General features: G+C 38.0%; 2 protein-coding genes across 3 annotated transcripts in view; one reads left to right on the top strand and one right to left on the bottom strand.

Annotated features, from left to right (window-relative positions):
- The first annotated feature begins 5,401 nt into the window (after nt 1-5,401).
- Nucleotides 5,402-28,873, top strand: LOC110167947 (nuclear receptor subfamily 2 group F member 6-like). 2 transcript variants are annotated; one of them, XM_020933353.2, is made up of 5 exons: nt 5,402-7,358; nt 11,303-11,397; nt 21,883-22,214; nt 23,301-23,547; nt 25,822-28,873. In XM_020933353.2, the coding sequence occupies exons 1-5, from the start codon at nt 7,093-7,095 to the stop codon at nt 26,094-26,096; spliced, it is 1,215 nt and encodes a 404-aa protein (XP_020789012.1). In that variant the 5' UTR covers nt 5,402-7,092; the 3' UTR covers nt 26,097-28,873. The 2 variants fall into 2 exon arrangements, with proteins under 2 accessions (XP_020789012.1, XP_055020983.1); XM_055165008.1 differs by lacking the exon at nt 5,402-7,358 and adding an exon at nt 10,018-10,223.
- A 1,862-nt stretch (nt 28,874-30,735) lies between these two features.
- Nucleotides 30,736-72,089, bottom strand: part of si:ch73-61d6.3 (occludin) — a 44,344-nt gene continuing 2,990 nt past the window's right edge. The window contains exons 2-9 of the mRNA XM_020933407.2: nt 63,941-64,520; nt 61,350-61,541; nt 58,974-59,141; nt 44,248-44,411; nt 40,428-40,634; nt 37,719-37,890; nt 36,405-36,446; nt 30,736-35,038 (exon numbers count right to left, since the gene is read on the bottom strand). Coding sequence (XP_020789066.1) covers nt 34,937-35,038; nt 36,405-36,446; nt 37,719-37,890; nt 40,428-40,634; nt 44,248-44,411; nt 58,974-59,141; nt 61,350-61,541; nt 63,941-64,513 — 1,620 coding nt within the window. The 5' untranslated portion in view covers nt 64,514-64,520 and the 3' untranslated portion in view covers nt 30,736-34,936. The remainder of the gene's footprint in view (nt 35,039-36,404; nt 36,447-37,718; nt 37,891-40,427; nt 40,635-44,247; nt 44,412-58,973; nt 59,142-61,349; nt 61,542-63,940; nt 64,521-72,089) is intronic.

Raw genomic sequence — 72,089 nt, forward strand, 5'->3', positions numbered from 1 at the left:
GACACTGAAATTTCAACAAAATGTGATGAGATCATACTCACAGCTGGGGACAAGAGCCAATGTTTAATACAGACAACTTTATATTTTATGAAACATCCAAAAGGTCAATCCACAAATGCTGAACCTCGTCATTTCTGTTAGTGACTAGACCTAAAACGTGCGTTATAACAACAAAAATCCACATTTGGATATAATTCATTTTCCCTGTCCTCCATCTGTTAAAAATATTATCGGTCTATAGAATGTGAGGTCATCTGAAACCCAGCAGTTTGAACTGCTAAACTAATACAAGAATTCCAAGCATTTCAGGACATGTTTGTAGAGGTCTAAAGTGATCAGATATCACAAAAAAACAGGACATGTCATTGTTTGAAGAGGAAATTATGTTACCTAAAAACGCACTCTTTACATTTGCTATTTGTGACCATTCAAATTGAAATTTCAGTTTAATTGTGTTAAATATTGCAACTCCATTGGGCATACTGGTTTGGTCTTGGTTTGATTCCAGTTTAGACTTGATGTATGATGTAGTCCTCTTCTAGTCCTGGTCTAGTCCTGGTCTAGTCCTGGTTTAATCCTGGTTTAGTCCTGGTTTAGTCCTGGTTTAGTCCTGGTCTAGTCCTGGTCTAGTCCTGGTCTAGTCCTGGTGTAGTCCAGGTTTATATCTGGGTCTCAATTTAGTCTCAGTGAACACATCCTTAGTTTAGTTCTCATCTTATCCTGGTTTAACCCTGATCTAGTCCTGGTTTAGTCCTGATCTAGCCCTGGTTTAGTTCTGACCTAATCCTGATCTAGTCCTGGATTACTTCTGATCTAGCCCTGGTTTAGTCCTGATGTAGCCCTGGTTTAGTCCTGATCTAGTTCTGGTTTAGTCTTGATCTCGCTCTGGAATTAGCTCCAGGTTTAGTCCCAGTTGGTCCCAGATCGGGCCTGTGGTGAGCAAACAGTGTTGGGGCTCTGGGAGGTTCTTAAGCTGCACATTGAGCCTCTTGAATGCCTCTGGAGTGAGTGTGTTGGAGGTGGTTATTGGAAACCTTGGTTGCAGCCTGAGCTTGTTTATTCTGTCCTCCCTTTTCTTGTGGAGGCCTCGCAGCGACAATGAAGATCAGCCCACACAGCCCTGACGAGGGAACACAGCGTCTGATATGAGAAAATGCTCCTAATGAGGAAGTGATGACATGTGGTTGGAATAAAGGTCATGTAAGTTTAATAGTTTAGGGTAAAGAGGGGTATTATTGCACTTCTGGGGTATTAATTGCTAACACATTACATAATTAGAGCACCATGTTGGCTTTTATTGATTTGAAAAAATATATTCGCCAAAAACAACATTTTTGCATGTTTTATAAGCGTCACACCCCCTGTCAGAGAGCTATCACATTACAATCAGCCTGCATCCCACAAATTATACTACTACACATCGTATCTAGTTTGTGAAGTTGTGTTGTAAAGTTTCATATCATGTTTTTTATATTATATTATTTTATATGGAGAATTGCCTTGTGGGAACATGGGTGACGTGGCTTGTGGGCTGAGTGTTGGATCGTAAGGTCTTACAGCTAACCATAAAGAGGGTTTAAAGAGGGCCCAGGACAAATCACATGCATGGATGCCATATAAAACCCCTTCAGGCATGTTTTTGATCAACATGACAATGAATATACAACATGACTGAATATGAGGTCTTTTTATTGCTCAAAAATACTTTGAACAACATTCAATTTATACTATGTGCGGGCTCGCCTCTCCACAGATCTGTCCTGTAACTTGGCTAAGTCACTTGCAAAGACTGATCAGTTTAATGTCGTATAATGTGGAATCTTCCAGACAAAGCAATTAGGTCTCCATGGAGACAAGCAGGTAGGGGACCCTTCACCAGAAAATGTACATACTACATCTTTAACACCAAAAATATAATGTAATAAGTAAAAGCATGTTTGAGATAAAGTGAGTGAATAAATCCAGTCACTGTTTGCCCTTTCTCTGCAGATATAAGACTAAAACAATATCTCCTCAGAGCATTTCCTGGGAACTTAGCTCAATGACTTCAAAATAAAGGTTAGTTTTGGTTTAACTTTCACACAAAAACATGTTGAGCTGAACTGCAGCCTAAAAGAGCACATTCATTCATTAAGATCTGGTTTAAAGGAATGTCACGTAGTCAGGCAGAAGCAAGTGAGTATAAATAAAAGAAAGAGAACATGATTCAAAGTATGGCTATATGTTAGCAATATTAGCTGCTAATATAAAAATCACAGAAAACCCAGTGTTTTATTTTGTTCTATGTGTTCTACATTCACCTGACCACACTTTGACAAAAGACAAGTGCATCTGGAGCTTTGTCCAGTTTCCCGGATTAACCAATCAGAGACACATGCACCATTCGCATCAAAAACAAACTGCGTGGATTTTTTTATCTCAGGAAAAAAAAGTTTTATATTTTGCTCTGAATGTTCGGAAAATTTTGGAGAGGAGATGTCTTCTGCATTTGAGACTCAAGTGTTAAAAGATCCTTAAATGCAAAACTGACTCTTGTCAGTTTTTAGCTGTTAGAATGTTATTACCGCATCAAAAACATACCTGGGGTTGTGTTTTGTTTCATTCACACATGTCTGAGTAATCCTTCAATATCAGTCTGTCTATATTTCCAAAACTCAAAGTGCACTGTTCCATCTTGTGACGTCAAGCAGTAGTTTTCAAGTTAACAACTATCTTTTACTTTTAATTACTAGAGATGAAAGTGTACGGAGTGTAAAAGCACAGTGGAGCACTTACTATATTACCACATGACATCACAAAGTGGAAGTGAGCATTTTGAGCTTTGGAGATGTTTGTGACATTAAGTATTTTCTGTTTGAGAGAAGAACACAGCCTAAGGGTTTGTGTGTTAAACATGTGTGAATGAAACAAAACACAATTCTGAGTATGTTTTTGATGAGGAAACGACATTATAACATAGATCAGAAAATGGAGTAATACTGGAAAATGCCATTTCATTTTAAATGATTTATTCAGCAACATATATACTATTCAATTCAAGTGGTCTACAGTCATTACTGTCAGTAAATTATTTGGTTTGGTTTTGGTGGAGAGTTCAAACTTTGGAGTATGAAAAATACTTTAAAAATTTTAATTAAAAAAAAAAAGTGATTGTTCAGATGTTAAAAATGTTGCTAGCTGTTGCCATATTACTCCACCTTACAGAATACTGGACAAATTGGATCCCTCCAGAGCCTGACTGCACATGTAAGTCCCTGTTGTTCTCTAATCACTCCCTGACACCACAAAAACAGCGTGAGTGTGACAGGCGCCGTGTCCTTTTGCTCGACCTATGAGTGCACAGGGCAGGTGTGAAAGGAGCTGCCGGAGATCGGGTAACCTTTTGACAACTCGCTCAACAAAAACACGCCCTCCCAGTTATTATTGGGTCAACAAAGTCAGAGGAAGTGTTTGGGATTAGAGCAGAGAGAGGAACATGAGAGAGAGACGTCTAAGAAAGAGGTGCCGCACTGAAGCTCTCCATAGTGAGCACAGGCCCGGGGTCATGGGCTAAACGCATTGAAACGCTTGGGTTAATTTAGAGCTCAAAATGTGTCCGGGTTTGAATGAACTATTGAGCCCTGGCTAAGTTCTACCATTAGGGCTCCTGGGCTGATGGATTAGAGAGAACTTTCATATCCACTGAACTATTTCATTTATTTATTCATTTTTGACAGTTGAAGGCACTTTGTAAAGTTGATACTAATTCCCACATATGTATTCTAGTCTGCTTTTAAGAAGCTTGCTCATTATAGTTCATTCAAATTAACTTGAATTAACCAATAATGCTGTGTTTTGTGTAGTGCTTGGTTCTACCATTAGGGCTCCTTCAGTTTAAAGGAGAAACATTCATATACAATGAGCTGTTTTTCTACAATTATTTTTAGTACATATATTTTATTGCCTGATTTTTGGTAACATTTCTTCTTAAATGTCTTGTGTTCTAAATGTGAGGAACATTCGAGAGAAACTAGAAACAATGGTTTTGTACATATACCTTATGTTATATCCTGTATGCTAATCTGCTTTTAAGTAGTAAGTTGAATTGTTTTTGTTTACAGTTGAAACCTATTGCTTTATAGCTAATACTAGTATGTTTATCCATGTCCCATTTGATTTGCTCTTTGTTATTAAGATTGTTCATACATTGTAATTTGGGAGCATTACTTGGGAGCTTCAGTGTCCTAGAAATTTCTCTTGTGGAATAATACACTTTTTCTCAGTGAGGCATGTCCTAACTATGGCCTGGGGGCTAAATGCGGCCCACAGACCAATCTTTCTGGGCCCTCAGGCTTATTGGTGAACTGGCCTACATTACCATAAGATGCGCTTTTTGCTGCATATTAAAATCAAGCTGAGTGCTCGATATACCTTTTTTGAAATATTATCTATTGACAACATGCTACGGTTTGATCAGCCCTCAATTTTGTCAATTTAAAAGTTAAAAAGATGATAAATGCTCTGTTAAATAAAAAATAAATAAAAAAAACTCTATTAAAAAGTAATAAAACAATATGGTCAAGGCCGAGACAATTTACAAAACCGAACTAATAAACATAAATCATGATTGAAACGAGCCGCCCTGGTCACATGTCTTTGGTGTTGTGTCGATGTGAGTCAAAATGAAGTCAGAGTTGGTGCATGTGGTGAGCCTGTGTGTCCATGTGATCCCTGCAGCCCTCTGTGCAGCAGCAGTGAGGGGGTTAACTCTGCTCTGGCCTGGGGTCATGGGGGAAACATGCGCCAGGAATTTGTGTGCATGTGTGTGAGTGTGTGTGAGTGTGTGTGTGTGAGTGTGTGTGTATGCTTGTCCGGAGCTCTCTCCCTTCCCTCTTCCCTCTCTCTCTTCCTTTCTTTCTTTCTTTCTCCCCCCTCTAGCTCCCTTTCTCTCTCTTCCCCGCTCTCTCCTTCCGCCTCTTTTTATCTTTCGCTCTCCACCTCTTTCTCTATCTCTCTCTACCCCTCCCTCTCTTCCTGCTCTTTCCCTCTTTCATTCACTCTCTCGCTCTTTCCCTCTTTCTATTCGTCTCTACTTCACCCTCTTTCACCTTAGTCCTCCCCTCTGTTCTCTCCCCCTCTCTCTTCCACTTACCCTCACCCTTCTTCTCCCTCCCCTCTCTCCTCTTCTCCCTCCCCTCTCTCCTCTTCTCTACCTCTCTCTCCTTCCTCCCCTCTCTCTCTTTCCCTCTCTGTAACTGCCTCCCCCCTGCTCTCTCGTTTTCTTTCTCTACCACCCCTCCTCTCTTTCTCCCTCGCTCTCTCGCTCTCTCTCCCTCCCTCTCCCTCTCTCTCTCTCGCTCTCTCTCTGTGCTCTTTGACTCTGCTGTCCTTATAAGGCATCCAGCGCCATGGCAACGGCCGGGCTTGAATAGCAGTGTCAAATCCCTTCGCACTCCGCCACACGTTCACTCTCTCTAAAGGACACAGCGCAGGCAGAGGCAGACCCAGAGCTGCCCGAGGAGAGGACCCCGGCTCCACACGTCCAGCACTCGGAATTTCACTAGATTTCTTTCGACTTATTCATAACCGAAGACAGGAAAGGGGTCTGCTGACTAGCTAGGCGGGAATGCAAAAGAAAGTCTATCATGGGTTGGTAATACCGGACCTAGCTGACCAGAAAAGCGCATAGGACAACACTGCTGAACCGCTGTGGTGGGAGATTTCACAACTTGTGTTTGAGATTGTTTTGTTTTGGTTCGCACTGACATTTGAGCCAAGGACAGCTGGTGAAGACTACAAAACAGCTTTATTTCCACTGAGGACGAAGGACTTTGAAGAACTTTCTGAAATTGCAATTCATTTGGGGATTTTAAGGTCAACCAAAACAAGCGTGCATCTGTGCTATAGCTGAACGGAGTCTCCAGATTTCCTGAATAGACATTTTGGACATTTTATTGCCAGTTCTCGTCACTTTTGCCATTTAAACAGAACAGAGTCAATAGTGTGTCTGGATAGAATGCTTTAGATGTGTAGATAACAGCAAACTGGTTCAACTAGTTTTAAGTCGGAGAAAGAGCGAGAGAGAGAGGAGGGCAGGGCTTTTTAACCTCGTCCGCAGGGAAGTTGAAGGTTTTTTTTTGTATGTTTTGTGTCTTTTTGGGGAGAAAGCTGTTGAGGAGATATTGAGAAGCGCTTGGTGACACTACACAGAATAGGTGAGGTCTATTACTTGTAAAGACAGAAAAAAACGAGGGGGGCGAGAAAGTGTTCTAATTTATTGTTTCCTGTGCAAAGGAGGCTGCAACCTTTCCTCTCTTTTCTAGCTTGAACTCTGCTCTGCTCAATGTTAAGTTTTCACGCAGTTCGATAGCCAATGAGCAGAGGTCAGGGCTACAAAACACAGGCGTGAATAGGCTGGGGAGCGAAGAGGGGATTATACAAAAGCACTAGAGTGGACCTAGGTCAGAAAAAACACACGGCCAGAGGGGAGAGGTCACTCACAAGGACTGCAAGACAACTATTTTATCTTTACCAACAGAAACCTGCTTGGAAAACCAGTATTTTTTCATCAGTTGGTATGATTTTATTCTTCTGACATTTGCAAAAAAATAAATAAAAATCATTATAGAAGTATAACAAATTTTTACCAACTTGAGAAGAAGAGGTCAAGCAAACACGACTACAAGACTACTTCCATTTTTTTTTTAATGGACAGATATCTGCTTGGACAACCAGTCTTTTTGAATTGATAAGTACTTCTGATAATTGCAAAAAAGTCAGTATTGAAGAAAGTATTGAAGATTTCTACCAACTTGAAAAGAAGAGGTCACTTGAACTATAAAACTATATATTTTTGGACAAAGCCTGCTTGGAAAACCAGTCTTTTTGTGTATGATTTTGATTTTGAGAGCTGAAAGACAATATACAAGAAAAAACAACTTTTTTAACAAATTTTTGTTTTGTTTTTTTGACAATATTTTGAAGCCAGCCGTGCCTCACATAATTTCTAAACATTTATGGAAACAGTTTTGACACTACCCTAAAAGACTGCATGCTTCTAATACTTGAAAGTTATTAGTAGTAATAATTATAGGGTCGTGCGGGGGCTTGAGTATGGCCATGGTGAGCGGGGGATGGGGTAACCCTAATGGGGACACAAACGGACTTGGGGAGAAGTACCTGAGGAGGGAGGAAGAGGATGGCTCACCTCAGGCCGGCAGCAGCGATGTGGATGTGGCCGATGAAGATAAGGCCTGCGTGGTGGACTGCGTGGTGTGTGGAGACAAGTCCAGTGGAAAACATTATGGAGTCTTCACATGTGAGGGCTGCAAGAGCTTCTTCAAACGCAGCGTAAGGAGAAACCTCAACTACTCCTGCAGGTAAGAGTCAGAAACATGGAATTAAATGTGCACTGTGTAACTTTTTCAGGTGGAGGGTCCATCACCTGCTTGTTTCTATGGATATGTCATTGCTCTGTCTGGAATGTTCCACAATGTGATGTTAAACAACTCTACCCTACATTTATTCAGTTACAGATGGTTTTATAGCTCTGCCTCTCCACAGATCTGACCTGTAACTTGGTCTCCATGAAGATAGAAAGGTTTAATGCCATACTGTGAAACATTCCAGAGCAATAACATCTCCATGGAGAAAAGCATTTGAAATACCCTACACCAGAAAAGTTACACAGTGCACCTTTAACCTCAGGAATAAGGAAAGTCGCAATGTAAAATTTGGTGTCAATTTGTAATAACTACGCCATAATAAGCCTTAATAAAGCAAGAACAAAGACTTAATTCTCCTAACCTCTTAATTAACAGAGTAATTAACAGAACTGAATCGTTCTGAATACATTATTTGAATTACGCCTTATAGGTGCTTTTTTAAGGTTGTAAGAGTGTAGTTTTTTTAAGAGGTTAGTCACAAGATGACATTTTCAATCACATTTTTTACTAAATAACTAGACCGTAGCCTTAATAAAACACAATGAAGACTGAATGTATAATGAACAACTATGAACAACTAGTAACTATTTCATTTTTAACTACTTCAGTTCAAGGTTAGGGCTACGAGATAGAGTATTGAGGTATTTATTAGGTTCCACAGTATGGTATGAAAATTGTATATCTCCATGGAGACTTTTTTTTTAAAATTTTGATCAATAAAAACACCTGTATTTGAATAAATGCAAAATTGAAAGTTGTGGAGCATTCGTGACAAAGCAATAACACCAAGCACATGGCGGGCCTCCCACCAAAAAGTGAATGACCAAATAGTGCATCTTTAAACTGCCATTAATCAGGCAATATCCCTCTAAATCTTTGCATAGGGTTAGCAAAGTGCACTCACTTTTGACCCCTAGTGGTTGGATTATGTAAAAGTCCTTCTTGTTGACTCAACTTTTGCCCCTAGACTTGGAAGTTGTTAACCTTTGAAGCTTAGAAAAAAAAAAAAAAAAAAGACTTCACAGACTTCACAGAAATGTAAAATTGATTACCCGTCAGAGCCCAAAAGTGGGTCACAAAACAGTTGAATGAAGTTTAAATTTTCTGTTTTGGTTTTAAATAGTTTAATTTAGATCCAATCCTATAATCAGGTAAGTTGACACTACTGAAACATTTACAGAAGCTATCTTGTATTATGTGATTTGTCCAATTTTGCTCCAACAACTATTTATTTGGGCAAGTTTTCCAAGATATATACATCAATTTTGGACTGCCACTGTGTTTTAATTAACTTGACATTACCAACCAATTTATGTTGTAACAGTCTATTTCTCTGTCAATAGTACTAACGTAATGAATTTGGTTGATATCTATGATGAAACGTAATACATACTTTAAAAACTTACAGATTATTTATTCTTAAAAGTAAGATAGACCTACTTTTTAGTAACATCACTCAGAGTGAGATCATACTGGAACAACACATCAAAATTGGAGCTAAACTGGAACTTAACTCGGACTAAACCTGGACTAGAACAGGACCAAACCATGTCTACACCAGGACAAAACTGGGATCAAGCCAGGACCAGTACTATAGTGTACAATGATTAAGTCACAAGCATCAGTAAAGAGAGAATATTCAGAATACAAAACATCTGTCTGCATGTATGAAATTTAAACATAAAATTAAATTATGAATGAAATCCAATAAAACAATACATTAAACATTCACCTCACTGTTTTAATAGGAGCTATAAGTTATTTCAATGCAGTTCTAGAGTTAGTGTTTTTCATTTTTAAGTTAGGGTTAGAAATGAGGATTATGGTATTTCTAACTAGCAGTAAGTAAGCTTTTGTTAAGTATGAATTAAGTCTTTCTTAATATTTTATTAAGGCTACTAAAAGCACAGCCATTATAAAGTGTTGCCAACATATTTTTCCTACCTCTCATATTGTTTGAGTTCAGTATTTACACATAATGGAAACAGAGTAGGTTTAGTCCATTCTCTGTGCAAAATGATATGTTACAACCTTGGGTATATCTGGCAAACAGCTATGTGAGAAAAACAGAACGCTGTGAAGGTCAGTCATGTGATTGGTTTAGAAGGTCAACGTTGCTATTATTCTTAACCGTAGAACACAATGTGGTGAGTCCATTCCACCCACGCCTGCCACATATATGCAAGGTAGGGTTGTTAAAAGTATCCAAAATCGATACTGAAACTAGTATCGAAAGTAGATCCTCATTTGGGCAGGTATCGATCCTAAAAAGTGACATTCACAGGACAGAAATGAACCTGTAATGAATAGCTTTAGAATGATCTTGAGCTGTAACAGAAGCATAAGAGCACATAGACTAGTATACGCCAATGCACCACTACTTTCTACATTTTAGATACATACTGAAGACATCAAATGCATGAAGCAAGATATATGGAATTATGTAGTAAAGAAAAAAAGGTAAACAACTTTCAACAAAGCAAAGGATGGCTACTGTGAGGAACTGAATATAAAATATTTTAAAAAGTGAAAGAATTATTTCCCTTTTTTTCTTTGCTACATAATGACATATATCCTACTTCTAACTATGAGGAGATGGGGAGTAAAAAAGTTTGACTGGTAGCACATGGAAAGCCATAATTTAATTCTGAAAATCACATTCTATTGTCTAAATAAAGAATGTTTTTTATTGAAATTTGTAGTTTTCAGATTCTAGAATGTGATGATGTCATACTCGCAGATGGGGGGCAAGAGTCAGCTTTTCCTGGCTCTTCTACTTTGCCATGAAATATCCAAAAGGTACACACACAAATGTTGGACCTGACAAGACCCAAAACTCACTCCATTACAACAAGAATCTGCATTTTAACAATATTAATTTTAGCTGCCCCCATCTGTATTAAATAATATTGGGCAGTACAATGTTGTGATGTCATCTGAAAACCAAAATCACAATTTTAAGACTAACACAAGACAAAATTTATTTTGGTTCAAAGTCGAAAATCCTGAATAGACCTTGTACCTTCTACTTGTTTGTCACCTTCAGGGCGAGTGTAGGAGGTTTTGAAAGACCGGCCGTAAAAAGGGCGTGAATGACTGATGATTTACAAAGGGCACAGCCTTGGCAGCTTGTAGGGTTCACTCAGCATACAGGGGTCAAAGGAGCTTCTGGGGAGAACAGAAATAGACTATAAATCAGACATATATATGAATGACAAAGTAGTAAAATAGGTTAAGGTTGGATTTCAAAGGTGCATTTTAAAAAAACAAAACATTTTTAACAATTATAGATACTTATTAGTAACAAATGAGTGAGGAAAGGCATGAGAAATATGTAAAAATAAAGGTTGGGAAATATATGATGGAAAAAAGGTAAACATTTTTTGTATTTTTTTTTATCACAAAGAAATTAAAATTGTCAATTAAATTTAGTTTCATTAATGTAAACAAAGCAGGTATTTAATTAAAAAATATAGTCACATTTCTTTCAAAGTCTGAACTCAGCTCCAAACCAAATGCTTAATTGACTGACAAAGAACTGAGTCCATTACAAAGATTGGCTCTACTTTTGATTGAAATATGTAATTCGAGAGGTTTATGTAAAACAAATGTAAAATGATAGAATTCATTGTGTTTACAGTGATTCAGTGGGTGAGTCATTGCCGATAAACCAGAACATGGTCGTTTCAACTCTTGCTCAAGCTAAAAATGTTGTGTACTTTGGCAACATACAATCTCACCACTGGATCTTACTGACACTGGCAACCCCAAATGACCCATACTAGTAACGGGCTACACACTAAATATTGTTAATATTCCATCTCAGTGAACTCTATGTGTCACTTCTTATCTTATTGTATTGTTTATTTAATTCACAGATCAAACAGAGAATGCCAAATAGACCAACATCACCGCAACCAGTGCCAATACTGTCGACTGAAAAAGTGTTTCAGAGTGGGCATGCGCAAAGAAGGTAAGAATAATAAATACATATGGAACTTAAATGACAAGTTTGCGTTTTGTTTTTTGTCAAAATGCATGTATAGGTTGACCAGAAGTCCTTATTTACCTGGGACAGTCCTACTGTTGAGCCCTGCGTCCCTTGTCCCAGCAGATTTATACAAAACCAGTGGTTTGTCCAGTTTTAGACAAGAAATGTCCCTATTTTTGACCTATTTTGATCTATACCAGGACTAAACTAAGACTAAACCAGGATTACATCAGCTAAAACAGGGCAATCACAATTTTTGACTAATCTGATGTCCTCCAACAGTAAAAAAGAGCATAAATTATCATTTGTTTTGTCAAAATACTGAAATCCGTGTTTGGTTTATTTATACCAACCATCCAAACCCAGATATGTCCCAGTTTAGAATTTTGAAAATCACCTATGTATGTAGCCTTAAGATAACAGTAGGCATATAATAATTCTAGTTTTTATTATTAAGGTTATTAATTATTAACTATCTGTTCTTTATTATAATGCATTTATTTGATTGCATTCATCCAGTGTTTTGTCACGGCATACTTACTACATTTCTTCTGTAGTGCTTTATTCTTTATTCACGCTTAGCCTCTGACGAGGATTTACTGACACCGTTATTCGAAACCAAAATAATAACCTATAAAAGAGAACAATAACAACAATTTTAGAGAAAATAGTTGCCTCATGCTGTATCATTATAAAGCTGCAGACATGATGTTGTATAATGGCGTCCTCTGGTGGCTAACTGCTCAGCTAGCCACGTGTTTCTGTCTCGACTAACTTTTTAACTTTTAGAAGATAGAAGCATCTATTTTTGGAAGTCCTGCAGCCTACTGATAAAACAAGTCTGTGTTTAATATTTAACTAGATTTTAAACCCAGTTCATTATTATTTTATATTTGAACTTTTTGCCCGCTTACCTGACATTTCTCCACCGAAAAAAAAAAAAAAATTAGGACGCTATTTCAACCAATCAAGAAAGGGTTTCGCGACAGAAGGCGGGACTAAAATCGATGAGTGACAACTGATTTGACCAATTAGTGAACCTGAATCTCCCGCAAAGTAAATAAGGAATTGTATGGCTAATGTTTAATATCATAGGCTCATTTATTAATTTGTTTTCACGGCGCATATTCGATAATTTAGATCAAAGCACCAAAGTCCAAGTCAAAGAGAAAAGCAACAAGAAAAGGCATGTATTTTGCTAAGAATTTTCAGTAGTATTACATAGGCCTGAAAATACTATAATTTCTCTATTTAGCTCCTAATTTACTGATGGAAAGGCTCATCTCAGCCAATTTGCATTCTTTTTCGATTAATTTATCCACATTTTAAAGACGTACTTTGTAGGGTGATCAGATTTTCAAAATCAATAACTGGGACATCCATGGTTTTAATTAAGGGAAAATGTTATGCACTCAGCACTAATGTGAGTCAGTAGTCACATTTTCTTTCTGTTTTCGTCATTTTTATGCAGCTTTTCTGTATTTTACCTTAACAAATGGCAATTTATGCTGGGACATTTCTTGTATAAAACTGCACTCATGACTAACATGTGAGTCAGTCTAGGGTGACCAAACGTCCGTTTTTCCCCGGACATGTCCGTATTTTGCGTCATGTCCGGGGCGTCCGGGTTTTTTTTTATTTTTTTATAAAGTGATGCAAATGTCCGGGTTTTCAGTACCGTTCATTAAACTGAGCGTCTCTCGTAGCGTCTGTGACTCAGAAGGAGCGAGACACAAACAGTCGGTCAGTCTGCAACATACCGAAGCACAAATGCCCATTTAACAATGACTTGTACAAGAAATTCTCCGTTTTCCATGCCGGTCGGGACCATGTGCGCAGCTTGTGAGGTGAGAGTACAGTGTCCCTCGTTTATTGCGGGAGTTACGTTCTAAATATAACCCGCGATAGGTGAAATCCACGAAGTCGTCTGCTTTATATTTTACAATTATTCTATCTGTGTTAAGGCTGTAAAACCCCTCACCACAAACTTTATACACTTTTCTCAGACAGGACAGGTGCAACCCTTTTTACTTCCTTCTTAAAACTTATTGCTGCTGTCGTCCTTTTGTTATTTTTACTCCTTCTTTATGTAACAAACTGAAGATTCATTTATTCCATAATGGAGCCCAACAACGCAGAGTCCCGCACGGCTCCATTTTTGGAGACCCCAGTACAGGACCGCACCCTCGCAGTACAACAACGTAACCGCGCAGGACAGGACCGCACCTGCCCGTTAACCCGAGATTATATCAAACTTTTGCGCCGCCTACGTCACGGACTGAACCAAGACTAAACCAGGAGGACTAACCCAGGACTGATTCCAGGACTGAAGAGGAGGACTAATCCACGACTGAACTAGTACTAAAACAGGACTAAACCAGACCTGAAACAGGACTCACCGTCAGGACGGGCCTGGAGGTGACCACAGGAGAAAGGACCGGCTCAGCTCCGCACCTCACGGAGTTAAACGCGGCAATTGCCCGATCGTTCTTTGCGGACAAACTGCTCGGCGTTCTCTCTCTTAAGTCCAAGATTAGTCCTGGTTTAGTCCTGGTTTAGTCCTGGCCCACCCGTGTGTACCTGGGACATGTGACAAATCAGTATGGTTTTAAACTTATTTACTTCCGTGTCACTACTAGGCCAAGTTACAGGTCAGTTGTTTTTAACAGATCCATGGTCAGATGGGTGGATAGATTACCTGCTCAGTGTAAGAATATTGTATTTTTGAACAATAACTCTGAATAATTGGAAGAATAGGATGTATGTTTAATGTCACATTGTATAACATTCTCTCTATTGAGACAAGAAAATGGCAGAATCCCAATGGAAGGATTTATGAACAGCAAAAAGGAGAATGCATCGAGTGAGTTTGTAAAAGATGTGTGTGTATCATGAGTAATCTGCATTTTTACATATAAATACACAGTTTTCTATTCTAAGTAGTTGTTTTTGCATGAACTCCTGTGCAGTTGTAGTCCTGTGAGTGCAGTTTAGGTCAGATACATGGTCAGATCATAATAGTTTTGATCATTTTGCCACGCCTCCTTTTAGGTAATTCATCAATCTGCTGGACATGTCTTTAGTCAACCAAGAATCTGTTCTTTAGTCAACCGCAGCCCTACATGAACTATAATCAGTGACCCGTGAACAAAGAGCTGCTAAGTACGGCCATTTTCTTGGAATTTCCAGTCAAATACTTCAGTCATCATCAACCAGAACAGGTTTAGAGCAGTTCTTCTTGTGAGGTGAGGTCAGCTCTGGGGAAAGCGTCCAGGGGCAGTTTAATGAAGATCAGTGAAGCCAAGGCATTTTAACAAGGGTCAAACACAGCACTGTGGAAAAAGGCCGTCATACTTCATTTGAGACGGCATGTTTAAGTAATTCACAAAAACTATACAAAAATAAAGAAAGCTATTGATGTATAATGTTATAATTAGGGGTGTCAAATTATCGCGTTAATTGCGATTAATTAATTACAGTCATATTTAGCGCGTTATGTTTTTTAATCGCGTTAATCTCATTTTTAATCTCTAACTTTAGTGTTTCTGTATGCGAGTTGCTTTATTATAAAACCTGTTTTTATGTGTTGTTGGGACAACAACAACACACACACAAAAAACACATTTATAAATTTTTTTAATTTCGGTAATTCCACTCATTGCCGGAAACCCACACAAAACGCGCGCAGTAACAGCGATGTAAACGTCATGTTAACGTTGGCGGCGTCAGTCACAATGGACGAGGTCGAAGAGCCAGTAGAACAGAGGCAGCAGTGCACAGGTAAAAACACATTCGTGTCTTGGAAATTCTTCTCCCGACGTGAAATATAAAAGAAAATAACAAATATAATATCGCCTACAACTTAAATGTCACTGGTGAAAACAACCTGCATAGGCTCATGTCTGCACTACTGTCCTATACACAAACACACACACAAACACACACCTTCATTATCGTCATTAACCTGAGAACGCGCGGACCACGTTTCCTTCCGTAGACACTGCGCGGACACTGACGTGCTCCCGTGAGCCGCGTGTGGATCGTGTTTTCTCGCGTACGCTGCGTAAACCGCGCTTCCTCCTGTAAACCAGAACTAACACCAAGACTAAAACCAGGACTAAACCAGGACTAAACCAGAACTAAAACCAGAACTAAAACCAGGTCTAAACCAGGACTAAACCAGAACTAACACCAGGACTAAAACCAGGATTAATCCATTCCAGGACTAAACTAGGACTAAAGTAGGACTAAAGCAGGTCTAAACCAGGACTAAAACAAGGACTAAAACCAGTGATCTCATATATAAAGCATTTCTCTATCAATAATATTTTTAATATGGTTAAGGAAAGACTGGACTTTTTATTGTCTTTAAGTAGACAAAAGTTATGTTCAGATTTCCTCGTCTTTACTTTACAGCAAACAGTTTCTAATTCATGGAGACTTGGGCTCAACAGCCAATTTGGAGAGATTTGTTAAACAATAAATGACTTTATAAAGTCACTTTTTTAAATCTATATCAGTCTTTTGATCTGCCACAATAATGTAATAATGAATTTAAATGAAAATACCTCAAATTGAAGGCTTTTCTCAGCAATTTTTAGGTGAGATTAAAATGAGATTAATTAGATTAATTAATTACAGATCATAATTAATTAATCTCTCAATTTTTTTTATCGCATGACAGCACTAGTTATAATCATGTAAACAGTTGTTAGTCTATATGTAGTATTAATAATAGTACTTGAGTTGTACTAAACAAAATGAGTTATTTGAGCATTTCTGTTTCTTACATTGCTTCTTTTTCAAGTTTGTTTTTCAAATTGTTGTCGTCTATAACTGTGCAATCCCTCATTCGTGCAGGTACGATCGAAAGCGATACAGAAATGAAATTCTGGCAACTGGACCACCAAACGTTTTACTCTAAAACGTTTGCCCAGTTAACAGAATTGAATTTTCCTTTTGTCTATAACCTTTAGAGACCTTTATAACCAGTGGAGATAATATTTATATTTTGTAGTATTAGTTATAGTGATCTTAATCTACTACAGTTTTTTTTTTTTTTTTACTTTTCTTACTGTCCATGTGAGAAATACCTATAGTTTTATAAGTGACAAAACCTTTATGTGAACAATATTAACATTTGTATATCACTATTTAAGAAGTTAGATGTTAAAATCTTTGTTAATTATTTAGCAAATTTTACAAATCAGATGTTACATCCTGGCATTTACAATTACTCTTTTTTTAACTCTTTTTTTTTTTTTTAGTGTTACTTTGACCTGTATTTTGAGTTGAGTAATGTTATTATGAAGTAATGGTTCTCACACTTGATTAGAGTACTTTCCTGGACTAGTTTGTACTTCACTACTTCATATGTTTTGAAGTAACTGTACTCATACTTGATAACGTTTTTGGCTATTCTTCCTTTGATAATAAGTTCACAGTATTTCCTGTTAATACAGGAGACTATGGTGTCTCTTCATAGTCTAAAGTTCTCGCTCTCAGTCTAAAATAATCTAGACTACAGTATATTTACATAACAAAATTAGACTTTGTTGCTAATTGCATTGTGATAAACTTAAAAAAAATTGATTACACTCATCAAAAATGTCTGCTTAAAGACTAAATATAGGCAATAAGTGGCATTTATACTCCATAAATGAGATTCAGTTATTCAAAAAATTATGATTCTTATCAAAAACTATGGGGCACATATATTGTTTTGCTTCTCTACACCCTTCCTAGTTTATATATGTATTTCTAAGCAGTGTGTAATTGTGGTGTTGTCAGCGGAGTCTTCTTTCAGATTCTGTCAGTGATACTGGTCCATACATAATGTTCAGAGGTGAAAGTTCACGGAGTTATATTGGGCTCTAGTTATTCACGAAGCGCTGAGTGTGCAGCCCCAGCCTCACTGTTTCCACATTACCTGGAACTGGCCACCTCCACGCTCTCTAATGTGTTTTTAAAATGCACTTTGGCACTTTCTTGTCACAGCTCCAGTCCACTACCAGTACACTGTATTTCTATTAGAGCCCGACCGATATGGATTTTGTTGTGACCGATATGAAACCGATATAATGGTAGTAGGAGCTGCCGATAGCCGATAAAGTCACCGATATATTTAGTGATGTAAAAATTCACTGTAAATCTTGAATTGATTAAAAAACTTAGGTTTGGCTCTAGTGGATTCTAAATTGGGTTTATTTAGGCAACATTTATTGTTATTTTGACTCTTTACATCATATTTACATACAATAGATTGGCCTAATAGCATTTTTGCATCACATTCTAGCTACTAGTGATGGGTATTCCAGTTTTGTTTTTTTTGGAGAACCGGCTCTTTTGGCTCGGCTCACTAAAGCAGCTGGCTCTTTCGGCTCCCAAGCAACTCTTGAGATTGTTTTGTTGCAAGCAGGACTAAACCAAAACTGAACAGGGACTGAAAAAGGACTAAACCAGGACTAAAACAGATTTAAACCATGTGTAAAACAGGACTAAACCAGAACTGAACCAGGACTGAGTGTCGGGACTCGGTTTCTATCTCTCTCCTGCACTCGAGCCCAAGATTAGTCCTGGTTTATTCATTTTATGCTGAACTGCAGCCAAATATGCACTTTTTTTTAATCCTATGCACACGCAGATTTCTGAAAGTTTAGTTTTTAGCCGCTGCTGCTGTCAAACTACGGGTCTACATGCGGCATGAAGAGAAAAAGTGAGAAAAAGAGAAAACACGGCTCCCAATAAGAAGCAAGCTCCCGTTCGCTCTAAGAGCCGCTTCGATCGCGACCGACCCATAACTCCTAGCTATTAGTCTTTAGCCGTAAATGCTGCGCACCGCGGTAGTTAATTATATGCATAAATGTGGATCATTCACACGTCTATTCACAGCTCATTTACATATCAATGCTGGTCCAGTAACAAATATACGGCCAATATAGTCACTTTACAATAGACCAATAGAAAACAGACTGTTCATGTGCGGGAGCTACAGCAGCTAACCGCTAACAACACCTAAACTAGCTTCAAAGTCGATGTATTTCCAACACTCACCGCTCACACAGGCTCCTCCTCACATCACAAGTCTGCACTAATAAATGTCCTTTTAATCCAGACTCAAACCGATTGTCCAAAAAAGAATATAATCTCAATGTTGCGCACGGCTGCGGGTGTAAACAAACACACGCGAGTGAAGTGACGTCACTCTGGTGGTGTGTTCAGGGAAAGTACGGACACAGACACAGACAAATTACACCGCAGATAAATACTGATGCGGAGCCACTTATTAGGACATTTATCTGTCTGTAAATTGGATTAAATGAACATAATGTAGAGAGTCTAAGCTTTATAACGAGGTATAACATGCCCACGTGAAATATCGGCCCCTATCAGCAAGCATATCGGCCGATAGCCGATATGTCTCCAGGTGCCCATATTGGCCGATATATCGGTCGGGCTCTAATTTCTATAGCACATTTTTAACCATTTAACACTATAAAGTATAATAAAGCAACTGTGTAAAAGTAAAACAACAAAACTACAAAAACACTTGCTTAGAGATAGTTAGAAATACTTAGAAATTAACCTAAAAAGTTCTACAGTATGGCATTAAACTTATCTATCTTCATGGAGACAAGCAACTGACGCAATTATTGATGCTAATTAATGAAGTAATGGGTCAGATCTATGGAAGAGAGAGCCCAGTCTCAGTAAGAATGTATGTTTTTCAAGGTTTTCTTTTTATTTAAAGTAAAATACAAAAACATGTAATGGAATAAATGCAAGATAGTAGGGGTGTAACAATAACGGAAATATTGTGATATCGTATCGTACGTTCTCCCAATAATATCATGGACCATCACAATATATCAAGTCTCTTTGCTTAAATTAAGAGTTGTGGTGCAGCAATAGCTAAAAAACACAGAGGGAACTACATAGGCCATGAACCTTTGCTCCATTTCAGTGCCGACTACAGGAAGAAATTACAGTTCTAAGCACTTTTAAGTCTTAGTTCTTTGGATTAAGTCTTGTCAAGGCATTTTAAGAGGAAAATGTAGCATATTAACAGCGTTGTTCGCAGCCTCCACAAAATATCTCAATAAATATCGTACCTTGAGATGTATATCATGAAAATATCGTACCGAGAGATTTAGATATTGTTACATCCCTAATTGTGAGCCTCCCCACCATATCGTGAGCTTTCCCACGATATCACAATAAGTATCATACCGTAAGGTTCATACTGTGACAATATCGTATCGTGAGACTTGGATATTGTTACTCTCCTACAAGATAGATATGTTAATGTGATACTGTGGGACTTTCATGGCCCAGCAGTAACATCTCCGTGGTGACAAGTAGGAAGCGGGCCCCTCACCTGAATAGTTACATAGTGCACCTTTTAGATGAACTTTTCCATTATAAAGTATTACCTTTGCTATTTATAGTACACAGACATTACTGAGAATTTCAAATGACATTGAGAGAAACAAGTTTGTGTCAATTGAGTATGACAATTTGACCTGGACACTGAAAGTTAAAGATTCCACAAACTAAAAAAGCATAACAAGAAGGGTACTATGTTATTATTTTTTACGATTTTATTGCAAAATCTGTTTAGGTCTCTTGTAAAAAATAATAGAGCTGGGTTGGCTTCACCATTTTCGATTTACTTACTTACTTTATTACTTATAAAATTTTCTGTCACTGAAGTACTACTTTTTGGACCTAAAGCTTCTCAAGAAATGTGACTCTCTAGCACTTAAACCCCTTTTTTGTCAAATCCAAAACAAAACACATGGGGAAAAAAATCACACAATATTGTTTTTCTCATTTTGTGGCTAAAAAATAATCATAAAAAGTCATCTGTAACCCTGTATTCATAATTAGGCTACTACTACACATCTGATGTTATTATTAAACTAAACACTGTATGGGTCATTACATAGGCCTATATTCAGCTCTGGAGCAGCTCTCAGCTTTGGAGACCTGTGACCTAAATTACACAATGTTTATATCAACACCAGTGACATTCAGCTGTCTTCTCTTTCCCTCTCTTTTACTCTCGTGTACTTTGATTAGCTCTTGTCCATTTGTAACAGTGTTTTTAGCTTCGTCCTTTCTCCATTAGGGAAAGGCAATGTGAACAAACATTTCAAAAATATCTACAATTGCAGAATCCCTTTTACAGCTCTCTCCCTGTTTTTAAAATCAAAAGAAGAAATCTAGTGTTTTATTTAAAGGTGCACTGTGTATCGTTTCTGGTGGAGGGTCTGCCATCTGCTTGTTTCTATGGTGATGTTATTGCTTCATAGTATGGCATTAAACAAATATATCTTCTTTATTCAATCCTAATAGTTTTTATTTCTCAAAACTACCACAAAAACATGCATTATTACTGCAAGCGGACCCATTTCTCTACAGATCTGACCTGTAACTTGACCTGGTGATATGCCTGCTTGCCATGGAGATAGTTAAATTAAATCCCAGACTGTAGAACATTCTAGGAAAAAACAATAACATCTGCATAGAGTCAAGCAGGTGGCAGATCGTCTACTAGAAAAGTTACACAGTGCTACTTAAGGAGCATTACTGTATTGTATTACCACTGAACTATAATTGTTATTTTAATTGTCGCAATTTTCAAATGTCAGTGGCTGCAGTTATCTTATCTATGAATAGAATGTCCTCTACGAACAACAAAACAAACAGTCAAAACTGGCTTACCCTGTAGTTAAGAAATTCTACACACATGTTCTGAAATTCATCTAATTCTTTTATTAGTTCAACAATAGTTCAGCCTTCTTTCAATTATTATTGTTGATCCTATTTTACACAAAATTGATATATCCTCAAAAACATACTCAGAGTTGTATTTTGTTTCATTCACACATGTTTGAGTAATCCTTTATTATCAGTCTGTCTGCATCTCTAAAGCTCAAAATGTTCTGCTCCACCTTGTGATGTCATGCAGAGGTCGTTTTCAAGTGAACAGCTCCTTTTACCTTTTGTTAAGTAGAGATTGGAAATTCCAGGGCTTATCCAATTATCCAAATGATTCTAATGAAGGTCTGTGGAGTTTAAAAACACAGGGGAGCACTTTCTGTTTTATCACATGACATCACAAAGTGGAACAGAGTGTTTTCCGTTTGAGAGAAGAACTCAAAATTCACACAAAAAAGCCTAAATTTGCAAGGTTCGTGTATTAAACATGTGTGATTGAAACAAAACACCACTCCAGGTCAGTTTTCGATGAGGAAAGATAACATAGATCAGAAATAACATAATATAGGCTCTTTAAATGTATTAACTCAATTTGGATTTGTATTGTACACACAGTTGTATGAAATCTGTGTACATTTTAGTTTTATGTATATTTTGTATTGTTAACTGCTACAGCAAGAGTCCTAACTTTTCATCATTCTGTAACCCATGCACATTAACATAATCATGCGCTTGTGTCCACAGCGGTGCAGAGGGGCAGAGTCCCTCCCTCTCATGCTGTGATCAGCCCTGGGTCTCTGGGGGCCGGAGTGGGGGGTCCCGGCGTTGGTCACATGGGGCCCGACTACTTCAATGGTCAGCCGGTCTCAGAGCTCATCTCCCAGCTCCTCCGTGCAGAGCCTTACCCCAGCGGACGGTTCAGTGCCCCCTACGGACAGGCGCAGATGCAGGGGTCCGGGGGGGCTTCTGTCATGGGCATAGACAGTATCTGTGAACTGGCAGCACGGCTTCTCTTCAGCACCATCGAGTGGGCCAGAAATATACCATACTTCCCTGAACTACCAGTGTCAGAGCAGGTGAGAAGAGATCATTTTACTTACCATTCACCTTTAATTAAATAAACTATTTTCTTACATACCGTAACCGGTTTCTTTATTGACCTTGTTATAACCAGGGATGAACCAAGTCTCATATTGGTACCAGATATTGGCACGGATTTGGGCTATAAATGAATGCAATAAGTATAATCTTCTGGGTTCGGGAACCCACAGATACTTAAGGCCAAAGTATCAGTATTGGTATTGGAAATAAAAAAAGCTGCGTCAGTGCATCTGTAGTTATTATAAATTTAAGTTGATGCATAAAAAAATGAACTTTTAGAGTGTGGAATAAAAGTCTATAGTTGATATTAGGGATGTAACAATAACCGAAATATCGTGATATCGAATCGTCAAAGTTCTCACGATAATATTGTGGGCCATCACAATATATTGAATTACAAAATGAAGAGATGGTGCAGCAATAGCTAAAAAAAGACAGAGGGAAATACATAGACCATGATCCTTTGCTCCATTTCAGTGTAGACTACATGAAGAAATAACAGTTCTAAGCACTTTTAAGTCTTAGTTCTTTGGATTAAGAAGAAAAAGTAGCGTATTAACAGTTTTTTTTTGCCTTCACAAAATTTTGCAATAAATATCATACCATAAGATGGATATCCTAAAAATATCATACTGAGAGATTTGGATATTTTTATATCCCTAATTGTGAGCCTCCCCACCATATCGTGAGCTTTCACACCATATCGCAATAAATATGGTACAGTGAGGTTCATACCATGATGATATTGTATCGTGAGACTTGGATATCGTTTCACCCCTAGTTGCTATTCAACCAAACTGAACAGATGGTAATAAGCAGTGCACGCAATGATCTAGTAATACTGTGCTCGCATGTATTTAAAAAAATAAAAACATTTAAATAAATACGTTTTTGATTAATAAATATTTGGTATGACCTACAGCGGATCTTGACTCCTTTTTGAAATCTTATACATCAGCTAAAACTATGTCATGATTGAAATCCAGTTGCAAGTCTTCAGCTAGTTTTCACCTGAACATCGCGGAGCTCTGAGTGACTGTTCCTTTCTGTTCCTCCTGTAGGTGGCGCTGTTGAGGCTGAGCTGGAGTGAGTTGTTCATCTTAAATGCCGCTCAGTCCGCCCTGCCTTTGCACATGGCGCCCCTGCTGGCCGCTGCGGGTTTCCACTCCTCACCCATGTCTGCCGAGCGTGTGGTCTCCTTCATGGACCAGGTCAGAGTGTTCCAGGATCAGGTGGAAAAACTGAACCGACTCCAGGTGGACACGGCCGAGTACAGCTGCCTCAAGGCCATCGCCCTCTTCTCACCTGGTCAGTGTGTGTGAATGTGTGTGTTCAGTGTGTGTTCAGTGCGTGTGAATGTGTGTGGTCAGTGTGTGTGAATGTGTGTGTTCAGTGTGTGTTCAGTGCGTGTGAATGTGTGTGTTCAGTGTGTGGTCAGTGTGTGGTCAGTGTGTGTTCAGTGTGTGTTCAGTGCGTGTGAATGTGAGGAAAATAACTATATTAAAGTAAAAGATGTAAAGGTGTAGGCACATTTGGAGCTCTTCTGTTTATAACTGAATGATAATTAATATCTTATAAATGTTGCTTTAAAGATACCATCCATAATTAGATTGACAGAAACCCCACCATGTTGTATTCTCACATATCACCACTAGTTGCTTTCTATATTACTGCTGTCTGATAGTGTCTCAGCTGTTGTCTGACAGAAGACGAGCAGAGAGCACAGGTGAGCCTGAACAAAGGTCAGGTGAAGGGGGGAACAGGTTTCACATTTGACATCTACTAGTAAAAAATTTAAAGAAAATTAACAGATGGTAGCTTTAAAGGTGCATTAACTTAATGATGGCAAGTCTGCTAAGTGCTTGTCTCCATGGAGATGTTATTGCTTTGCCAGAAATGTTCCACAGTATGACAATAAACTTCTCCATGGAGGCAAGTGACACCATCAGACAAACATACCAGATCTGTGGACTCCACTCACAGTAGCTTACATATTATATATTATTACATATTTTGGAGCCCTGAAAAAAGTATTTTTTGATTTCCAAAAAGTCCTTTATTTATGAAGATTACTGCATTTGACTCTTTAATTGTCCCTAAAATAATTTATTTTATTTTATATATATATATATATATATTATATATATATATATTTTCTTTTTAATTAAAAAGTATATTTTATTGTCATAATTTAACTTGAGTGTTGTATACTTTCCCCTTAACACAGTTGAGTACTTCTTGCTCCAGTGGCAGGGTTAATGGACTTAACCTGTTTGACCGCATAGCTTTACTGTAAACTAACGCTGTTTGTGTTTGAGTAAAACACGAGACTCAGAGTTCAAGAGGCTCCAGGGTGGAGAGAGGGTCATGGCAGAACAATAGAGTAAGGCTGTCAAACCTTTGACACCAAGACCAACCAACTAAGAAAATATTTAACAGGTTTAAAATAGGACTGCAGTATTGTAGTTCATAATTAACCCGAAGGAAGACAAGAATGTGGATTAAATTCCCTCTAATTTGATAAGGGAGGGAACTATAGCAGGGTAGCTGCGAGGCCTTAAACATCTTAAAAAAGTCTTAAAATTCATGTTCCTTAATCAAGGCCTTAAAAGTCTTAAATTATGTTGTCCAAGTCTTATTTTTTTCACAAAGGTCATAAATTTCATCAGCCTATTTTTTTGTTTACTCATTGCTGCAGTGCAATGTTAAATGGAGGGAGGGAAAAAAATATGAAATAACGTAACGTGAATGAACATCTAATTGCAAACAATACTTTGGTTTTTGCCGCCGGCAATGAGTAAACAATCAGTTCCATCTACACTGCCCAAGACGCAAAACTCTAGTCAGATCTGCTCATGTCACGTACGCATTTACGTCACATACATCACCACCTAGAGTCACCACCGAGCCGCCTGACATGCGTACCCAATCCAATTCCACACACTTTTGCGTCACCATATGCATGCAGATTTCCTTTCGACTAAACACAGAATAAAAAGTGAAGATGCAACTCCACTTTTGTGTCTTCTGTTCCGACAGTCATCATATAAACGTAGTCTTTGATTCTAGATATAATACCGGTAGATGGTTGGTCATTATTAGAATTAGACCTGGTGTTTTTCACCCGCATAATGAATGTGATGTTGGTCTTAATTTTCAATTAAGTGGTCTTAAAAAGATCTTCATTTCAGAACAGTCTTAAATTTGGGGTAGTCAAACCCTAGTCAAACCGGAGGGTACCCTGTATATAATCATGGGAGATTTACAGTTTTTGCAAAAAAAATTGTCTTATTACATACATTTGTATGTCCAACCAGGATACCAGCTGAACTGATATTTGGAACCCGATATCTGGTCCAGCAAATAACTTAGTATCGAAACCGATATCTGATACCTCATCATTATTTCACATGGTCCTATTCATCTCAAGGTTTAAAGTCCTTTTAACAGACAATCACGCCTTGGGTTGATTAATTGCACCACTTTCTGATGCTATTGAGAAAAAACAATGTCACATGAATTTATTATTAGAAATGTTTGTAAATGAAACATATCTAACCCCTCTCTCGCCTGTCTCCTCAGATGCGTGTGGTTTGACAGACCCCGCCCACGTGGAGTCCCTGCAGGAGAAGGCTCAGGTGGCTCTGACCGAGTACGAGAGGCTGCAGTACCCAAACCAGCCACAACGCTTCGGCCGGCTCCTACTGCGTTTACCTGCCCTCCGCGCTGTCCCCGCTAACCTCATCTCACAGCTCTTCTTCATGAGGCTCGTGGGGAAAACTCCCATCGAGACTCTGATTCGGGACATGCAGCTGTCTGGGAGCTCCATCAGCTGGCCCTACGTCCCCGGACAGTGAAGAGAAGGAGGCGCCAGAGCAGAGATCAGACAAAGAGGATTCACAACACAATAAAAGATTTGTAATATTAAACAAAGCAGACAAGAGTTATGCAGGTGTTTCAGAAGCACTTTTTCATTCTCTGTGAAATTTAACCATAGGGCCAATTCAAACCCGTGGAATAGAAATTACTGATAGTAGTAGGTAGGTAAAAAAACACAGATTAAAGGTGCACAGTGTAACTTTTACAGTAGAAGGTTAAACTTTTGAGAATGAACCCCATCACATTCTAGAATCCGAAAATAGCTTTGCCTTGAATGTTCCACAGTATGGCATTAAATGTATCCATCTCCATAGTTAAAGTAGGTCACACCACCAGGCCAAGTTACAGGTCAGATCCGTGGAGAGGTGACCCCATTCACTGTAAAAATGCATGTTTTTCACCATTTATTTGAGCAACAGAACCACCCAAGCAAGAAAAGTTACACAGTGCACTTACAGTTTCCTTACTTTAAAAGGAAAAGGCAAGTCTAATTTGGATTTAAATGTGCAAAAAACTAAATTTATCAGTGATTTGGAAGATATAGGTGTGAAGGAAAATACAACACCACTTATAAACGATTCTAGCTGGAGATTTCTTATTCTCATTTCTAGATACTGTATATTAGCAGCACTTGTAAGTCCTCTGTCTGATCTCTGGTGCTCTGGACAAACATAAATACAGACTGTAAAAGGCTACATGCCATCTCTACCTCCTCCGACCCCCCCCTCTCTCTCTTTCCCCCTCTATCTCTCTCTCCGTGTGGACCCAAGCCGAGTTTCACTGAAGCCATAGCAGCCCTATTTTCAGGCCTCTACATTGTTTTAAAGCTTGTGGGACACAGACGACAGACTTTGTTACCAAATGTATTTCTGAAGACTGCAAAGGATCATTTTGCACAACAACACATAGGCAAAATAATAATTAGAATAATAATAATGTTGTATTGCAATGTAGAAGGCCCCATGACCAGACTGGACCACCAAAACATACCGTATAGTATTTCGCTCACGTCAGTACTGTTTGAACTAGAAAGAGACACGTAAATCCCCAGATATTTAGTTTGGGCTGACCTACTGCTTAAAGATGTACTATGTAACTTTTCTGGTCCGCTACCTGCTTGTCTCCATGGTGACAAGATTGCACATTATAATGATAAAACTGATCTCTCCTCATGTAAAGGAGCGGGTGATTCTACATACTAAGGCCTAGTTACAGGTCAGATCTGTAAAGAGGCAACTCCAAACAAGCAGGCAAAGTACAACATCTCACCAGAAAAGTTACACATTGCAGCTTTAAAGGACAGATATAAAGAAAATACAGATATAAAGAGAAAAAAAGGACAGATATAAAGAAAAAAATGTGATGACACTGCTCCATTATTGTTAAAACACAACTGTGGATGTCTAAAGATTATCTTTATTTCAATTTTTTTAATGTTTTAAGCAGAGTAGTGTACAATTTAAGCAGTAACTGTAATTTGTTGTCATTTCAAATCACAATTTTTCTACATATCGACCCAAAAATATCGCAAAGTGGAGTCTAAAATATTGCGATCATGAAGAAAACTTATATTTGTCTCTAGTTTTAACCTTCATTTAGTCATTCTACACTTTTTTTTTTAACATATCTAATCTTTCAGAGTGATCAAAAATCAGGACAGTTGCCATAGCGATTAACTATTTAAAACAAAAATGTATGCATGCAACAAGAATCTGAAGTATGCAATTTAGTTTCAATACTAAACGTACGCTCATAGCATCTTCGCATCATCTTTGTGTAAATTTTGTACTCTTAAAACTTGGCATGCCTGACCACAAACCACTACGGAGTATTACAGTGAAAGCGTAGTCTTACAGCGCCCCCCAGTGGTACGAGTGGAGAAAAAACACTTTGCAAGTTGAATGTACAGCTGCTCCCGGACAGTTCCATCCTGTCTGACTTTATTACCTCATATTTTATACATGTTGATTGTACAGAGAATACTCATGTGCTTAAGATAGTATAAAGGGATCAAAGTATTTTCAAAAATGTCTCCATGCTTTTAAATGTGAATATCGGTTTTGAAGAAGCGGTACCCAAAGTTTGACCCAAAGTTATTTTCAAAAATTCTCAACAGTTTTATAAAGAAAGCATTTGACATTTTTGTAATTTTGTGGATGCCTTTCATAACAGATTGTGAATGTTTTTAAAGTTACGAGGTTGTGTGGTACAATGTTAAATTCTTATACTTGATTTTATATGCCAACATTTGACTTTTGTTTTGTTAAAGCTGCTCTATGTAACTTTTCTATCTGTTGGAGAGTCTAGCGCTTGCCCGTTTCCATGGAGACGTTATTGCTTTGCCTAGAATGTTCCACGGTATTGCATTAAACGTATCAATCTTGCATTCTTACTGTGATTGTGCTCGCCTCTCCTCAGACCTGACCTGTATCTTGGGCTTGTTGTGTCACCCGCTTGTCTCCGTGTATGTATAAAAGAATAAGATCATACTGTGGGACATTCTAGGCAAAGCAATCTCCTCGGAGACAAGAAAAGTTACATATTGGAGCTTTAAATTGTAAAAACAACACTGGCTACGACCCCTTGCTGATCGTGACAGCATTTTCTCAGAGAATTGTGTTATTTGTCAAATTATTAACTTGAGTGATTTGTCTGTGTTTCTTTGTGTTTTATGAAAATGCCAAACTTCAAAAATGCAAATTTGTTTGTATTTCTGGACATTTTTGAATTTTGAGAAATAAAAATATGCAGATTTCTTCAGTGTGAGTGGTGTGTGAATGCAAAACTGACATCAACACGGACATACACAAAATACAGTCAACAGTACTTTACAAAATGGTGGTTAAGTCTCTGTTACATTTATTTATCTATCTATCATTTTATCTTTTCAGAGTTTATTTCTATGATGCTCCACTTTTAGTTCCTCTTCAATGTGAGTAAGTGACAAAAGCTTTATGTTGACAATATGAAATGATTTGAACATTCACTGTAAAATCTAACACTAGGGTTCACTTGCATTCAGCTCATTTACTTTACTCACAGCAACTGATTTGTGGATCTTAATGATTGCGGTCAAGTAACAGTTACTTTCCGAGCGAAAAAAGCACATTACTTGTCAATAAGACTTAAGGTCAACTTGAATGAGGCAAGTAACTTCAACAGTGATGTGTTATTGCCAAGAGTCCAGCTCCATTTCCCAGTCTGTTCTGGTCCTCCTTTTACCTCCCTGTTTTTCCTACAGCTGCCCTGATCCTCCCAGGGCGTCTCTATATCCTCCCTCTGTTCATTCAGTCTTTGCTAGATTACACCTTTTGTTTCCTCCAGCATTTTTTTCAGCCTTAAGTTCAGGGCCTTGGTTGTGTTGACGTGGAATGACAAAGCTTTATTATTTTATTGTTACACATGTTACGATGTGTTTGAACTTAAACTGAACAAAAGTTTTGCTATGTTTTTTTTTCAAACACTAATAAATATTCAAATCCTTGTGTACCTGATGCAGCTCTTACTGCAGAATTACATCACTGTAGAACAGAACCTGTTTCTACTCTAACTTGTGTATAGAAGTAATATTTACTTGCTCAATTCAAGTCAAGGTCCAAGGTTTTACCAAGTTACTCTTAAAGTAAAGGTTACTACATATTTCAGATTTGAGGAACTGACTGAGTAGTTGGCACAGCTTCACAACATGAAATTTATGAATGAAAACTAAAGTACACTTCATTGCTGTGCCTAGATCATTGAAAGAGGAATTTACTGTTCACTACACTGAGGAAATACTTGGAAGCTCGGCTTTAGATTCACAGTCCAGTTTAGTCAAAGGCAATTAACTTCCTAGGATTTTTCATGTAAAATCTACTTATTAGATTCTAGTGTTTGTGTTTATTGCACCGCTCCTTCAGATACAGTGTTTGACAAGTTATAGTGAAAAAGTAAGTCATAAGAGTATTTAAGAGTATTTTAATTAATCAGATTACTGGTCACTAAATTATGTATACATCTGATGTCCTCAACATATTCTGAAGATAACTCTCTGTCTGAGGTTTTATTAGACTTGAATCTGAGCTTCATTTGAACACAATCTAACCATAAAGAACTGACTTAGTAGGAACTAAAAGAAACAGGTGAGATGATTTGTTAAACAAGTCTGTCACACCTAATATTACAGTCACCAGCTAGTTAATATTAACCAAGAGTAGGAGTTGTGCACACATGGATTATGAAATGTATTACAGTAACTTTGGTCTGCATTTTGATCTTAAGCAAGAACATGTTTTTCTTATTTGAAAATAGGGGACTTACAACATCTCAGCCTCTTCTAATGTACTGTGTTTTGTATATTATCCTTAATCTATAACCTATTTTTCTTCACAGTCATATATGAAAGAAAAAGTCAATGCAAAAATACTAGGGATAATAACTCAGTTCATATCTGGTTGTTTTTTTTCCCATTCTCGTGGTTTATCCTTTGAGGATACCTAATTGTGTGTAATTATTTACAAGACAGAAGAGGAGTTGAGTTTTTTGCAGAAAACCTTTGACAACATATAAAATTACACATAATTAGAAATGTTTATTATGTAATGAATTCAAATATCTTCAGACAACATGGAACAAAAAGTAACAAAAACATGGTATTTCAAACAAAGCAAAAAATAAAGAAAATAAATTCATACAAAAATAAATGGCTCACGAGTGGTTTGTAAAATGAAAAAATGTCCTTCGTTTACAAAAAAAAGAAAAAAAAATATGCACCAAAAATCAACAGTTTAAATGTACAGCAGATTAACAAAGATTAGAGACAAATTATCAGAGTCGTTACAGATGGAAGAGCTTATTGACGAGTGAACACTACTTTGACATTTAGATTATGACATTTTTAGAACGTTAAACTCCAACAAATTTAGAAAAAAAAAAAAAGAATTTAAAGTGGGACTAAACACCTAAACTCCGCCCACAAAAAAAATATTTCAAATAGAGCTTCTAACCCGGACAGTACGTGAAAAGAGTGAAAGGAGGAAGAGGGGCGGGGTCTGGAGGTATAAGGAACAGTGTGATTGGTCAAAGAGATCTCCACACTTCACACTCCGTCCCTACACCTAGCTGTAATCAGTGCAGTCCTGTGTAATGTCACCAGCAACTTGAAGTTGTAGAGGCCACTGAAGGCAACACAAAGCTGCATACTTATTTCCTGTCCAGCCAGAACAACACACTTTGAGAAAACTTCGCAACGTCTGGATCTGGAGCCGTGTCCTGTCTCCCTGATTTCAGAGACAGTGATTGACATGTGGATTAACCAATCAGAGAGATGCATGCTCTATTCCCATAAAAAAAAAACATAGCTGCATACCTGAAAAAAAGGTGAAAAGGAGAAAAAGTCTCCATGAAGGACTGAAAAACAGTGCGGATTTTTATCGCATTTTGATCGACAATCAAAGCACCAAACTTACTTATTTCAGGTAAAAGTTTATTTGTTATATTTAGTTCTGAATGTTACGAGATTTATGGAGATATCTTCCACATTTGAGATGTTTTTCATGCTCTACAGTCTGGTTCCAGTCCCTTCTACATTGGGAGTGGCTGGTCAGGGAAGCAAATTTACCTAGTTTGCACTAAAATTGCCAAAAATGACGAAGAACGGGAACATCATATACACAGTTTAGAAGCAAAACAACGGTGATTTAGTGTTTAGTTCCACTTTAAGACACTTTTTGAATGTTAAACTCCATTAATTAACTACAAAATATAGTATTTATACCATTCGTTTGAACATATTACATTGTTTTTTTAAAGTAATGATAATAAACAAGACATTTTAAAGATGTTGGTTAAGTGATCGATATAAAAATAAAATCTTTTTGGCGGTTGCTCGGTCTCACTCACTGCAGTTATGACAAAACGAAAATGAATGAATGAATTTACTGCACAGTTCTCCACAACATTATGAATAAAAGAGCATTCTGGTCTAGTCCTGATCAATTTTTAAGAAGGTACCATAATGCAACTAAGTAATGCAAAAATGTTATAAAATTATTGCTATCTAATAAAGTTATGCATATTTATTTATGTTCCTTATATCAGTGCACACTTTATCTGCTGAGAACAAAAAAGTTAAAAGGCCCATGTTACACTATTTTCTGATCTATGTTATAATGTTATTTCCGCATCAAAATCAGACCTGGAGTTGTGTTTTGTCCCCATACACTTTCACTAGAAACAGTTGGATGATTTCAGCTCTGGAACTGCAAATCTCTACTAAACAAAAAAAAAAAAAAGGAGCTATTAACTTGAAAACTACCGCTTCATGACATCACAAGGTGGAATAGAGTGTTTTGAGCTTTGGCGATGTAGACAGATTAATAATAAATGATCACTTAAACATATGAATGAAACAAAACGCAACTCCAGGTCTGTTTTTGATGAGGTAATAATATTCTAACATGGCTCAAACTTCACAAGAATCAATTTTGTGTGCTGTACTAGGACCTTTAATAAGTTATTGCTACTGAACCACTAAACCAGACTTAAATACAATCCAGTGTTTTTAAATATAGTTATTGATTATCTATGCAAACACGCCTTTTATGTTTACAATTACTGCAAATGATCATGTGAACATTCAAAACAAAACTCATTTTATTTTTGTTTTTAAATTGATGCAGGCATTGCCTTTATTACCACAGGTTTAGTATATTATCCTTGATATTGTAGATGTAACTAATTTCTATTTTGTTTTATTTTGTTAATGGAGATGTTAATAAAACAATAAAAAATAATACAAATATGCTACTTCTACTTCAAATAGTTAAAATCAATAAATTACAATTATGCTTTGATGAAGGCAACAACGTCTTATATTTGGAGTTTGCTGTTATCTGCTTTGACATCAGATATACAGTATGTAAACAAAATCCAGTACAAACTTGTTGTCAGTGGATACGGAATCTGCTAAAGGTAATTTGTTCTGCATTATTTAGGCTTTGGGCACACTATGGAACATTTCTGGTTATTGCTTTACATGGAATGGAATGCTTTACTAGGGATGTAATGATATCCAAATCATATATCATGATATTATCATGATATGCATCTCACTGTACGATATTTATTGCAATATTTTGTAGACACTAATATAATTGTAGATGGGACACTTTTTAGCTTTTAAAATACCTTGACAAGATTTTGGTGTGTATTATTACTGTGATAATCCCAATAATTCAAGTAAAAAACGTATTTCTTCACATTGTCTGCACTGAAATGAATCATGTAGTTCCTTATGTTTATAAACTGTTGCTAGAATAAAACCATGCATTTAAGCATAGGAACTTGTAATTTGATATATTTTGACAGCCCACGATATTATTGTGAGAATTTGATGTTGCAATATCATGATATTTTGGTTATTGTTACATCCCTACAGGCTACCACCTTGAAAAAGCCTGATTCTTCTTCTTGTCTGATCCATGAAGCTAAGCAGGGCTCGGCCTGGTCAGTGTTTGGATGGGAGACTGAAAATAGTTAAAATCAATAAATTACAAATAACTGTTTACTGACTAAATTACTAATTTTGATCAAGGCAACAATATCTTATTTGGAGTTTGCTAAAAGTCCACTTTGACATGAGATACACAGTATGATGTGCATGTAAAAAAAATCCAAACTTGTTGTCAGTGGATACAGAATCTACTACTAAGGTAATTTGTTCTGCATTATTTAAGCTTTGGGCACACTATGGAACTTTTCTGGTGAGAAAACCTGATCTTAGCTAAACAGGGTTGGGCTTGGTCAGTACTTTGATGGGAGACTGCTGAGAATAAAAGGTATCACAGTGAAACTGCAGTGACTCTAGTGTAGGGTGACCAGATTTTCAAAATTCTAAACTGGAACACTCCCGGGTTTGGATGGTTGATATAAATAAAATTGTGAAAAGAGAGTGTAATATTGTGCAATCTCGTGTCAGTCATAATCTGAGGGACTTTCATTGCCTTTTTTTGCTTTATGGTCATTTGCAAACATAGTTTTCTGTATTTTGGCTAAACAAATGACAGTTTATGCTTCTCTTTACTGTTGGCAGGGATCAGATTGGTCAAACATTGTGATAGTCCTGTTTTAGTCCTGGTTTACACCTGATGTAGTCATGGTTTAGTCTTAGTTTAGTCTTGATTTAGATCAAATTGGTCAAAAATAGGGACACCTGAGACATTTCTTGTATAAAACTGGGACAAATCACAGGTTTTAAATAAATCTGCTGGGACAGGGGACACAGGACTCAAAAGTGGGACTGTCCCGGGTAAATGAGGACGGTCACCCTACTCTAGTCGATACTGTTGTTGTTGTTGTTCTTTGGCAAGACACTTCATCCTTCTTGCCTTGTACTATGAATACCCTGTGTGAGTGGGCGTTGGTGGTTCTGTCAGTCTACCCCAGGGCAGCTGTGGCTACAATAGTGCATTAACTCTATTAGTGTCCAGAAACACAATGCATAGTTATATTATGATCAAAATGAAATCAAAAGGTGGTGTCAGAAAGTGTTTTGAGATTAAATATTCAGATTTTACATGCACAAATGAAACATCAGTCATGTTTTTGAAGAAAAAACAATATTATAATGTAGTAATAAGCGAAAAATACATTGATTTTGATATGGAACCCTTACATTGGCAGTGCTACTGTTTTGAGCTCTGTTTTAGTCTCATTTGCATTTAACTGTCCATATTCTTCAGTTAAAATGAGCATGATCACACACAGTGGTAGTGTTACTTTGGTCTGGCCTCTGAAGAGGGGGAGTGTAGTTGTTTTGTTCGCATCTCGGGGGCTGGCTTCACGAGTGGCTCTTGTCGTAGTTTTTCACCATTCGCTTGATGTGGAACAGTTTGTGTCTCAGTGTGCGGCTGTGTTGCTTTTTCTCCTGGTATTCTGGTGTCTGTGAAAAGTAAACAACAAATTTAAGTTTGAATAAGTAATATATTAAAGGTACATTGTGTAACTTTTCTGGTGGACTGTCCGTCAAATCCTTTTCTAAATGTTATTGCTTTGTCTGGAATGTTTCACAGTATGATTTTAAACCATTCTATCTTATTGGAGACCAAACCAGACCAAGTTACAGGTCAGGTCAGAGCTGGGGAGAGGTGACCCCGCTCACAGTCAGAATGTTTGTTTTTCTAGGTATTTTTGAGCAATGAAACCACCTATAACTGAATAATTGTAAAGTAGAGATGTTTAATGTCATACTGTGGAACATTCCAGGCAGAACAATGATATACTCATAGAAACAAGAAGGAAAGTACATCTGGTCAATATTTAAAAAAACAAAAACAAAAATATAGGACATAACACTGAGATCTAAAACAGAATCCCTCTACCAAAAATGCAATGCCCATTTACACACAAGGAAAAAAAAAACTTGAATAAAATAGGCAATTTGAAGTAAGTAAAGTAAAATAAATGAAATGAATAGGGATGTAACGATATCCAAATTTTTCGGTATGATATTTTCTCTATATGCCTCTCACAATACAATATGTATTTCGATCTTTGGTGAAGGCGAACAAAACTGTGAATATGCTACTTTAAAAAAAAAAAAAAAAAAAAAAAAACCTTCACAAGACTTTGGTTTGGTCATCATCCAAAGAACCGAAATTTAATAAGTATTATTATTATTATTATTATTATTAGCAGTTATGTCTTTATGTAGTCTGCACTTCAACAGAGCAAAGTATTATGGTCTATGTTGTTCCCTCTGTTTTTTTTTTTTAACTATTGCTGCACAATAACTATGAATTTAAGCAAAGAGACTTGTAATTCGATATATTGTGATGGTCCACGATATTATTGTGAGACTTTTGACGATATGATATCACGATATTTTGGTTATTGTTACATCCCTAGAAATGAATGACTAAATCATTACATTTTAGTGAAGTTACTCATATGGACTTTAAAGCTGCACTGTGTAATCTTTCTGGTGCAGAGTTTGTCATCTGCTTGGTTCTATGGACGTCATTGCTCTGTCTGAAATGCTTCACAGTATGACATTAAACAGTTCTTCTTTACATTTATTCAGTTACAGGTGGTTTTATAGCTCAGAATACTTAGAAAAACAGGCCCTCTGACTGTGAGTGGGGTTGTCTCTCCACTCCTTTAATGCCATACTTTGGGACATTCCAGACAACAAAATAACATCTCCATGGAGAAAAAGCTTCTAACGGGCCCTCCAACAAAAAAGTTACACAATGCCTTAAAGAACATTTGTCTAGAGTACTGAAGTGCGCTGTTGTGTGTTCACTCACCCGCTTGAGGTCTTTTAGTTGATTATACTCCTCTGCAACAGCCTGAGGAAAAACAACCATTAGAGCATTAAAGTCAGTCGTAACACATCCATATATAGAAAGATAACACAGTAAAATGACACCTGTCCAATATAAAATTATATATTTATAGAGTGACCTTTAATCCTTAGATGCGTGATTATTATAATACGAACTGTAACTGCCTTGGCAACACAAGCAACAAATAAGGAAACAAAGGCTGTATTCACCCGGCACTAACACTGAATGGTCACAAAATTAGGTATTTTAAGGTAAGGTTGGGCAGATGTTTTTTTAATGACTTTTTTTGATAGGGCTGAGTATTGATCACAGTTTAACTGGATCATGATCAAATCAGTTCTAACAGAAGAAAGCAGAACGAGCTCCTCACTTTGTACTTACTACAAGTAAAAACAAGTCTGAGACCAATTCACACAGAATATTTAAGATATGATGGACTCAATTTTCAATTATAATCCCACAAGGCACATATTTGTATATATATGTAAATATGTACATGCATTTGACATATATATTATGTATACCAGTGTGTGTTAAATGTGAAAAAAACATGGATTCCCAAGGAAGCTGGGGAGCTTGTGTATATAAAGTCCATCACCACAATGTGACTGATTTAGTGGATTGACAGGTTATTCTTTTATATATATTTTATATTCAAATCCTCAAAGTAGCCACTAGACACCCTTTGCTTTGTCTAGAAATATTCAGTAGATATTATATCAGTTTTTCTTTACTAAATTTTTTTCTTTACTATATAATTCATATTGTGACTCATATATTGATTGACTGATTTGTTTTTATTTTGAGTTTGTGCCAAGAGAGAACCAATAATCATAAACGTACTACATATATATTGTAAACAACAGAGAAGCACATTTTTTGAAAAGGAAGAAAGAAGAAAAACTTATATTAACCCACCCAAATACACATATATACACATACAGTTAAAAAAATTATGTGGTTGCTTATGTACATTGATCATGAAAGGATTTAGATTTCCATTTGTATCTAACATAAAAAAAAAAACTCTGAATGAGAGGGTTTTGACTTTTGACTGGTGTTTCTGAAATTTTTTATCAAAATCTTATATACTGCCCCGTTAAATTCCTAAAATAAAATAGTGTAACACATGGAGCAGTTTCACAGCTAGTAGTATTACCAGGCTTGTACCACTAGATGGAGCTGCACTCTCTAACTCACTCAAACAGGAAGAGTCTATCCCTGTCTATAAACCATTAACCCCATGCACAGTCCCACATCCTCCGCGTTTCTGACCTGGTATTTGTCCGAAGTATCGTCCAGTGTATCCAGCTGCCTGCTCAGTTTGTTCAGCTGGTCGTTGATGTCGTCCATGTCTGCACACATTCTTTTATACTCCTTCAAATCTGCGTCAAACTCCGCCTTGTAATCATGTCTCTGGGAATCCGAGGTGATCTCTGGGTACATCCTGTAAAAATGAGCAGAGGTGAGAATGAGAGGTGAGAAAGTTCAGCGAGGTCACCCAGTAAGTCATTTTATTATTAGATTATTGTACATGATCTATGCCCATGTTAAGCTGGTTACCATGCTAAGCTTAAGGGGAGATTTAGAGCTATAATTGACTAACATATCCCCCACTATTGGATTGAGTTGGTGCTGTGGGAGCTGTGGGTTCAGACTGGAAACTGGATGGAAATGTGTAAAGAAAAAAATGTTTAAATGCAGAGTATGTAACTTTTTGGAGGTGGCACGTTACCGGTAGCGGATTCCATGGAGGTTTTATGCCATGCTGTAGTAGATTATCGCCACAGGAATAACGCTCACATGGAAATGAGCAGGAGGACTTTTTATTCTTGTCTTTTTTTTTCTTCTTTTGGGGGGGCTAAAAAGTAACATATTGTGGCTTTAACAGAATTGTATTTTCTTGTTGCGTTGGTTCTATACAACTTGCCACTTTAATGTCCTAATGGAGATAGCTTTACCTCAAATGTTCCACAGTATAACATTAATCTAGTCACGCTTATATGATATTTTTTAAGCAATAAAAACAAAAATAACTGAATTCTGAAGTGTGAAGTTTTGAATTTTAATGCTCTACTGTAGAACATTTCAGGGAAAGCAATAACATCTCCACGGAGACAAATATGCAGCAGATCTTCTGCCAGAAAAGTGACACAGTGCACCTTTTTAATACCCTTTGGCAGGACTGCACGATCTTGAGAAAAATGTTGACAAGATAGAGATAAGATTTGTGTTGTAAAAGCAGGATTCTGTTCAGATTGCACATTGTCAAATTTAGTGAATACCGTAAAATTTCAGAACATGCTCTAAACTACAGGTACAATGAGTTTTCAATAAAAAGACAGGCTATTTTTTTCATTGTTCTATCTATAATCTAAATAATAGCAGCCTTTAAAATTTGATAATTGCACCAACTCACATTCAGAACACTTTGGCATGGTTTTATCCGCTTCATTCACATAACTATTAACTGATATGAGCTGAAGTTTTGTACCTTTGGCCCAGTTCTTTGGTTTGAACTGACTGGGACTGGCATGCCTCAGGAGATTAAACCCTCTCCTCACACTACAGCAGACCAAAGCAGTTTTTCCCATAGACATTTGTGCAATAATAAGACTCTAATCTCATGTAATTTAGATGTGTATGATAAAACTATACCACAGCATTGAGTCAATTGTCAAGAGGGACTGGTTATTTCTAAATCTGAGTATTGAGGTCTTATCCCAAAGGACTCTGGGAATTGGAGTGCAATCTGTCTCCCTCTGCCACATAACATTCATATTTCAGACAGTTTAAAGGCAGCTTAAAGTACACTTCTGACTGTATAAGGACTATGCAAGTACATTACTGTAAGAGGGGATTTGTGGTTTATTCTGTACATAGCAGCACACTGTAAGGTCACAGGTTATCACAGAACAAGGTGAAAAGGATCAAAATATCAGCTATTTTTGGTCAAATCGTGACGATTTAAAATTACTTAGGTAGCATACACCTCTTATAATGTATTTGTAGTTTTGTGAATCATGTTAAAGGAATAGTGAAATAAAGTAGTGGCTTTGCTTCAATATTTTGGGGACCGAATGCAGGCCAGAACTGTATTTATCAAATGATTATATTTACTTATTATTTTATCTTATTTTCTCTGTGCATATATACACATTTATAAACTTGCGTCTTCTTTGCATTTTTGGCAATATATTGTTTCACAACTACTTTAATGCTAGGAGTAGAAACAGGTATTTTGGTTAAGATTATGACTTTTGGTTATGACTTTTGGGACAGGTTTAGAAACTGGGTCTGGGTGAATTTACGAGAATCCTTCAGCTTTGTATATTTGTGGAGAGAAAGATTTCTGTGCTTTTCATTCTGGTTTTAACAAAAGTTAGACTTTTCATCTTGTTCCACTGTCCAATGACACTTCAATCAGCTTTGAACGTTTGCTTAAAGGGCTCATGTTACGCTGTTTTCTGTTATAAGCCTCGTTTCCATAGGGCCAGTACGGGACGAGACAGCATGGACCATGAGTGTTTCCATTGCATAAAGCAATCAGTACCGCCCTCTTTTAGGGGTCCAAAGCATACGGCTGGAGGTATTACTTTCCAAAGTGGTCTGGAATGGCTGGGACCCGGGACCGGTTCGAAAGGAGTGATGCTTCCCTCAAGCGGTTCAGCACTCCAAAAGTGCCAACATGGAAATAGTGAATGAAACAAAACACAACTCCAGGTAAGTTTCTGAGGAGGTAACAACATTGTAACATGGCTTAAATCTCACAAGAGTCAATGTAGTATATAGGCAATATAGGACCTTCAAATGTGTAGAATCGGAGATGGAATGAAACTACCTTCATAACATCTCATATTCGACTTTGGTTGTGCTTGCAGTATCTAAAACAAAATCTAGATCGCGCTACACACTGCAGCTTTTTATTTGGCAAATCAAAGGTAGATTGCGTGTCAGTTTATCAACGCATTTGTTTATACTGACCTGTCCCACTCCTCCATGTCCAGCTCATTGCCCGTCTCCCCCCCGGTGGTGTACTCCGTCTCGTACTGTGACTCCTCCCAGTCGGGGTTCCGTCGGCGTCTCTTTCCTCGGTGGGCGGACGGTTTTCGGGTCGTGGTCTCGTCTGAGGATCTGGAGCTGATCCGACCCTGGGACACTACAGAGGGACGGGTCAGTCTCTCTGTGTATCTGCACAAACACAAGGACAAGGGTTAAAAGTAAGTCCAGTTGTTTTGATTCAATTTAGTTTTAGTCCAGCTGGATGTCTCAAGAATTAGCTCCCGATATAAGCACTATGATGTTTTTTTGTAGCTGTCCCTATATATAAAAAAAAAAAAAGGCATTCTGTGTGGAGTTTGCATGTTCTCCCTGTGTTACCATTGTATACTCCAGATTCTCCTACCACTAAAATAATGTACGAACGGCTCCCCTCTGGCACTTCTACTTGAGTAATATTAACGTTATGGTAGCTGTGCGTGAGTAGTGTTTTTGTCAACCCCCACCTCCATAAACGGCCCTGGACATTTTAATAACAGAGGAAACATGCTTCATTTTGTCGGATGGAGGGATTTACAGAAGAATCCAAATCCTGCTGCAGATATGAGACTGACAGAGGCCTCAGGATTCCTCTGCCTCAACAAACAGCACAATATACTGTTTATAGTTGATATATTAACTACAACCTTTTTACTGTTTTTGTGGGCTTTGCTAAAGATTTAAAGATAACCTATTGTGCTTGTTTCTGCTATGTTGTTATAATCTATGACATCTGTGAAGCACTATGTTATAATTTTGGCATTTTAAATCGCAATATTCATCTAAAATTATTTATTAAAATGAACAAGTTTGCTGATTTCTGTGTTAGAAAATGACAGTGCCCATAGGGAGCTGATGTTGCTGTAAACGTCACCACATTAGAATCTGCAAGTACCAAAAAGAATATCCAACGCTGTTGAATCAAAGGTGTATCACTGATTAAAACATTTAATTGCAGAACAAAAGTACATAGCAGTGGGTTTGTGCTGGTGCCAATGAAAACAGAGGTTGTTTTGAAAATATGTAATATAAGATTGAGGAGAGGAAAAGTCCAACTTTTTGTGAGATGGTTTGCATCTTCCTCTGCCTTTTGGGTGTGAGCACAGGAGTCTTTAGGGTGAAGTATAGTTCTGCGTCGACTCAACGCGCACTGCAGGCGTCGCCTTGTTGCCATCGTTTTTCATTTATGGATCTGCGTCGAGGTCTATGCATCGCAAAGTAATTCACCGCCAAAACGCTAGGGGGCGACGATATATGTCCATTCATAATTCATATATACAGTCTACCTGCAGATGTATAATCTCTGAAAAGTTTAACATGAACCATCTCTAACGCAATAAAAGCACAGAACAGACTCACCATTAGTACAATATCCCTCTGTCACAGAAAGAACACACATATTCCACTGAGTTGTTTCCTTTTTAAGACTGTGTCCTTTTTATACAGAAGCTAAACCGCGTCAGGGCAAAAGGAGCGAGCTGTTTTTTGAGCACGTTGTTTATGCTAATTAGCTAAGCCATGACGCAGACGATTTGACGCTGGACCGTAAATTGGCCTTTTGTCGGTGCAGAACATTGCGTCGACATTGTGAGTTTTGTCAGGCACTTCAGAATCACAGTGCTAGAGATCCAACATTTATGTAAATTTGGCAAACTGAACACATTCTGTACTGAGACACGGCACAGAGGAGATTGATTGACAATGATCTACAGTCCCTTAGCCAGTTAGGAGGGACACAATGCGTGTTCATAGGCTGTTAAAAAAAATAAAATAAATTGCATGCAAAATTGCTAAAAACAAAAAAAAAGTGAAATCAAATTTTCAATCAAATCAAATCAAATCAATCAATCTTATTTAAGCGCTTTGGGTATCTTGAAAGGCGCTATATAAATGCTATCAATCAAAAAGCGTGGCCGCGAAAGGTGAACCGTTTTATAGTGAGGGATGACTGTACAGAGGGTGCTCCACTGTGTTTTTAAACTCCATACACCTTCACCAGAATCATTTGGATCATTTCAAGCCTGGAGTTGCCAATCTCTACTGAACAAAAACTAAAAGGTAGTTGTTAACTTGAAAACTACTATCATTTCAGTGGTGGAACTGAGTATTTTCAGCTCTGGAGATGTAGACAGACTAATAATAAAGGGTTACTCAAACATGTGTGAATAAAACAAAACACAACTCCAGGTATTTTAGGAGGTAATGACATTCTAAAATGGCTAAAAGCTCACAAGAGTCAATTTTGTGTAATATAGGAACTTTAATGTTCAAAAATATCAGTTATCAGCTACAACAACAAGAATGAATGAATGACAAAACACTAGAGTACCACATTACTCAAGTCAAGAGTATATGACATGTTTTGCAGTTGAATTAGTCATTACCTTAAACCAGGTCAGTACAGATCAAAATAGCTTTTAAAGGGCTGTTTCAAGAGGCTGTTAAGTGTTTTCATGTCTCTTCTATTCTCAGTACAGTCCAATAAACACGAGTTCATCTGGCAGCAGCTCAAAGGTCTCAGCTTGTAGTTGGGACTTGGACAATATGTTTCAATGGGTTTAAGCACAGACTGTGATTAGATATGGCTGCACTGAGTCACGTGGTTCAGTGTGAGCAGGTCAGTGTAATAAAGTCTGAAGGGATGAAACTTACAATTACTTTAGTAGCGGACTAGTCAACGAGTATTTTCAATTGAGTTTAAGTGTAAAGGTCCCATATTACATTATTTTCTGATCTATGTTATAATGTTGTTTTCTCATCACCTGCAGACCTGGAGTTGTGTTGTGTTTCATTCACATGTTAACACACACTCATTTAGGCTGAGTGCTTCTCTCAAACTAAAAACACTCTGTTCCACCTTGTGATGTCATGTGATAATACAGGAAGTGCTCCAAAGTGTTTTTAAAATCCATATACCTTAACTAAAATTATATGGATAATTTCAACCCTGGAATTTCCCATCTCTACTCAACAAAAGGTAAAATGTAGCTGTTTGAGGAGGTAACAACATTATAATAGGGCTGAAAGTTCACAAGAGTCACTTTTGAGTAACATAGGACCTTTAAAATACCTGAAGCATTGTTGAGTGAGTGACAGGTGGATTTAACCAATCACAGTGAAGTGTGACCTATCAGCGTAGGGTCATGGTTTACATCAGGGGTCACCAAACTTTTTTTCTCTGGGGACCAAATTATGGCTCCTGATTGTGATGGGGGCTGGGCTCGGGTCAACAGAACTGTATGACCCTGACCCTGACGACGCAGATTATATTCTTTGAAAACCGCCACACTTTCTTTACATGCACAGTCCTTACACTGAACATAAAAAATAATCAGTCATCCACTGTTCTTTGAAAAATACACACTGTCAAATTTTCATACTTTAACACTAGTCATTTTGCTGTCCTTAACTGCGCCACAGAATGTGCATGCATTGACTGTCACTGTTTGATCTCGAGCTTGTCAGGTGACGAAAATCTCCCACACCTATATTTATTTTATAAATTTCCTCAATATTAACATGGTATTGTAACTTTCTGGAGGTGGAACATCACCTGCTTGATTTCATGAGAACAGAAAGTTTAAATAATATTTTAGAACATTGTGTCCATGGAGATAGTTAAGTTTTAGACCATACTGTGGAATCTTTTAGCCAAAGGAACAATATTTCTGTGGAAAAATCCAAATTTCTTATTACAGAGAGAGCCCCTGTAAGCACGTTCCCATATTAACAGTGGGGCTCAGTGTATACACAGGGCGTGACTCACTCATTGTTGTTGAAGGTGTCCCCATCAAAGGAGCCGATGTCCGTTCTGGCCGCGGGGTAGGACAGCACGCTATTGGCTGAGGCGTTGAGAAGCCCTGCCCCCTTCTCGGACACCAGCAGAGTGGGAGCGTCCTGTATACTGCGATTTTCCTCCACATTGTTCACCTACAGCGGAGAGGAAACAGGAACTGACTCAGCAAAAACACAAATAAATAGCAAAAAGGAGCAGAAATCTCACTCAAATAAAAGTAGTTCAGTTTATGCCAAGGTCTTTAAAGGTGCACTGTGCAACTTTTCTGGTGGAATCCCCTCTCGTGCTTGTCTCCATGGATATGTTTTGTTGTTGGTATGACATTAAACACATCTATCTTGCTTTTATTCATTCCACGTGTTTCTGTTGCTTAAAAAAAATACAATAATTCTCTCTGTGAATAGGGCCGACCCTCCACAGATCTGACCTGTAATGTAACCTGTAGTCTGTTGTCTCACTTGAGATAGGTTTAATCTCTACTGTGGAACGTTCTAGACAAAGTAAGAACATCTCCATGAAGACAAGCAGGTAGCGGACCCTCCACTGAAAAGGTTACACAGTGCACCCTTAAAGTTGTAGTATGTAACTTTCTGGCACAATTCCATGGAAATATAAAGTTAAACCACACTTCGAAACATTCTCCAAAAGATACAGATGTTTTAAGAAAATTGTAAGAAATGAGGCTAGGCTAAATAAGAGTCAGGTTTGTGGAGATGCAAGCCCAAGTAAGAATGCATGTTTTTCAGCGCAGTAAACACTCACATCATGAAAAAGCATATACTTTCTTTTGCAAATCATTACATACTGTAGCTTTACTGTCCAGCATTTTCGAGATCTTCCTGTTATGATAAAAAGTATTATCGTTGTTCTTGTACTATCCTCTTTTGTGATGTATTTCTTTTTTTAAATTGGTATATTGTTTTTCAGAGTTAGGCCTGGGCAATATGGTGATAAAAACTGAATTGTGATCTCATTATACTATTTTAGGCAAATCCATATCATGATTCACTCTTTAATGCAGCTCTGAGCTCACACAAAAACAGTTTTTCCCACTCCTCTTATTGGTCAGCCTCAGCCAAGCTCTGAGTGTATGACAGATGGATCTAACCAATCACAATGAGGTATGAACAGTCAGAGGAAGCAGATGACTTTAGTTATCGCTTTAACGGAAGTGAGTTTACTTTGAAATCAAAATTATTAAGAGGCATATCGGCTACCTTATCCACTTTTATTCAGTCTTTATTAAGGTCACTGGAGTTCCTCTTTGAAGAATTAAAGCAGGTAAAGGCCGGTGGATGCAGATAAGGATATCAAATACAGATAACATAGAACTGATGACCAGACTTATGTTTGAAAATATTGTGTGTATCAGCTCTTTTATTACCTTAAAGTAGGGCTCTGTAATTAATAAAAAATTATAATGGGATAAATTGGTGCCACTCCTGCAATTTCATAATTTATAGACACAATTACACCTGTTTTTAATATTTTATATGGACCTGTGCAGTTGTTGTTATTGTTCTGTTTGTGTAATACTTTCACTGGACTTTTTTTGTATAAAAGATAAATAAAATTGAGATGTTCTGTAGACTGGCATTAATCTCCATAAAGACAAGCAGGTAATACTGCCAAGTCAAGAAGACAGACCAAATCTGTGGAGAGGCGTACCCATTAAAAGTAAGAAGAGATGTTTGATGATATTTTTTGAGTAATTAAAACACGTGTAGTAAAATAAAATACAAAAGAAAAAAGGTTCCCTAATGTTGTAGGTCAATTATATTTGCCATGTAAAGAGTAACCATGGTAATAATCAAACTAATTTAACTAATTAACTCTTTCTACAAGACAAATGAGTGAGGTTAGAAGAGGCAGTGAGCTGTGTAATGTCTCTTCTCTAAATAGAGGATTGTCTGCTTGGTTCACCACAGTAAAGTTCTACAAACAACCACGGCCCCAATATGACCCCGAGCATCTAAACCATATGAAGAAAAGGCTATTTATTTAACTTACTTTATGTCCTGTAAGATAATGATTAGTAAGTTAAATAAGTTACACACTGTACAAACAGAGAGATGAAACAATGGGTGGATGGCCTCATAATGTTTGAAGGGTTGTTTTTGAAAGGGCCCGTGTTACGCAATTTTCTGATCTTTCTTTTAATGTTGTTTCCGCATCACAAACAGACCTGAGTTGTGTTTTGTTTCATTCACACATGTTTAACAAACAAATATTCTCTCAAATTCTTCTCTCAAACAGAAAGCACTCTGTCCCACCTTGTGATGTCATGAGTAATACAGAAAGTACTCCACTGTGTTTTGTGAACTCCATACACCTTCACTAGAATCATTTGGCTAATTTCAGACCTTGAATTGCCAATCTCTACTGAACTAAAGGTAAAAGGAGCTGTTAACTAATAATAAAGGATTACACATACATGTGTGAATGAAACAAAACACAACTCAGGTATGTTTCTGATGAGTAAACAACATTATAACATGGTTTAAAGATCACAAGAGTCCATTTTGTGTAATATAGGACAGATGTGTTGACCTACTTTATAGTAATATCAAACAGTGAAAGGGCCATTCAGTCATAAAGGCATAATAGATGACTGGACTTTAAACTACAGTACAGGAAGTGTTTACATTTACACTTTACAAATGCAAACATGAAAATAAGGACTACATCGGGACTAAACCTGGACTAAACTGGGACTAAACCATGTCTCTAAATGCCTCTAAATCAGGACTAAGTAATCCTGGTTTTGATGTGCTTTAGGTCTAATTCTTTTTTGTTTTTGTTTGGGGTTTTTTTGTTTTTTTGGCACCATTTTTTTTTACTCTGTTACTGTAATATAATGTGATGTGTATAATGCAACTGTGTCCAAGTTATTCCCCTTGTGGATCAATAAAGTTTGTCTAAGTCTAAGGGTGCTTTCACACTGACAGTAGTTGGTGCGCACCAAACGTTCCATTTGAACCAAAAGCTCTTAGGTCAGTTTGTTTTTGTTGATGTGAAAGCATCAATCACACTTGGATCCGCACTAAATCAAGCGGACCGAGACCACTTCTTTTTTGAGGTCTTGGTCCTTTTGATTTACGGCGAACTCCACAACAAATGCCAAACTCTGGTGCGGTCCCTCTGGTTAGAATGCAAACTGAACTCGGGTCCACACCATAGATAGTAGGTCCAAACTATACAAACTAAACTATACAAAATGCATCATGGGAGGGCAGTCGAATCCGTATAGCTTGGGATATTTGTCAATGAGACCAGTTTTGGCAGGTGTGAAAGGACCACACTGGAGTCTATATGCTACATACTAACTATTTTATTGCCTGGTGAGGACCAAATAATTGAACTAGTGGTGTGAAAGCGCCCTAAGTCTAAGTTTAGTCTAGTCCTGGTCTAGTCCTGGTTTAGTCCTGGTCTAGTCCTGGCCTAGTCCTGGTCTGGTTCAAAAGTCCTGTTGGAAATTAAAATTGAGCAAAACACATGTCCAGTGAAAAGCCACTGTCCCAGATGTAAACATGCCAGTCTTAATCTGTATCTCCTGGTTCTTCCTGAGAGCTCAAATTGCAATGGACAAAGAATTCAGTCAGTGACAGAGAAGCCTCCTCTGTGGACACTTTTCAGGGTTGAAACTAAAACTGTAAACACTTGATCAATGATTACAGGACTCTAGGACCCCGGCACGCAGGAGTATAAAGGATCACATGTTAGTTAGTGGGACTCTAGGTTGTCACGTGTACCACTGGCAAAGGGACCATAATAACACAAACAAACAGGATATCATTGTCTTTGTAACTAAAATGGAGGTTGTGTGAAGATTGTTAAGTATATAAAACTAAAGGTTGGTAATACTGGAAAAAGGTGAAAGATATAGGCCAAATTTTGAAGTGTGATATATTGCTGAAGTTAATATAGACACAAAAATGTAATACTGAAACAAATTTATGCCACTGACACAATAAGCAGAGCAGATTTAAGCCACAAAAATAATTCTAAATGTACAATATTGTTAAAAAATCATGAGCTGCACTAAATAAATGGCAGAATGACACGTCAGTACTTAGTTTGTGTCTGTAATGCGTCATGGAAGTCATTTATTCAACTTTTTACAGCTTAAATCTTATCATACAACCAAAAATTACCAAATATTTCCCAGTAGCACAAAGAAAAATACAATAAATACTGACCTTAAAAAAACTGTTCCAGTGTTTATATATTAAGTCGATATAGTAATTATCGTGACAGGCCTAGAAAGATATATCGTTGTTTGGGAGATTGTCAAATTAGAATTTCATGGCTACGGTCAATAATTGTGAACAAACCTCCTTGTCAAAGCCTCATCTCATCTTATGTCAGATGCTAAGCAGGGTCGGGCCGGGTTAGTGCTTGGATAAGAGACTGTAGGGAATACAATCACCCTTACAAATATCCTTTTTAGTGGGGCACCAGTGGCAAAAATTTTATTCTGTGCTTGGGCAAGACACTTCACCCACATTTTCTAGTATGAATGTGGTGTCTGTGTGTGTGTGTGTGTGTGTGCGCGTGCGTGCGTGTGTGTGAGAGTGTTGGTGGATGGCGCAGATTGGCAGTAGTAAGTATAATGTGACTGAATAATGCACCAAATTGTAAAGTGACTTTGAGCTTCTAGAAAAGCGTTGTATAAGATGAATTCATTATTATTATTATTAATGTTATTTAAAAAGACTGATTAAAATATTAAAACTCATTTGCTGTAAAATCTTCTAAATAAGGGCCTTTTCTACACTTTTGTTGCTCATTTGATGCTAAGTTTACACATAGCCGGGTATGTTGAGAAATGAATATTTCCCTCCCTCCATTTTCCAAAATAACATCATGCACACAGCATCATTTTCAAAAAAGTTTTCGTTTACATCAACCCACATAAATACGTCATCGAGCACCGTCATAACTACGCCAAGCCTCTGAGCAACACCTGGATTAGATTCAAACCTGTAGCATTTATTTCATTACAGTTGTATTAGGCTCGCCTCTCCACAGATAGGTTAAAGAAGTGGCAAAATCACTGAACTCTGAGCCTCATTCGTCTCTGGTCATGGATATGATTCATCAGCTGTGTGTGCAAATGCAAACACATGACAAAAATGAATATGTATATGTGCAAATGCAAACACATGAAAAAAATGAATTTCTTCTTGAGTCCATTCATGTTTTGTGTGGTACTTGATCCTTGAACATTAACAGGACATTAACAGGCATGTTTTAAACCATAAGACAAACCTTTATAAAAATGCAAAAAATACTGGCATCGGTGTAATCCCAAAAACTACTGATAAACCAAGTCAAACGTAATGGCCTAATTTTATCAGATGCATGTTTCAGATTTCCAAGTAAGTTACACAATGAGTTACTCCAGTTTAAACCACCCCAAACGCCCAAATTCCTGTGAGTTTTGCTGGGCCCTCTCCATAGACCTCACCCCAGAACAGCAGCAGAGTCTGGGCGGAGGTGGGTGGAGGCCCCCTGTGGTCGGAGCCTCTCATGTGAAGAGTTTATTCATCCAAGAATCTGAACAATGCCCCCTCAGAGCGGCAGCTGCAGGGCCAGAGCGCAGCCTATAGACCTGAGAGCACTGGAGCACGGAGGAGGATACGGCTCACAATAACATCTGTGCTATTGTCTTAAAGGTGCACTGTGGAACTTTTCTGGTGGGGTGCTTCCTCTGTGGGGATGTTATTACGAAGAATGTTCTAGAGTATGGCTTTAAACTTATGCATCTTGCATTTATTTTTTCTCTATGGAGATGTTATCACTTTGCCTGGAATGTTCCACATGTTCCACATTCCACATATCGTATTAAGGGGATGGATCTATAATAAGAATTGGATAAGACAGTCCCCGTCTGTCCACGAGCGAAATCGATTAGTGGACGCTCTATAGGTGCTGCAGCTCTCGGGAGCTTCGGCCCAAGAAGAACTGTCCCATAGAACGCAAGGCATTTTTTAAATAAATCAAACTGCCCATGTTTGGCTGACAGGGCATCAACAGCTTTCAATAGGGTTAGATTTTGTAGGGATTCTTCTGTATTTTTACAATATGAGCTTTTTTAATTTTAAATTTTTAAAAAGTCAAAGCATCTAAAATTTTGCTTTGTAAGCGTTAGCCTCGTCCCGCTCTGAGCCTGCGCTCACTTCACTCTAACAGCTCTCGCTCTGATTGGTCAAAACTGCACATTTCTAATGTCACACATTTTGTAGCCCAAGCCCAGTATTCAGGAAATAATGTGGAAGTAAAAATCTGATGAGCACAGACCATTGAAAACAATACAACACCATCTTGGGTTCACCTTCCAGATCTTATTATACTTCAGTGATTCAAGGTGTATTATTTTACTTTTCTGGTGGAGAGTCCACCACCTGCTTGTTTCAATGCAAATTGTATTGCTTTGTCAAGAATGTTCCACAGCATGGCATTAAACATATATGTGGGAAATAGCTCATTGTGATTTTCCAATATTGCAATCAGATTTGTGTCTACCACACTTTTTGCAATAAAAACATGAATGTTTGAATAAATGCAAGATAGATAAGTTTGTTGTACTGTGGAACCCATTAAGTAATCTTATCTCCATGGAGACAAATAGTGATGGACCACAACCAGAAAGTTACAAAGTGCTCCTTTCAATGTATCTATCTTGCATTCATTCAAGATGTAAAAATACCATATTGTGGAACATTCTGAGGAAAACAGCTAGTAGACAGTTACACCATGTATCTTTAAAACAATCCAATCCATCCGGAGCTGCTTTAAACAGCGCAGAGCCCTGTCCCTGTCCCTGTGTTTCCCTGTGCTGTGGTGAGCTCAGGCCCAGACACAGGATGCTGAATGAGGGCAGTGTATGAGCTCACTGGACCAGCACTGCTCCAGATACACACCATATACAGACCAGATACACACCAGATACCCACCACATACAGACCAGATACAACAGACAAACCAACAAACTACAACCTGAGCCCATCTGAGCTCAGGGGGTAAAGGTACAGCACAGGGCATTTCTCCAATCATCACACATTTAAATAATATGTGATTATATATTCTATTTTTTATGCAATCTATTACATTACACTAATATTTAAGTCTTTTTAGGTTACACTTTACAGCAGTAACAACACAGTGAATGGAAATTTGTCTTTGGTTTGCCATGAATGCAGAAGTCATTGCATCATAGCTGAGCAGGTTATAGACAAACACATACACACAGACATTTCATTTGTGCGTATTTTACAAGATAACTAACACTGCAAATCTTCTGGCCATGTCTGCTGGTAATTTACATTCATTACACTGGATTAGACTTAGGTTTCATTCAAGTAGAATCACAGATGTATCCTGTTTCCACATGGGAAGTGGGTATCTTCCAGTTATTTTTACATTTCCTGGTAGTACGTTTTCCTGTATTAATATTCATAAACAACAACAACAAAACTTAATATATACTGATAATAAATAAAATACTATTTATTTTGATTAACACTGCAGTTTTTATCATTTAACTATGGTGTGATTCATAACTTGCTTCATAACTTTATGTAGCACTTTTTATAGAGCTGTTTGGTTATTAACAAAAACATTTTTACAGTACTTTTGGTTTTGGTAGTACCATAACCTTTTTCAGTTCTGTTGTGGCACATGTTAACAGTACCCAGCCCTAGTTTCTATCAGTAATTTTCACATAATTACTAATATCACACTTAGTAACCATAGTAACAGTAGCATATTTTATCACGTTATCGGTGGTTTTCAGATTTTAGAATACGATGATGACAGATTTTCCTATTGATTACATTGAAGTTTATCATGAAATATCCAAAAGGTAAATACACAAACACTGAACCTGATCATTTCTATAACAATAATAACAACATATTATATTAATATTATCAGTATTATTTATTACAATGTCGTGATGTCATCTGAAGCCCAGCAATTACCAGTATATCACGGTGCCGTTTGCAGTCATAAAGATTAAAACATCAGCCCTTTTGTATCTTATTTTCGCTTTGTCAGCCTATATTTTACAGTCATTCAACAACAGGACATTGGCAGCGCATGTCATGACACAGCGCTCGTGTATTTTTAACTGTGAATCCACTATGACCACATCCACAGTTGGGCCATTACTTAACCATGACTTAACCTCAGCTGTGATGGAGCAGCTCAGATGACCTCAGCACTGACCCTGGTACGTTATCACACTGTTACTACAGGAGGCTCATTTACGCGGCCCTGACTCTGCAGTCCTTCACACGATGCACTGAGTCACACGTAAACAGCATGAATCTCTGACTCATGGACAACGTGTTTTAATAGGACAAGATAAACCATGCCCGTTATTGTACTGTAGTTTTGAACATGTACTGTATTGTGGATGAGGATCAGACAAAAAGCTACTGTCTGTACTGTCAAAAAGAAACTGTCAGGTATGAAATAACACTCTAGGTCTGAAAAAAAAAAAAAAAAAAAAAGAACCTAATAACATAGAATATCGGAAGACCAAATGAATCTCATTGGACTAATTTAACGTTGATGACAAAGCTATAAGATTGTAATTGTAAAGGCCACAATAAGTATAAAAACATGCAAACTTTAGATAGGCTAATAAAATGTCTTCTCAAAACATTAAAAGCCCAATTTCCTCCATATATTTGAGCAAAATTTGTCTTGCCCAAGTACAGATATATTGTATAAGCAGCTCTTGAGGTCATAACGCTACTATAACTGTCAGTCTCTAATAATAAAGTGTTTTATTGTATTCATCAGGAAGTCCGCATTGGCATCGTAGTTGTTTTACCGTGTCAGCGAAACTCTGCTCTGGTCTCTGAAAGTTGTAAAAAGTGCTTATAAACTGATTTATTAGGTAAGTGAGGAATAACTTTGGACCACTGCCAACGGTTCAAATGAACTAGTTCTGTTTTTCATGTTTTAAGACAACAAAAATCAGGTTGAACTCCTTTAAGATAATATTTTCCTGTATTGATTTTATGACCATAAACAAGACACAATATAAGTCAGTGCCAGTCTGACCTCTGCTCCAAAACACATGCTTTTATGAACTGGCTGTTGAATTCACCTTTAAAAAGACCCAAGCTGATTACTGACAATTAGAAATAATTTGATTTCATTTGAGTAAAAAATGTTAATTTGCCCTTCCAGGACTAACCCAGGACTAGGGCAGGACTACATTTGACTAAATCAAGCTCAAACCAGGACTATTATACTCTTTACTATTACACTATTGTCCACACAATCCTTTAACTCCACTAATCTAATCTAAAAAGATAAGTGCTTTATACTTGAGCCTTTAAAGGTGCACTGTGTAACTTTTTGGTTGGGAGTCTGTCACTTGCCTGTTTCTGTGGAGATGTCATTGATCTGCCTGGAATGTTCCACCATATGACATTAAAAAGCTCTACCTTACATTTATTCAGTTACAGGTGGTTTAATAGCTCAAAAATACAGAGAAAAACAGGCATTCTGACTGATCTGACCTGTTTGGTCACCATGAAGCTAGAAAGGTTTAATAGCATATTGTGAAACATTCAAACAAAGCAGTAACATATCTACAGAGAAAAGCATTTGAAAAATTACACAAATTACCTCAAAATTAAACACATAAAATGTATTTGACAGCTCCTGTACTAAAACTAGTATCATAAAACTACTGTATTATTGTCCTGTTCTATGTTCTATACCCACCACAGCCCTGTTCATTATAATCCACTGACTATTAGCCAGTGGTGAATGAAGTACTCAATTTTGTTACTTAAGTAAAAATGAAAAACTCTACTTAAGTAAAAGTATTAAAGCACTTGTTTAAAATGTACTAGTAAAAAAGTAAAAGTGCTTTGCAGAGAGTTTTAGAACAATTAAAGGATTAACTGTAGTGATTCTGATAAAGAATTTAGCTGATTTTAAGTGATTCGATTGATTTGTTCATTTTTCTACCTGTTTTCTGTATGTTTTTGTGTATTTGGTTTACTCAAATTTGGGACGTTAACTCAAATGAAATGTGCTACAAATAAGTCTCAACCTTTTCAGCAGGTCTCAAACCATTAAGAGAAATACTTTTTACTTTTCAGTCCAGATCTAAAATGTAGTGGAGTAGAAAGTACAGATACACATTCTCAAATGTACTGAAGTAAAAGTAAAAGTATCCACCGTAAAATGCACTTACAAATACCTGAAAACTGCAGTTATGTTTTGTACGTTTAGTTTTGTACTTCATTACCTTCCACCACTGCTATTAACTGGCATCATTTAAAAGGTGTCATGTCAAGTAAATAATCTACCTGGAGCTTAGGTATAAAATCCGTAGAAACTCACTACTGTTGTATCTGCTACTATGGTTAATCATTATCCAGACTGAAACCAGGTAGTGGAGCTCCAGCAAACAGCTCTGTTCCTATCAGCTCTGACCCTGGACAAAGATAGTCACACTGGGCTCTGTTTGGGTCCTGATAACAGCACTTTGCCATTAAAACTGATATAGATCTATATTTGACTCTCCTTGAAATGCTCAGCTCAAGAAATTTGCGTCAGAAATCATGTGACCGTGTAGAGAAATTTTGAAAGAAAACTGTAAAAAAAAAAAGCGCTGAGTTAATATATTACCTTACATTATTCATACATTTTAGACACACTGACTCCACTACTCCTATATTAGTACCGTATTTCCCGCACTATAGGGCGCTCTGGATTATAAGGCGCACTGTCATTTGAATGGTCTATTTTCAAACTTTTTCATAAATAAACCGCACCGGACATTAAACGAAACACAACAGTTGGATGGGTCAGTGGGACTTTGTTTGGTGCGTTCACGGTGACTCTGGGCTTTGTTCAGTTGTGGCGTGTAGGGAGGGTGCTGTCTGGGACCAACGGATTGTTGGCGTGTTCGCAGTGACTCAGTTGTTCAGTTGTCGCTAGAAGTGGCACATTGCATTCGCTTTTTTGGTTCGTTCCTCTGTTCCGTTCCTTGTCGGCGTGGAGTGATGAGTGTGTCTGTGGGTGTTTTTCGCTGTGCGGTCATTGTCTGCTCCGTGTATGTTTGTGTGCGCTGCGGGTGGTGCAGCTTTGTAGTTTACTGAAGTCGTGCTGGGACACCCGAGTGGATTTGTGTATAGGGTACTCTGGATTGTGGGGCGCAGTCGTTTTTTGATGGGGTTGAAGGCTTATGAAAATACGGTATGTTAGGAATAAGAAATTGATTTACGGACAAAATAAAAAACAACAGGATCATGTAGAGCGGGTTAATACTAAGGATGGGCATTCAATGAAATTTTCTTAATCGATCGTCGGAAGAATTAACAATCGATTATCGATTAATCATTAACGTTTTTATATTAAAATGATCATCATTATTATTACTTTCTGCACTACTAATCTACATAAATAAATTCAACTTTACGACATATAAACCGTAACCACTCTAGAGCCACATCAATCCGTTTGACATTATAATGTGTTTAATTCAGTTTTGTGCAACTCTCACAGAAATGAAACTTAAAACTGCATGGCTCATTTGCATAAACTCAGCAAAGCTAAAACTACAGCTCTTGTGCGCTGATGCGGTCAATTTATGTCGGATTAAAAGACATGACTCAGTGGAATACAGGTTAGTGTGACCATATTTGCGTTTGTCAAAACCAGGACACCGTACGGGGGGAGGGAGGTGGGGACTCGTCATCGACATTGCGCGACTCTCACCTGGCAAAGCTTTTTCCCACTGGACACCGAAGCATATGTTCCTGCTTTGTACACTGTGCACAAGGACTCACACTTGTCCCGAATGCAACAGAAAGCGTGGAATTTCTTGTACAAATCATCGTTAAATACGTATTTGTGCTTCGGTACGTTGCAGACTGACCGAATGTTTGTGTTTGCTCGCTCCTTCTGATGCAGAGAGACACATGTACAGACCCCTGTTTGGTCACGCTACGCACAGCAACCTACATTCAGTTTGTCGATTAAAATTAACGTAATCGATTAAATTCTTAATGATCAATTATTGATTAATCGATTAATCATGCCCATCCCTAGTTAATACAAACATTTTAAGACCAAAATGAGGATACTAGCAGCAGCATTTACAGAGAGAGGGGCAATGTTTTTCCAATATAAAGTAATTTGGAGCCACAGACGATGGAGCCGGAAGCGCTCCCATGCTCACTTCTTATTTGGAACATGGTGTCCAGCAGCTTAGCTATGTCCATTTATATATACAGTCTATGGTTATAACTCTGTTCCCTCATCATTATCATCGTGTTTTGATAACCCTAACCCATGGTGTTTTGTTTTGATTCATGCATGTTTGAGTAATCCTCTATGGTTCTGTATTTGGGGTTTGAATGCTCAATAAAATTTCTGTTTTCCCCTACCCCCTATCTCCACCCACTTGTCTGTGACTACATCTGATAATAGAAGCAGACTGAGGTAGTGCGTTTGAAGTCGCCATAATGTTCGGCTCCAGCCAAATGAAGCCAATCGGGGCCAGCATATTTGGAAATGCAAATGTGTTTCATATCAACCAAAGAACCAATCAGGTGCAAAGCTGTTGAAGGTAACGCCCTTTCCCATCCACATTATTGGCTGGGGAGGGGGATGGGTACTTAGTAATTAACCAAACCTGTGGCAATCTCTGGGAACAAAGTCTGTTATTAATGTTCATATCTTGATTTATCGGCAAAATAGTCAAATAAAAACATCACATTTTCTGAACGCTGAGACCTCAAGGACAGCACAGAAACACAAAATACATTGTAGCTTGATTAAAAGCGAATACCAGCATACAAACACGGCATGGGTCGGTAATTTTTAAAAAGTGTATTCTCGTAAATATTATCACTCAAAACTAGTGTCAAGTGTTTCCTAGAAAAATGAAGCACTCCCTGAAACCTGCTTATCTCAGAGTTTGTGCTGGTTATTTAGTGTGCCTTCCTCCCCTATAATTATTGCGCCACAATCAGCAGCTCTGTGTAGTTCTGTGGTGATAGTAGTGAATCACTCCAGTATTACTAGCTTGCTCCTTTAACGGTACATTATGTAACTTTTCTGGTGGGGGAGTTTGTCGTTCAATAATCATATCACTGTTACACCGTATTCCTATTACCTCTTGTATAAAGCTGAGATTTTATATTTTATCACTTATTTTTTATTTTGACTTGCACATATACATTTATATGATTATGCCTTGGCAAAGGAGAAATTCAATTTGTAAACTGGACAAAAGTTTATTTGGTCATATACGTTTGGCAGCTCATCCAAGCTGATTCTTCAGTTCTGGTCAGACGCTGGTGGACACTTCATTATATCTGTCTTCAGGGAGGGGCTAAATAACTACTCTGAAATTAACACACCTACTTGTTTACAGTTTCTGTTTGTTAGCTAGACCTATTGAACTGCACTGAGTGTGGGGTCTTATTAACAGAATCATTCAGGCCCATAAGACGTGCTTTCACACCTCTGGACCTGATCTGGCTACACCTATTGTGCTCTTGTTTGTTTTGATTTAGGTTTGAGGATGGAGTTGTAAATGGGGAAAGATGGTGTCAGAGACCTCCATTTCTGTTTAAAGAAGGATTCTCTTTCTTAACAAAAATAGTTTCTTTACCTCCTCTCTCAAACCAATTCTTTTGTCTGGCTCAGATCTGTACCTCACTGTCCTCAAAAGCGTGGCTTTTCGGTGGAGATGTACAGCAGACTGAGGTCCACTATTGCTCTCTCGTCTGTGTTGGTACATCCTCTTGTGAAGTGCCTGTTTGTTTCTCCAGTGTAGCGTTCACTTCAGTCTTCACTACACTGAATGGAGTAGACCACATTGCTTTGTTTGTGGCTCAGTGTTTTGTCCTTTGGGTGGACCAGTTTCTGTCTTTAAGTGTTATTATATATTTTTTACTCTTTGTTATTATATTGTGATGAGTGAGCTACTGTGTCCACATAATTTAACCCTTGAGAATCAATAATTTGTCTAAGTCTAAGTCTAAGTTCCACAGTAGACCTGTCTATCTTGCATCTATTCAAAAACTCATTCTAGGTGGCAGACACGTCTTAAAAGGTGCACTATGTACATTTTCTAATGCTTGTCTCCATGGAGATGTTACTGTTTTGATTAAATGTTCCACAATATGGCATTAAATGTATTCATCTGGATGTATCATGTATGGTGACAAGAAAGAGACAAATTTCAAGTCACATCTGTGGAGAGGAGACACCACTCACAATAAGAATGCACTTATTTAGCAATTACAGTAACAATAAGGAAAAAGCCTAAACAGATTTGATTAATGCTATACTGTGTAACATTTCAGGCAAAGTAACAACATCACCATAGAAACAAGTAGCTACCACACCCCACACCAGAAAAATTACAGAGCGCACCTTTAAGTAAACTCAAAATAATGAACCGCAAAGCCATACCAAAATGTTCTGGTAGCACATGCCAAATTTAAATGGACAAAAACAACAGACCACCACAATAGTTGAGCAATCTTTCATCTAATCAAATCAGGGAGGATTAAAACCGACTTTGGGTCTAGACAGTAAGCTGTGTGGGTCATTTTGGGTTCAATTGTCATTTTTTTCCCAGCTAAATCCGATGTAAAACCTGCTGTAGTGAGTAGATAATCTTCCATTCTGTTATTCCTTACCCACTCCTCCACATCTCTGCCTTCTGAAGCCTTCCCTCCGACCAGAGGCTGATCCCAGTAGATATTGGGTTTTCCGTAACGCCAGATCTTCCCTCTGGTTTTCTGAGCGAAGAAAGCGGCGACTCCCAAAGCGATCGCCACCAGGAAGCCGCAAACCATGGCAACTCCCTGACAAAGGAAAAGCACAGGAATCGGAAATGTAATGGAGAAAATGTGTACGTTCAGATCAGTATCTTAATTACGTAAAGCAGCAGTCGGGTATGGAGAGACCAGAGGGTTAAGCCAGGACAGACCAGGATATTAAAGTGTCATTATATAATTTTGACTGTTGACAAAACACTATCTACAAAATGATTATGCAATGATATGAAATTTCCAAGGTATGACCAAATATATATGGGCATGCAGGTATACCATGGAGTTTTTAAAATGTTTACCAAAAATAAGGGACTTCTTAAGTGGAAAAACTGTTAACATCTGATATTGCTTGCCGAGCCAGCCAAAACCGGCCAAAACCTCTTGTAAACAACTGAAATATTTTTTGATCACTATATTTCTGTATTTTATTTTTACTTGCGCATATACATTTATATAGTTTGGCCTTATTTGGCACCAGTTTCTTGCTATTTCTGTACTTATTTAGAATGTATTATACCATCCATATGTTTCTCTTTGTTATTATAATATTCTGGGAGCTACTGTGTCCAAAAAATTTGCCTTAGGGATCAATAAAGTTTGTCTAAGTCTATAGTCTCCCCAATTTCAGATGATGGACATGGTGGATTAACCAGTCAGAGAAACACATGGTCCATTTTTGTAAAAATAAACTACAAAAGAAAAACAAAAATCGAAGCACCAAACTCTTATCTGAGGTAAAAGAAGTTGCAGTATATATTTTGTTCTGAATGTTACGAGACTATTCAAAGAAGAGTATTCTGCAGTTGAGAGACATTAGAACAGGGGTCTCCAGCCTTTTTCCACCAGTAAGCCACTTTCACAAAACAAAACTGAGAGAGAGCTAGGGCTGCTCGATTATGGAAAAAAAACATTATCACGATTATTTTGGTCAATATTGTACGGTGGTGTATTTACGGTGGTGTATTGCTCTCACTCCCCAAAAAAATCACGATTATTCAAACAATTATTTTTAAGTTACATGATGCATTTAGTCAGCATTTTTCTCCCCCCCCCAAAAAAAACAAAACACTTTTTTATTGATAATTTATGCAAAAAACACAAAAAAAAAATTCTACCTGAAAATAAATATAGGCTATAAAATATGAACCGTAGAGCAGTTTTGCAATGTATAAAACATAAATTAATAAAATATACTTAAAAACATAAATGTATCCAAAATAAACTCTATATCCAGCTGTTCTACAATCTCTATATTTAAAAAAATAAAATAAATATACTTATTTATATAAAAAATATCCCTTTCTTAAGCTTTATCCTGTCAATTTGATATGATATATGAGTTTGGAGATCGTTTGACACACAAATTGAAATCGCGATCAAGATTCAGTTAATTGCACAGCCTTAGAGAGAGCTACTACTAATTGTGACTACTACTAGACATTTTGTTTATATAAGAGCCTTAGATGAGGTGAAGATAAACGCTCATTAAAAAAATAAACTGTTAGCCATTAATTAATGCACAAAATTAGACTCAAAATGAGAGATTTACTATTGTAATGAACACACAATTTGTCTCCAGAACAATACATATAATCAGGAATCCCTTGGCGAGCTACTTGAAGGGGTCAGACCATTGTTTACCGCGCTTTACGGTCTGATTCTAAAGCCTGGTCAAGGAAATACATTGTTCCTTGGATATGTTCTATTTGGGGAGTCAGTTATAAGGGCAGAACAAGTGACCTACAAACCCTGTTGATTTCTTTCTATGTATTTGAGCAAAATAGTTTTTTATTTACCCTAGTATTCGTATATAGTATAATTAGCTCTTGAGGTCAAAATGTGTGTCTGCAGTGTTCCGTCTGCATCTAATTATAAAAGTGTTTTATTGTCCGATAATCAGGAAGTGCACAATAGCATGCTAGTTGTTGTTTTAGCTTTACCGTGACTGCAAAACTCAGCTCTAGCCTCTGAAAGCTTTGAAATATCGGTACTGTATTTGCATTATTTACTTAAGGGACAAGATAATGCAAATGCTCATAAAGTCCTCATGTGAATAGTTAGGATGCTCTGAATGCATAAGGTAAGTGAGCAATAACTTTGGACCACTGCACTAGTTCTGTTTTTCACATTTTTGAAACCAGTAAAAATCAGCTACAGCGTTTTAAATTACCTTCAGTTCAGAATGGTATGTGCAAATGAAAACGTCACATTCTTATCTTATCTTATCTTATCTCTTACCTCTTGTGGGTCGACGAAGCAGTAGTGGTAGAGGTACTGGTTGTACATGGGGAAGCCTCCCACCCCGCCCATGTTCGAGTAGCCGCCCTGGTACATGGACTGGCACATCATCAGCATGGGGTTGTACATCATACTGGACGTGCCCTGAGACATCGGGTTCACGCCGACTATGTACACGATACTGATGATGCCCTGCAGGTGAAAGAAAGACACTGTTTAGAAGTGGAAACGAGTAAAAACGTGGGGTAGAAGGGTACAATGTTATGTAATTGACACCTTAAAGGGCCCAGATTTGGATATTCTCTCTATGTTATAATGTTGCTTCCTCATGATGAAGATACCTGAAGTTGTGTTTTTTTTCATTCACACATGTTTAAATACACAAATCCTGCATATTTAGGCTGTGTTCTTCTCTCAAACTGAAAACACTCCTTGTAATGTTGTGTAGTATTACAGAAAGTGCTCCAATGTGTTTTTAAACACCATACACCTTCTCCAAAATCATGTGGATAATTTCAGCTCTGGAATCGCCAATCTCTACTGAACTAAAGAGATGTAAACAGACTAACAATAAAGGGTTACTCAAACATGTGTGAATGAAACAAAACACATCTCCAGGTATGTTTCTGATGTGTTATCAACATTTTGACATGGGTTAAAGCTCACAGGAGTCCATGTTGTGTAATATAGCACCTTTAACATTGGTCATTTATGTCTGCCCAAGAAGTCCTAGAACAGTGACTTCACACTATGTACAACCAATGAAAAGATTTGCGTTTCCGAGTACCACCAGAGCTAAAGCAGGTCTATAACAGGACCATGCCAGGTCTAATCTATGGCTAAACCAAGTCTAAAAGCGGACTACATTTCCCACTGTAGTTCTCAACAAGAAATTATCCAATTATCTCATTATCTTATTCTTAATTGGCCAAATAAACAAACCGAAGAGCTGTCCAAGTACCACCTGAAGGAGCTTGAGTACTGCCAGAGGTACATCAGAGGTACATGCACCACGGTTTGAGAAACAGTGCCCGAAAAGCCTTTATAATACTTGACAAAGACGTACAGCCTGGAATCATGTCTCCACTATTACCAATCTCCAATATTGACACACAGACTAATCAATAAAAAGTCAAAAGAAACATGGCGGTTTATGAGTAAAACCAACCCACTGCTGATTTTAAAGGACTGGATTAGAGCATAAAAGAGTCAAGCAGTTTTAATTAGAGGTCAATATTTGTACTTTTTAGCATATTGGCCTTGAATCTCCGAGTTAAGTTGAAGTTGTTTTTGATGAGGAAAGAAGCCTATAGATTGTAGATTCTATATTCTAAATTTTTATTTGTACTTGTACACTAGACCAGTCAATATAGACCACAATGCACTGTGAGAGTTGGAAAACAACAGCGGACAAAAACAGGTGTTTAACTGGACACAGCAGCACCGTTTTATCACACTATTGATCCCTGCTTATTACTCTTACATAAATCATTGTTGTGTAAAGTTACTAGAGTTAGCCTTGAGCTGTTAAAAGATCAATAATTTCCACATCTCAGTTAAACATCAAATAATCCAGCCTGTGGCGTGAGATCCAGTTTGACAAAAACTTGGATGATTATTATTGGTCTATAAATACTTGTATTGTCAGTATGGAGGTCAATATTTAGATGCCACTATTTCATTATTTAATGTTTTGCCTGTTTTTATATTGTGTTGATTTTAATGTGAAGCACTTTGCTCACCTTGAGTGTTGTAAAGGGCTCTACAAATTAAGTTTTATTGTTTGATTGAATATTTGACAGAGACAGGTGTTTAACGGGACACGGCAGCAGCATTTTATCACACTATTGATCCCTTCTGATGCACTCTTAAATAAACTGTTGATGTGTAAAGTTACTAGAGTTAGCAGATGGTGAGCCTTGAGCTGTTCAAGCTGTCAAGATCAATTTCCACATCTCAGATAAAAAACAAATAATCCAGCCTGTGTGCGTCAGATTCAGGATGACAGAAACTTGTGTGGTTATTATTAGTCCATAAATGTGTCAGTCTGATTGATTTGATCACTAGTTATGACGGAAATCAAGTTTTATCAGAGTTTATCCTTCAGACTTTGTTCAGCCAGACGCCACGTCATGTGACCTGGGCATCCATGTCGTTTTGTGAATGAACGCACTATATATATTCTGATAAACAGTAGGGATGTAACAATAACCAAAATATCTTAATATCATATCGTCATAGGTCTTACAATAATATCATGCACCATCACAATGTATTGAATTACAAGTCTCTTTGCTTAAATTAAGAGTTATGGTGCAGCAATAACTAAAAAACAGAGGGAACTACATAGACCATGATCCTTTGCTCCATTTCAGTGCAGACTACATGATGAAATAACAGCTCTAAGCACTTTAAAATCTCAGTTCTTTGGATTCGGTCTGGTCAAGGAATTTTAAGAAGAAAAAGCAGTGTATTCACAGTTTCAAAATAACACAGAGGATGGATATTCGGACACAGCCATTATTTGTTACCCCCGACTGGTCGCCATAGTAACACAAAACAGGAAGTGAAAGAGAAGTCACATGTCTTACCTGCAGTATGGCCATGATGATGCTGGTTATGAGCACGGCCAGGAAGTACTTCCGACTGCGCACAGTGGGGGACTTGGAGAAGCTCGTGATGAAAAACGCCAGAGATATAATGAAGTTAATCGCCGCCATAGCGATCATTGCCGTTTTGGCCGAGTATGGAGAAATGTAGGACCCGTAGTAACTCCCATAGTTACCGCCGTAGCTGCCGTACCCCGAACCGTACCCCGAACCGTAACTGCCGCCAGGGTACCCGCTTCCGTAGCCCATTCCTGACCCGTAGTACCCCATCCCGCCGTATCCGTACTGCATATCCCACATCAGGGTAGAAGCGACGCAAGCGAATATGGCCACGCACAGGACGATGACGGTGGCCATCATGGCTTTGATAATTCCAGGGGGTGAGAGCCATTTGTAAAAGTGCTGGGGTTTGTCTTCGATGTAGTAGGAGCCAGGGGGAGGCGGGTAGGGGTTGTATTCGCTCTGGGGGTCCTGGAAGCTGCCCGGGGGTCCATATCCATTGTTGGAGGGTGGGGTGTACACCGGGGGGCTGTCGTAGTGCTGCTTGTCAAACATGGTGAAGCTGGAAAGACAAAAAAAATAATAAAGCACATTGTTAAAGAGACAAGTTATTATGTTTTTCTAATTATGACTTGGTTTGGTGGGGTCGTATTTGAAGTTAATATTTATCATAGTTTTATATCAGTTAAAGGTGCACGGTGTAACTTTTTAATTGGGGGTCCGTCACCTCTTGTTTCTATGAATATGTCATTGCTCTGCCTGGAATGTTCCACAGTATGACATTAAACAGCTCTACTTTACATTTATTCACTTACAGGTGGTTTTATAACTCAAAAATACCTAGAAAAAGAGGCATTCTGACTGTGAACGGGGTCACAGATCTGACCCGTAACTTGGAGAAAAGGTTTAATGTTTGATGGAGCCTCCACCAGTTACGCAATGCACCTTTAAGTCAGTTTATGGGGAAAAAATCTGACTAAAAGTAGAAAAGTACATATAAGTAGCTGAAACAGCATACCTCTACCTATGTTATCAACACTGAAACTTCTATCAAAAACCAAAATAAAGCCCAGTCCCATCAAAACCATTCAAGACACTTCTCCTGTTTAAACCTTTATTTAACAAAATAAAAGTGTTGTAATTTATTTTCATTAGCCTAATCCTAACTATTGTGCAATTTAGACACATTTGACCCTTGTTAACATTAAGGTTGCTAGGTAATGGTTACAAAATTACCTCTATGTCTGCTGCTCGTGTCCAACCAACCAGAAATTAAAATTGTAATCTTCACCAAAATATAAAAATAGAAAAAACTACTCAAAATGTTTAGTCAAATAAGAAACGTAGTCTAAAGCAGTCTGAGTGGAGTTGCAGAAGTTGTCTGCTCCTTGTCCAGCCTTGATATGACTAATGTGCAGATATGGAGAGGGTGTGAGCAGGTTAGTAATATATTCAGTAAATGTTTGACCACTTCAGATCGAGTGTCATTAAGGGTAACGGTTTTGCACTGACCTGATTTTTCCAGGTATTTGTTGCTACACAGTAAACAGTCATCATGTATCGGAAGTAAGACTGTATCAAGAAGTGGACTATGGGTGCACTCACACTAGGACTTTAGAACTGTGCCATGCTCAAGCACACATCCGAACTGGGGACGTCATCACACGGCGCTGTTTGTTACCATGTGCTGACGCTTTTAGCTGAGAAAATATCAATATTCAATAGTCATATAACTAGAGCAGCCACTTTTGTGCAATGCCAGACCTTCAACAAAGACATGTAGAGATCATTTTAGATCTTTTCTCATGGACATATGATCATCTAAATATGAGTCTTGAGACAATTAAAACAATATGAAGAGATTTTCATTTTGTGAATGTGTCCCACCCCCTCCTGTGGTGACCTTAGATTTGAGGCACAGAGATGTCGGCACCAGGAGGAGGAGGAGAGAGGGAGAAACAATGCGTCCATTTTATCCTCTTCCACCCCCACAGCGCAGACACACGCTTTGAACAGCTACATCCTGGTACTTTACATTGTTTCCAACTGTTTGTGAGTAAGTTTTAAGTTTTCAAGGACAATTCTGCAAAAACAAGCATCATATTCGGGGAATTGAGTTCAACAACAAGAAATAGTAACAAATTAGAGCTTTTTTTTTTTTTTCCTCTACATTCTTACTTTGATATGGACTGTAGGCTGTAGGGTGCAAGGCGAACATGCTGCATAGAGCCAGCACCTAAAGTACAAGGCCTCGTTTAAAGACACAATAAATGACACTTTTAACACAAACAATGGTTCTGACTGGGCTCATTCAGGTCACTATTCGGTGAAACCTGGGCAACAGTTCTGTGAAAGGAAACTGCTGATTTATTTATTATTTCATGCAACTGAAGAGAGTTGACTTAAGATTAATCATACAATATAATTTTGGTTTCTTAACTGCTTTGACATTTTTATTATAACAGGTCATTCAAGATAGATTAATAATAATAATAATAATAAAGGGCAAGTTCAGTTAAGTACAAAGCAAATATGTAAAGGACTTTATTTTCAAGTAAAACTCAACTTAAAAATAAAAACGATTATAATAGCTGATTATGAATTGAATTTTTTAACTAATTTAAGTAATTTTCTCTAAGATGGACTTAAATAAAAAAAAAAAAAAATGTATTAAAAGTCCTGCTCGGGGTCAAATATGGAACCTAAACCTTTGCTTTGAGTGTTACCTCATCACTCCTGGTTCAGAAACACTGGAAACACACACACTTTACAATAATCACAGGACAATAAAAGGACAATCTGTTTCTGGTGATTTCGTTCTTTTCTGACAGATAACGAGTCCAGCAAACCTCCTCCAGGGACAATAAAGCACCACAGCCTGAACCTCAGCATTGTGAAATACTTTGACAGCAATGCACTTCATATCACAGCCGTTTCTTTGCTCACGCAGGCTGGTATTACCACACAGAACTGGTGCTGCGAACGAGCAAGAAACAGATCTCGCACAGACTGCAAACTATTAAAGCTGCACTGAGTACATTTTCAAGTGAGAGGCCCATCACCTTTAAGACATTATTGCTGTATTATACTTTTTTTAGTAGATTCTGCAGTATTGCGAGGTAGGTAGGTAGGGTAGCATATACACCCTGCAGTGTAAAACAACCATTAACAAAATATATGCCTCTGCAGATTACAGCTCCTGGTTGGACTCTACTGTACGTCTTCACAGTTGCACTGTCTTTTGGTGGACTTTTTCCCTGATGTTAAATTATATTTGCCCATATATCATAATATCAATAGGGCGTTGCAAAAATATTGAAATATCAATATATTGTATCATTTAATGTGATGATACAGTATTGATATCATGGGCTGCTGTACCGATATATATCACTAAGAAGGTTTTTTAATATATTTTACAAAATTATTTGTTACAGCACTACAGTTTTGTTGTTTGTTTAGTGGAAGGAAACTCGTTTATGTGACTCATTTGACATTTTCACTGTTTTGAGGATTAAAATGTTTATGTTTCATATGAACTTTGCACAAAAAGTGGTTTAACAAAGACTTTTAGTGTCACAGCCATGATTTTGCCTTTCTTTTTATTGGACCGAATTGAATCGATTTGAAATATATCGTATTGACTGTATATTGTATATCAATTGTATATTGTATATATTTATTGAAAGTGCACTGTATCAAGAAATGTATTGTATCGTGACCTATGTATTGAGATATGTATCATATCGTATGTATCGGCAAATTCTTAATGCTCCTCAACCCTAAGTAGCAACATTTGCATTCCATGACAAGACCCACAAGATGAAGTAAAACTGTACTTTAAGTTTACAAATGAACCTATTCCAGATATCACAGATACCGATACTGAAATATTAGGTATCTGTTCCATAATATTTGTTAAACTGATATCCTGGTGGGGCCTTTACTAGGATGTAATAACTATTTATAAGTTGATTTTGGCCTCATGTTTGAACTGTCATCCATACAAAGCTGTTCAGTAATTATGTTTGTGAAGGACAAATAAAAGTTACACAAATGGATCTTGTGTAATGAGTTAACTGCATTTTAAAGAAATACACTACTGGTCAAAAGTTTTACAACACCACACTTTTTCCAGTTTTTTACTGTTTACTGTTGACCAAAACATAGTCTAAACTTTTGATTCATGAAAGTGTCCACCTTTGGCAGATATAACAGCTGAACTCGGGGCTCGTTCTTTCTACAACAGAAATCAAATATTGTTCAGAGAGTTCTTCTCATGTCTGTTGCAGAAGTTTCCATAAATGTGTGACACTTGTAGGTTGCTTCACTCTTCTGTCCAGTTCATCCCAAACCAGCTCCATGGGGTTTAAGTCTGGACACTGCGCTGCTGGACACTCCATGTTTTCAAGTTCACCATCTTGTTCTTTTTTCCTGAGGTAGTTTTGGCTGAGCTTGGACTTGTGTTTTGTATCTTTTATCTTTTCTTTTCATCTCTGTCTGTTCAGTACTTCTCTTTGTACCATTTCAAGCTCTTCATTGGATTTGGATGATTTGAATTGTAATAAATAACTGGAAAAATGAAAGTGTTCTAAAACTTTTGACTGGTAGTGTATCAGTTATCATCAGAAAGTCAAAGTATCGATATCGGTATCAGAGCTGAAAAAGCTGGATCAGTGTAATATCCCAGTACTTTATGCTTACAGTCCTGTATTATGTAACAGAAGCCCCACACAGCTCCAGCGGCGGACATGTTGGCGGGACGATGGCGACACGGTCCATTGAGGCTGGAGCATCTGAGGGGGGGAGTCTCTGTAAAAGTGCCCCAGATCAGAGCCATAACTCTGGGCTCTTTGTGCTGCGTGTCAGCCTCTGTGGAGCAGGTCTCCAGCTCAGACACAAACTATTGTAGCTCTGCCAGGACGAGCCATCTTTCACAGAGCTCTTTCTCTCCATCTCTCTTCTCCCCCCCTCTCTCACTGTCTCTACCTCTCCCAACTGCTCCTTCCTTTTTCTCTTCCCTAATCCCTACCTCTCTTCCTTCTTCCACTACATTCCTTTCTACCTCTACAAATCTTTTCTCCTCTACCTGTATCGGTCTCGCCCTCTCTTTCTTCCTCACTCACATGTTCCTCTTTCTCTCCTTCTCTAACTACTCTTTTCTCTTTCTTTCTTTCTTTCTTTCTGTCCTTCTTCCTCACTCCTTCTCTATACCAGCGCCGCACTCTCAGTTCCTCACTCCACCATCTCTCTCTACCTCTCCCTCTCCCTCCATCCTCAAACTTTCTCTTCTCTCTAGCTCCTCTCCCTCTCTCCTTTCCTCACTCTCTCTTTTCCCCCTATCTTTCTCTCCTCCTTTACCTCCCTCCTTTCCTCTCTGTCTAACCCTATCTATCCAACTCCCTTTCTCTCTACCCCTCTTCTCTCTCCCTCTTCCCCCTTTCTCTCCCTCTCATCCTTTATTCTCTCTCCCTCTCCCCTCTCTTCCTCTTCTCTTTCTCTCCCCCTCTACCTCCCTCCTTTCCTCTCTGTCTCACCCTATCTATCCATCTCCCTTTCTTTATAACGCTCTTTTCTCTGCCTCTTACCCCTTTCCCTCCCCTTACTCTCTGTCTCTCTCTTTTCCCCCCCTCTCTTTCTTTTCCCATCTTTCTCTCCCCCTCTACCCTCTTCCCTTTCTCTCTGTCTCACCCTCTCCATCCATCTCCCTCTCTCGTCCCCTCCTCTCTCTCTTCCTCTTCTCTTTCTCTCCCCCTCTACCTCCCTCCTTTCCTCTCTGTCTCACCCTATCTATCATCTTCCTTTCTTTCTACCCTTCTTCTCTCTCCCTTTTCCCCCTTTCCCTTCCTCTCTCCTTACTCTCTCTCTCTCCCTCTTTTCCCCCCTCTCTCTCTTTTCCCCTATCTTTCTCTCCCCCTCTACCTCCCTCCTTCTCTCAGTCTCACCCTCTTCATCATTTCTCTCTCCCCCTCCTCTCGCTCCCTCTTTTTCCCTTTCCCTCCCCCTCTCCTTAGTCTCTCTCTCCTTCTTTTTCCCCCTCTCTCTCCGTTTCCCCCCCTTTCTCTCTCCCTCCTCTGTCGCCATCTGTAACTTTTTTGCCTTTGTTTCGGGGCCAAAAGTCAAGGCTGCTCCTCACCAGAATAGCGTTGTCATGGTTTCAGTTTGGAAAAAGCTGGGCCGTGGACGAGGGAGGAGTGGACAAGAGCAGCTCTGTCTGAAGTGGGAGCGCGGAGGGAGAGGGAGGCAGGTGTCACTTTACCTCGCCTTTCTTTAACTCACAGTTTAACATTTAATCCTGCGTTTGGGGGGTTTAGGAGTTATTACTGTGAGAAAAGAAGTTGATGGGTGACTGTTTATTGTCTTAAAAGTGCAATATGTAACTTTTATGTTCATGTTATAGGTCAGATCTGTGGAGAGGCAACAACGCTGTAATTCATTAATAATGTCAAAAGATTAAGAACATGATTAATCCATCAATTTGAATGGACAGAATTAGCAAAACGCACAGGCTGCAGTTTTTCAAGTGCCATAATTTCCCCCACAAACAAAATATTCTGCTCACCCTGTAGTTTAGATCCGTGCAAACATGATCTGAAATGTAACTCTTGCATTAGTTTGTCAGTTCATATTTCAATCTTTTTGTCAATTCCTCTGTTTAATTTGAACTAGGGATGGGCATTCGATTACATTTTCTTAATCGATCGTCGGGAGAATTAACAATAGATTATCGATTAATCATTAAAATGTTTATATTAAAATGATCATCATTATTATTACTATCTGCACTACTAATCTGCATAAATAAATTCAACTTTACGACATATAAACCGTAACCACTCTAGAGCCACATCAGCCCGTTTGACATTATAATGTGTTTAATGCAGCTTTGCACAAGTCTCACGGAAACAAAACTTAAAACCACATGGCTCATTTGCATAAACTAAGCGAAGAAAAAAACAGTTCTTGTGCGCTGATGTGGTCCATTTCTGTCAGATTAAAGGACACGACTCAGTGGAATACAGGTTAGTGCGACCATATTTGTGTTTGTCAAAACCAGGACACTGTACGGGCGGTGGGAGGTGGGGACTCGTCATCGACATTGCGCGACTCTCACCTGGCAAAGCTCTTTCATGTTTTCGGTGTCCTGATGAGCTTTTTCCAACTTGACACCGAAACATATGTGCTGCTTTGTACACTGTGCACATGGCCTCACAATTGTCCTGACCAGAACGGAAAGTGTGGAATTTCTTGTACAAGTCATCGTTAAATACACATTTGCTCTTCAGCACGTTGCAGGCTGACAGACTGTTTGTGTCTCGCTCCTTCTGAGTGCAGAGAGACACATGTACGGACCCCTGTTTGGTCACGCTACACTATGCACATTAATCAACTAATCATGCCCATCACTAACTTGAACTGTGATCATCAACAGAATCCTAGTATTAAAATCGTTCGGCCTTGTGCAGTTACAATACAATTTTTTTCACAATCTAGATTTTCTTCAGCATTATATTCTGACAATTTGTAATAATGACAGGCCTGGCTCATGGAACAACCATAGACTATAATATAAAGAAGTGGACTGATGGAGTGTGACGTCACCCATGGCATTTGGCACCAGTCAAATGAAGCTCACAGGGGCCTGCAGTTACAGGAGCGAAATAGGAGCTGACAAAATAGTAAAATAAAAACACCAGGATCATGTAGAGCACGTTACAGAGAGAGGGGCGATGGAGCCAGAAGCGCCCCCATAAGTCCATTTACAGTCTATGGGCACCGCTCAACAACGCAACGGTGACTCAGCAGTGACTCAGCAGTGACGTATGTTTCTCATAACGTCCTTTGACTCAAATCCAGGGCAGGTGCTCAGGTTTCAGCGGAAGTCTCATGAATTATGGAGCCAGAAGTTCACAAGGTTCCATCTCAACACTGGAGTAACTTTAACTAAGGTTAAAGCAGTGACAGGGCACATTTTATCAAAGAGGATAAGATTAGATAAAAGAGATCTCTGCTGATTCTGGTCCAAGCTGTCAAAAACATGTGTTTCTATCTCACTTCATCTGCAGGCGGCTTTACTGATAACAAACTGTGATTCTCAAAGGGCGACCTCGGGCTGCAGGCACATGACTTT

The sequence above is a fragment of the Boleophthalmus pectinirostris genome, unplaced genomic scaffold, assembly GCF_026225935.1.
Source record: "Boleophthalmus pectinirostris isolate CB_2022bp ecotype Guang Dong unplaced genomic scaffold, ASM2622593v1 HiC_scaffold_7, whole genome shotgun sequence".
Lineage (NCBI taxonomy): Eukaryota > Metazoa > Chordata > Actinopteri > Gobiiformes > Gobiidae > Boleophthalmus > Boleophthalmus pectinirostris.

Excerpts from the sequence above, each read along its gene's own strand:
- LOC110167947 (XM_020933353.2), top strand. The coding sequence starts at position 7,093 with ATGGCCATGGTGAGCGGGGGATGGGGTAACCCTAATGGGGACACAAAC. Across the intron at positions 7,359-11,302 it reads AACCTCAACTACTCCTGCAG|ATCAAACAGAGAATGCCAAA; the intron begins GTAAGAGTCAGA and ends TTTAATTCACAG. Across the intron at positions 23,548-25,821 it reads CATCGCCCTCTTCTCACCTG|ATGCGTGTGGTTTGACAGAC; the intron begins GTCAGTGTGTGT and ends CTGTCTCCTCAG.